At 47.5% G+C, this 70,838-nt stretch overlaps 1 protein-coding gene across 15 annotated transcripts; it reads left to right on the forward strand.

The window, feature by feature from the left end:
• Window positions 1-2,850: 2,850 nt before the first annotated feature.
• Window positions 2,851-49,696, forward strand: EMSY (EMSY transcriptional repressor, BRCA2 interacting). Of its 15 annotated transcripts, none has more exons than XR_014510166.1 (24): window positions 2,851-3,002; window positions 11,026-11,134; window positions 13,020-13,119; window positions 14,468-14,542; window positions 15,636-15,817; window positions 17,544-17,696; window positions 19,188-19,447; window positions 20,717-21,011; window positions 23,960-24,271; window positions 25,160-25,309; window positions 26,271-26,444; window positions 27,582-27,617; window positions 28,181-28,317; window positions 29,234-29,407; window positions 30,638-30,836; window positions 32,855-33,019; window positions 34,315-34,470; window positions 36,453-36,512; window positions 37,954-38,104; window positions 38,766-38,916; window positions 40,333-40,914; window positions 44,814-44,911; window positions 45,688-46,194; window positions 47,848-49,696. XR_014510166.1 is itself a non-coding variant. In XM_083436090.1 (24 exons), the coding sequence occupies exons 3-24, from the start codon at window positions 11,065-11,067 to the stop codon at window positions 48,037-48,039; spliced, it is 4,281 nt and encodes a 1,426-aa protein (XP_083292216.1). In that variant the 5' UTR covers window positions 2,877-3,002; window positions 9,497-9,625; window positions 11,026-11,064; the 3' UTR covers window positions 48,040-49,696. The 15 variants fall into 15 exon arrangements, 10 of the variants coding, with proteins under 10 accessions (XP_083292214.1, XP_083292217.1, XP_083292220.1 ...); XM_083436090.1 differs by lacking the exon at window positions 44,814-44,911 and adding an exon at window positions 9,497-9,625 and having other exon boundaries at window positions 2,877-3,002; XR_014510167.1 differs by lacking the exon at window positions 37,954-38,104 and having other exon boundaries at window positions 38,762-38,916.
• Window positions 49,697-70,838: the final 21,142 nt, after the last annotated feature.

A 70,838-nucleotide genomic window follows, 5' to 3' on the forward strand; every position in this document is an offset into this window, starting at 1 on the left:
TCGCCCCGTGGCAGGAATGAGAAGTTGCTGAGCTCCAGGATTCTGACAGGCGCTTCCTAATTTTATTGCTTTTTCCTCCAGGCTCCATTAGTGCCGAGGTCCCTGCAGCATTTGCAGGGAACCCTAACCTGGTAATTTCCGTGGAAAAAAATTGGCCTGAGTCAAGCCCGACACCGAGAAGCTGTCAGCGAGATGGGCTTTCCCCCTCTGCTTTAAATGAGCATTGTGCATTGCTGTTATGTACTGAGTTGAATAGGATCGAAACTGCAGCAGTCTGATTGGTCCTAGAACAATAGGATCCAAATCGCAGCAGTCTGATTGGTCCTAGAACAATAGGATTCAGAATGCATCAGTCTGATTGGTCCTAGAACAATGCAGCAGTCTGATTGGTTGGCAGGAACCACCCAATCCAGCTCCAGATAGAAGTGAATCCACAACCTGATTGGCTTACAGTAGAATTCCAGAATTAGCCAATCATGTGCAGCCCATTGTGTAAATAATGTATATAAAGCAGATACTTCGAGGGGACTTCCATTCATTCCTCCTCACCACTATGAGCTGAATAAAGAGCATGAAATCACTTTGCGACTCTGAGTATATTTCAATTGCTCTCTGATCTGTGGCTTCCATGGCTAATGTCTGGTCCGTTGTGCCTGATGTCAGCACTTTGGACTGGGAGAGGGAGAGAGGAACACATCTGGAACATAATCGGGGGGGGGGGGGGTGTCATAGCATTATCCGGAAGGAGCCCCCGGCTGCAGCCAGTGTGCACAGGGTGGACATAGCAAATCTGATGAAATAAAAAAATGAATATATACAGTATATGAATTTAGAATTTAGAATTATTTTGAACTATGGTGCTGGAGGAGACTCTTGAGAGTCCCATGGACTGCAAGAAGATCACACCTCTCCATTCTGAAGGAAATCAGCCCTGAGTGCTCACTGGAAGAACAGATCCTGAAGCTGAGGCTCCGATACTTTGGCCACCTCATGAGAAGAGAAGACTCCCTGGAAAAGATCCTGATGCTAGGAAAGATGGAGGGCACAAGGAGAAGGGGACGACAGGGGACGAGATGGTGGGACAGTGTTCTCGAAGCTACCAGCATGAGTTTGACTAAACTGCAGGAGGCAGTGGAAGACAGGAGTGCCTGGCGTGCTCTGGTCCATGGGGTCATGAAGAGTCAGACACGACTAAACGACTAAACAACAACAACACACTGCACTCCGACATGAGTCCAACATGACTAAACGACTTTTCCAGGTAGTCTTCTCTTCTCATGAGGTGGCCAAAGTATCGGAGCCTCAGCTTCAGGATCTGTCCTTCCAGTGAGCACTCAGGGCTGATTTCCTTAGGAATGGATAAGTTTGATCTTCTTGCTCTCAAGAGCGACTCTCTCTTTTTTTTTTTTTAATAAATAATTTTTATTAATTTACAACAAAACAGAACAAAACAAAACATACATTATTTTCACATTTCACATTTCAATTTCCAAGTCTTTGATTTTGGACTTCCTTCAGCTTTTCCGTAAATCTTTCGTAGTCACTATTAATTTCCGCATTTCCTTTTTTACCATTGTCATTAGTTATATTTTTCCCTCTCCTTCCTTTTAACAATGTCTCTCATATATTCACAGTGCTCTTTTAAAACCTTCTAGCGTTATCTGACCATCACTTATACTCTCCAGATACTTAACAAATTTCCCCCAGTTTTCTGTAAACTTTTGGTCTCTTAAGTATCTAATCTTTCCAGTCATCTTATCCAGTTCAGCATAGTCTAACAACTTAGACCTCCAATCTTGTATTGTCGGTATTTCCTGTTGTTTCCATTTTTGTGCCAGTAGCACCCTTGCAGCCGTCACTGCGTATTGGAGAAATTTACTATCCTTTCTCTTAATTTCCTTTCCCAAAATACCTAACAGAAAGACCTCTGGCTTCTTTGTAAAAGTATATTTCAAAATCTTCTTCAACTCATTATATATCATTTCCCAGAGCGACTCTCAAGAGTCTCCTCCAGCATCATATTTCAAAAGCATCCATTCTTCGGCGATCAGCCTTCTTTATGGTCCAGCTCTCACTTCCATACATCACTACTGGGAAAACCATAACTTTAACTATACGGACCTTTGTTGGTAAGGTGATGCCTCGGCTTTTTAAGATGCTGTCTAGGTTTGTCATTGCTTTCCTCCCAAGAAGCAGGCGTCTTTTAATTTCGTGGCTGCTGTCACCATCTGCAGTGATCATGGAGCCCAAGAAAGTAAAATCTCTCACTGCCTCCATTTCTTCCCCTTCTATTTGCCAGGAGGTGATGGCACAGCACAAAACACTGTTGCTGCATGTAGCTTTTATTTTATTTGTTTTTTATCTTATATTTTGGAAATGTACATCCACTGTTTTTAATCTTTAATTTTTTGGGGGGGGGGCAAGAGAGTGGGAGCCTGAACTATAGCTTGTTTAGCGTACATCCGGCACCGCGTTCGACTGTGGAACAGCCCGCCACTGGAGGTGGTGGTGATGGTGTTGGATCCTCCTTCCTTGGAGGTTTCCAAAGCAGAGGTTGGACGGCCATCCTGCCACGGATGATCTTAGCCGAGACCCCCGCATTGCTAGGAGGTGGAGGGGGCTGGACTAGATGCCCCTAGGGGTCCCCTTCCAGCTCCACGACTCTATGATTTCCCAACCCCCCTCCTTTTCAGCCGCCCTCATCCAAAGCGCTGCGCTCGGGAGCCGGAAGCGCTTCATTGATTCCAACCCGCCGGCGTTCGAAGCAAAGGCTCGAGAAAACTACACCCCCCAGAATGCCTCGGGCGCCGGCCTCCTTTCCCCACCCCTCCCTTCTGCGCGTGTCTCCCGCGCCTGCGCGCGGCGCCCTTTTCTGCCCGCCATCTTGGCTCCCTTCAGCTGGCGCCGACGCCAAACAAACCCGCCGCCTCAGACGCCGAAGGTGTCCGCCGAGCTCGGGCGGCGCGGGAGGACCCATGGTTTCCCCGGGGGAGGAGCGGCAGGTGGGTCTCCCGGGGAGGAGGAGGAGGAGGGAATTGAGGGGGGGGGGAAGAGAGCGAGGAAGAAGAGGAGGAAGAGCAATACCCTCCTCTTCCTCCTCCTTTGAAAGGGGGGAAGGGCAGGCCTGTCGCAGGGAGTTCCTCAGTTCCCTCCTTCCCTGCTTGCCTCTCCTCACGTTTCTGAGTTTTCTTGGCGTAAACCCTGGAGATAAGCTATTTTTTGCTTACAACATTTCGTCTTTTTTGTTTTTTGGCGGGGTGGTGGGAGAAAAATAAATAATAATAATAATTCGCTTTTCCCTTCCCTCCAATCTCAGTGGGAGAATAGGCAGCTCCCTGTTATCTCAGGGAGATTTGATTTCCCTTCTTGTGTGTGAAATAAAGGATCGCCTCCCTCCTTCCATCCCATCCCCAGTTTGAATGGGAGCTGATTTGCCTCAGTTCCAGGACTGGTTGTGGCGGCTTCTCTGCAAGCCTCTCTTCGTCCCCCTCCTTCCCTCGTCTCTTTTGTGTGTATGTGCGAGAGAAATAATGGCCACCTACCTACCTACCTACCTACCTACCTTCCTTCCTTCCTTCCTTCCTTCCTTCCACCTCTTTGCATCTACATCTACCGTTGTTTCAGGGTGGATGGGCCCGCTTCCTACATCGAAGGAGTTCATTACCCTCAATTATATAGGACCGCTCCTTTTCCGCCTGGCTCTCTTCAAACCCCCCCCCCCCCCAATATTTGGGAAGAAGAGAAAATAGAGATACCAACACCATCACCCCTCTTTCCTTTCCATCTCTTCTGTTTACTACCCCCTTCCCCATTGATTGGCTGCTTTATTATTTTATTTCCTTTCCCCTCCCCCTTGAATCTTTTTTGGGTTGTGGGTGTGCTAGTGGGGCACAGAAGAGAATATATGTGGGTTATCTGTAATTTCCTCATTCCTGCCTCCCACCCTCTGCTTTCGGAGGAGGGTCAAAAAAAAGACGGAGAACTGTAATTTTCTGTATCTGCCCCCCATCTTTCTCCGTCTTCCAGCTGTTCAATTTGACTGATATTCGCCACCTCTCAAGACTCTCCCCCCCCCCATTGCCTTCTTTTCCATATCATGTAATATTTGTGTATATTGTTGTTTGGCGTCGCCTCTCATCGGATTCCACCGCTGATTGGTTGGTGCCTGCTTCTCAATTTATGTGCATTTGGGCTCTTGCTACCTTTGCTCTCCCTTCCTCCCAGCTTCCTTTTCCTCTTCCTTGATTTTGGATTATTTCTCCTCCTTTCCCATGTGTCTCCCTTCCCCATAAAAAAAAGCAGGGTGGCGGGGAGTAATTTGGAGCTGTGACTGTTCTCCCTGCCTTTCTCCTCTTCCGCCTCCCCATCTGATGATCTTTACATGCATTCCTTTTCCCCAGCCCTTTCCCTTCCCATATATATCTATATTCACACACACCTTTGTGTGGGGTGCAATAAGGAAATAACTGCCCCCCCTTGTTTAGCACTCCTTGGTAGGTGCTACTTTGCATGCCTGCCTCCCTCTTCCCCAATTCATCTCTCTGGTTTTTATCTTGTTCTTAAGAGCAGGAAAGAAAGAGCGTTTCTGTGTCCCATCTCCCTCCTCCTTGCCCGCCGTTTGATTGATTTGCTTAGCTGCTTTTTTTGTTCCTGCCTCTGATTCTCTTCCCTTTCCTCCAAGGGGTTCTTGCCAAGTGGACCCATTTCTTTCTTTCCCACCGGATATTCCTCTGTGGCACCCCCTCCTCCCTGCCCCCTTTTCCGGCCTGTCTTCTGTGGGGTCTGCTTTTGTTGGCCCCTTTCCTTCTCCCCTTAATCCTCATTGTCCACCATTGCAAATAGTAGTGGGTAGTTAGTCTGTTGTCGAATGAAATATGCCCCTTTTTCCCGCTTTGACAGATTCATTCTCAATGTGGCAGCCCATTTTGAACCCTTTTCCTCACCAAGCCTGCAGCCTTGAGTTTGCCTACTTGTGAGGAAGTTGTGTTGCTCTTGGTTGATTTGACTCTTAAGTAAAATAGGATCTGGTTCTGCACGAATCAGCAGCGTGCACGCACAAATTCAGTGATTCATTTTCCATCTTGGGTGTCAGTTTTTATGGCCATCAAGTTTTAACGCCCCAGCGGCCAGTTCCTACATAGCATGATGGACCCACCAGGCCAGGGATGGAAAACTTGTGGTCCTCCAGATGTTATTGGCCTGCAGCTTCCATCTTTCCTGACCCTTGACCTTCCAGGCAGGGCCTGATGGAAGTTGTAGTTCAGCAACATCAATCAGATGGCACATTTCCTGTTCTGCATGTACAGTTTGTGTGTTCCTCTTCCTCTTCTCATCAAAGTTTTTTTTGCTTTGTTTTCTGGTTCTGTCCAGAACAGAACATGTATAAATTTGGGGTAGGGAAGAGTGGCAAACTCTTCTGAGATCCTTCAATTAAAAGTATTAATTAGGCTGCAATCCTGACCACACTTACCAGAGAGTAAGTCCCATTGAACTCAGATGGGCTTAATGTTTGATATGCACAGAATTGCACTGTTTGTTAACTACCGTATTTTTTTGCACCATAACACTTACCTTTTTCCTCCTAAAAAGTAAGGGGAAATGTCTGTGCGTGTTGTGGAGGGAATGCCTACGGGTGGCATGCCTACGGATTTTCCTCCTCTAAAAACTACGTGCATGTTATGGTCGAGTGTGTGTTATAGAGTGAAAAATACAGTAATTGGTATTCAGAGAGGGTAAACTTGAATCGGTAAGGCTTGGAATTAAGGACACACAATTACCGTCCTTTTCCATGTATAAGACCAGGGGTTTTTTTGCCTAAAAATTATGTGAAAAACTGTGGTCGTCTTATACACGGGGCAATCTCCCCCCTATTTTCTTAAATTGGAGTCCCTAAATTGGATTCTTATACATGGGGGTGTCTTATACATAGAAATTTTTGACACTCGCTTTGGCTCTGGTTTATTACTTTAAAAAAAATGGGAAGAAGAAATGGCAAATACGAAAGCTGACCTTTTCTTCTCTGCACAAGTAGCATCTTGTTCATTAAGTCATCTCTTCCTTCCACGTGTCATAAAGAAGGTTTTGAAAACAGGCAAATGTATTCAAGTTTAATTGCTCAACTAGTTAAGATGTAGCTGATCTGTTTTAAAATCAAAATCCTTAGATCGGTTGACAAACCAGTTTGGCGTCACCTGCTTTCCTGGTGGTAACTGTTTTTGCGCTGCCAAATCCAGAACGTTTATCCGTGACCTGAGGGCCTTGCTGCCAGTGTGTGGGTGTGGATATGCTGTTTAGATAGCTACAGGGGGGCTATTAAGGCCGAACTAACCATTGATTCATTGCTTTGTGGAGGAGGGCCCCAGCCAGGTTTGCAGTGGCTTAATGAGGACTGTGATTGTACTATGTTAGTATCAAAAGGTAGGGTGTATGGGGTTTCAGGGGAGGGGGAGTATCTCTGGTGGGGGACATGTTGTGCTTCTCAGGGGTACCTTGTCCCCTTTGGTCCCCACCCTACACTCAGCCTCCACCTGTGGCTCTTAGAGTAATAATAATAATAATAATAATAATAATAATTTATTGTTTATACCCCACCCATCTGGCTGGGTTTCCCCAGCCACTCTGGGCAGCTTCCAACTGAATATTAAAAACAATACAGCTTCAGACATTAAAAACTTCCCTAAACAGGGCCTCCTTCAGTTGTCTTTTAAAAGTAAAATAGTTATTTATTGCCTTGACATCTGCTGGGAGGGCGCTCCACAGGGCAGGCGTCACTACCAAGAAGGCCCTCTGCCTGGTTCCCTGTAACCTCACTTCTTACAGTGAGGGAACTGCCAGAAGGCCCTCGGCGCTGGACCTCAGTGTACGGGCTGGATGATGGGGGTAGAGACGCTCCTTCAGGTATACAGGACCGAGGCCGTTTAGAAGCTGTTAGCATGTGACATCGGCCACACCATGGTAAATAGATTTGACTGACCAGCTAAACCAGGTGAGGGTAGCTGATGGGTGTCAAACCCTCGGTATGTTGGGGACTTCCCCTGCATGTGGAGACAGGCTCTGGCGGATCGAGCGGGCGAGGCCAGTAGTGGGTCCAGTTGTCAAGAAGGCATTTTCTGCATGTGCTGTAGAGCAGGGGTAGTCAACTTTTTTATATTTACCGCCCACTAATGCATCTTTCTTGATGGTAAAATTCCCTTTCTGCCCACCAGTGCTCGATGGAAGTAGGATTCAGCTTGTGTCATAGAATCCCCTACCGCCCACCTAGAATCCTGAATCGCCCATTAGTGGGCAGTAGGGACCAGGTTGACAACCCCTTCTGTAGAGGGAAGTGAGGGGCAGATGGGGCTTGTCTTCTTTGCTTACCCCAGCAAATTATTTGTCAAAATTACAAATACCTAAATACAGACGGTCATTTACCCTCGCTAGATTCAACGTGCTGCCATCTGCCTTTCTCCAGGGCAGATTCGAGGGTAAACCATACGCAGAACGAATCTGCCCCTGCGGCTTAATGGAGGTAGAAACTGCCTCTCCATGCCTTGTTACGCTATCGCTTCTACAGGGATATACGCTTGTTATTTATTGCCCCTGCTATGCAAAAATCTCCAAATGAATCCGAACTTCAATGTCTAAAATCCCTGGTAGAGGACAAGGATCCTGAGATCACGTTAAGGGTAGCCAAACTCTGTGCGATTGCCATAAAACTTAGGGAACAAGCTGCGCTATCATAATGATTAAGGCCTTAAATGATAATTTTAGGTTATATGTTAGTGACTAAGTTTTAATTTATATATTTTTAAACTGTTGCTATATCTGTAGTGTCCCTGTTATACCTAATTGCAAATTCAAATGTACCCCTATCGTGTTTTATGACTTCCTTGATATTGTATGTGGGCTGGAACTGGTCTGTGACCGAAATAATAAAATTCAATTCCCTTTCCGCCCACCAGTGCTCAATGGAAGGAGGATTCAGCTTGTGTCGTAGAACCCCCTACCGCCCACCTAGAATCCTGAAACGCTCACTAGTGGGCAGTAGGGACCAGGTTGACAACCCCTGCTGTAGAGGGAAGTGAGGGGCAGTTGGGGGCTTGTCAGCCCATCTTGGAGAAGGAAGGAAAGCTCTGATTCTAAACCTCTTCTGTCTTGCGGGATATCTTCGGGAGAAGAAAGGGCTAAGGAGTCAAAACCCTACACGGATCGGGAGTGGATTCCCTAGGATGGTTGGATGGTACTTGTACGCCTCCTCCTGGCAACCCCGGCTGCCAAGCTGGTGCCTAACGAATGGCTTGCCTTTCCTTTGGACCACATCAATGAGTCCGAGAGGGGTGCCCTGCCATCTGGGTAGTCCAGGACCTCCATAACACAGTGCCCAGGCTTGCGCCCCAATGCCCGATTTTCAGCTGTGTTTCTTTTGTATTGTATTTCGCCTCTATTGATGCATTCCATTTTTATATCTCGTGTGCTGCCTCTAGTCTGCTGTCTTAATAAAATTAATGAACAAATCCTTCCCTGGATGAGACACTTGGCACCGGCTTTCCTCAGAGTTTTGTAAGGCAACAGTCCTGATGTCGTCGTGTGTCTTGCAGACAGAGTCGTGTTAGGAGGGAGTGTGTCCAGAGGGGGAGACTAGGATGCCGCAGTATCTGGAAGCCAAAGTCCTAGGGGGAGCGGTTGAAAGAGCTGGGCATGGTTTTCATCTGGAGAACAAAAGTTTAAGGGGAGATCTGGTCAAGAGGTCTTACCTGGAGGACCAGAGGCCGGAGCAAACTTGTTGCTCCAGACCAGACCAAATGGGTGGAAGATTGCAGGGAATCTGATTTTGGCTAAGCATTAGGGGGAACCTGCTAATGGTATGAACTATTCAGCTGTGGAACAGTCATCTTCAGGAGGCGATGGGCTCTTTTTCACTCGCGGTTTTGAACCAGACAGAAGGTTGGTGACAATCTGCCAGGGATGCCGCAGTTGCAGACTTCTGCCGTGAGCCAGGGCTTTGGGCTAGATGGCCTTAGATGACCTTTCCAGCTCTTACCATTCAGCATCAGTCCTGTTCCTGGCATTTCCTTCCTGCTAGTTTTGTGAGGGTTTTTTTTCCTTTTTCTTTTGCCGTCTTGGGGGTCCAAGTAAGATGAGCGGACATGAGATGGGTCTCCTTGCTTCCCCAACACTTTGGGAGTCTGGTGTAAAACAGGTCTTTTAGGTTGACCCAACCTAAAGCACCATTGGAGCACCATTTCAAAAACAGCAGTAGTCTCATCACCTCCATTTTCTCTCTCTGTGTTATATACGCCTTTAATTTCCTCTTAAGAAATATTATAACTCCCTAGTTCTCTCCCCCCTCCCACCCCACTGAGTTTTGAGATAAAAGGCAGGCAAGGCCTGTTAAATCTCCTGCATCTCATTTGCACCAGTGTTTTATTTGCTCAACATTGTTGGCTGTAAATAATTGATTGTTTGGGGATTTGATTTCTTAATTGGTTTAGAATTGAGTCCTTTGGTGTTTCAGAGCAGCCCAGTTTTTCACTTCTGATAAACGAATGCACCGGCTGTTCCTGCTCCAATCTGACCCCTCTGACCTCCCGCCTCCGATTGAGCAGAAATAAGCATGATGATGGTACATGAACAAGAAGCAATGGTATATATATATTTTCTACATGAAGTGCCTGTGTGGGAATTAAAGGAAAGAAAATTAGGGACGCGTGACCCTGCACAACAAAGCAGGACTGCAACTGCCATCACCACCACCTCCTGATCTGGGGCTGATGGAAGTTTGAGGCCCACTGATTTGCCATTCCGGCTTTACAATCTAACCTAATATATAATATAACCAACCCAATGAAAAGCTCTAAAGTAAAGAGACAAACAATCCCGCCCTCCTGCTCTAGGTAAATCCAATATTTTTTGTTTAGTTTGTTTTAATTTGCTGCATTAATTTTTAATGCTTCATATTCATTTATTTTAAACAGTACGCTTCTTGTTTTTACTGCTCTGCTAGCTGCCTTGGGAAAATAAACATAGGTTGAAGGCACAGCATTTAAACTGCACAAACAGAGAAATCTCAGTACTGTACAGTCATACCTCGGGTTACAGCTGCTTCAGGTTGCATTTTTTTCGGGTTGCGGACCGCTGAAACCTGGAAGTATCGGAATGGGTTACTTCCGGGTTTTGGCGGTCGCGTATGCGCAGAAGCGCTAAATCGTGCTTTGCGCATGCACAGAAGTGCCAAATCGCAACCTGCATGTGCACAGCCATGGATCGCGAACGCTGCGGGTTGCAAACGTGCATCCCGCATGGATCACGTTCGCAACCTGAGCATCCACTGTACAAAGGACGGATCACAATTTCGGTTTGTGGGTGTAGCAGCCATTTGTGCCCTGAGCTTTTGACTTGATTTCCTCCTCTCATGTGCCTCAGTCCCCTTCCTGGCTTGTGACCTGGTGTAGCATAGAGGCTCATAGACTGAGCCATGAATGATGAAGTCCCAGTTCAGATCTTGCCTCTATCATGAATTCACATGGTGGCCTTAGTCAAGCCAATTTCGCTCTGTCTCTTTCTCTCTGCATCTCTGCCTTCTGTCTTCCTATCTGCAGTTTGGAGGATAATGAAAGTGACTTACTTTACGTCTGTGCCCATTCCTGGACAGAGAGAGAATCTGGCCACAGTTGTCTATATATTGGTAACTGAGCTAGGCGGACCAATGATCTGTCCCAGTATAAGGCCAACTTCCTGTGTTCTCTAACTCAGGTTTTTATGGAACATACCCCTTTTGAGGTGGTTCCACAGTCCCAGAGAGTCTACACAGACCAGATTTCTGCAGCCCACTTCCTTCTGGTCCCAACATGCCCTTGGAGAAAGCGAGGCAGAGAGACTCTTTACCTTTGTGCACCAGGGACTTTGTTAACCGCTGTTAAATTCTTCAAACTTTGGTCCCCCCTCCAAGTGGCACAGGTGCCTGGTATTGCTTTGGTGGGTTAGTGTTTGGAATCTGCAACGTCAGCCTGCTTTTCTCTTCCTTTGATTTGTGTCCATTTACAGGGAGGCTGAGCTCCGTGGGAGCAAACCGACCAGGGAACAATGCCTGTGGTGTGGCCGACCCTGCTGGATCTCAGCAGGGATGAATGCAAAAGGATCCTTCGCAAACTCGGTATGCCTACGGGGTTCTTTGCGGGGGGGGGGGGGGGCAGGTCGTCTTTTTTACACTTCTTTACAGTCTCCTGACACTGGCTACACATGTGTGAATGAGATCTGGGTCCCCAAGATGGACTGTAGGAATGAAGGGACCTTCTAGGGTTATGCTAGAGGACCCCCAAAAATGTGTTTCATCTTAATCGATGTCAGTACAGTGGTACCTCCAGTTACAGACACTTCAGGTTACAGACTCCACTAACCCAGAAATAGTGCCTCAAGTTAAGAACTTTGCTTCAGGATGAGAACAGAAATTGTGTGACGGCGGCAGCGGGAGGCCCCATTAGCTAAAGTGGTGCTTCAGGTTAAGAACAGTTTCAGGTTGAGAACAGACCTCCTGAACAAATTAAGTTCTTAACCCGAGGTACCACTGTAGTTAAGTCTCTGTCTCATCAGGGACTTTTCCCTGTGCTAGCTGACACTATGTTAATCAGCAAAGGTTTGAGGGTTGTTGTACGTTTCCGAGCCCAATTCAAAGTGTTGGGGCTGACCTTTAAAGCCCTAAACGGCCTCTGTCCAGTATACCTGAAGGAGCGTCTCCACCCCCATCGTTCTGCCCGGACACTGAAGTCCAGCGCCGAGGGCCTTCTGGCGGTTCCCTCCCTGCGAGAAGCCAAGTTACAGGGAACCAGGCAGAGGGCCTTCTCGGTAGTGGCACCCGCCCTGTGGAGTGCCCTCCCACCAGATGTCAAAGAGAAAAATAACTACCAAACTTTTAGAAGACATCTGAAGGCAGCCCTGTTTAGGGAAGCTTTTAATTTTTTAATAGGTTATCGTATTTTAGTGTTTTGTTGGAAGCTGCCCAGAGTGGCTGGGGAAACCCAGCCAGATGGGCGGGCTATAAATAAGGTAGTAGTAGTAGTAGTAGTAGTAGTAGTAGTAGTAGTAGTGCTGTCTCCTTTTTGGTTATTATGTTGTGTTAGTGACAGTACGTAAGCATGTGGTGAAAATTTTCCCACTGCTGTATTTTCCCATCATTAAAGGTTTCCTGTCATAAGTTGGACCAGCCACTTATCAGGGATGCTGGAGATCACCGGTAGTGAACCTATGGCCCTGCAGATGTTGGGGGACTCCTTCATCCCCGACCAGCATGACCAGTGGTTAGAGGCAACGGGAATCATAGGCTTGAGGGCCATAGGCTCCCCCCTGATGTTGCAGAGGCAGATATTTCTGAGGAGATTTCACCCCTCCCATATCCAAGAATCTCCTGAGGAGTCTGCTGATTATGCAGAGAGGAGGAGGCGTGTTCTGCTCTCTACTTATTCTGCTCCAGCACCACATCAAAGAGTCAGTTGGTCAGTGAGTGAGTCGGTCAGTGTGTGGGTCAGTCAGGGAGAGAGAGACTGAGTGTTAGAGATTGTGTATTTAGATAAGGTTGCTGCTAAGAGCAGCTGCAGGCACTCAGTGCGGTTCAGCATTCTTTATGCTTAGACCTATTTAGCTCTGTATATAGTTGTATAATAGTTGTAGTTATAGAATAAAGAGAATATTCTACAGAGCTGCTCTCCGAGTTGTTTATATACTCTGCTGTACGACGACTGTCTTGTTGGAGTGAATCCGGTGCTCACAACTCTGGGCTGTGAGTCCACAGCACTTTGACCTGTTCCTGTGCTGAAGGTGGTCTCTGGAAGTGCTACCCAGCTCACCTAGCCCAGTCGGGGCTGAAGTGGATGAGTCCAGTTAATCACACTGGCTCAAGGGCGATGCTGACAATTTCCGCAGGTGGTTAGACTAGAGGGCTTTTGAGGTCCCTTACAACTCTATGATTCTGTGATCTTTTTATTGACCTCTCTTCCCCCCTCCCATGTACTGTTCCCTTTTAATCTTTCTCCTTTCTTTTATAGAATTGGAGGCATATGCCGGTGTCATCAGTGCCTTGCGCGCTCAGGGGGATCTCACAAAGGAAAAGAAAGACATCCTTGGAGAACTCTCCAAAGTGCTTAGGTAGATGGAACATTCTGATTTGTGCCCATTCAACCCCACAAGGAGTGGCTTGCAATACAACAAAGTACTACAAACCTTAAATGCTTGAAACCCATTAATTCATGCAAGTTTAAAAGCTGCAACAAACAGCACCAAAAAACAAACACATATATCTAACAGCCAACGGACTGGCAGAATAGCTTAGTTTGCACTGGATTGCTGTTATTTTCAATAGAAGGTAGCAGAGAATTCCGCAGAACAAGCGCCATCACCAAAAAGGCCCTGCTATTCTTTTCTTTCCTATTTATTGATACAGTGCCTGACTTGCCGTATGCCGTATGAAAGCTTCTCGTTATTAAATTTAGAACCTCCCCTTTAAGTAATATATAGCGTGGTCAATTAAAATAACATCATAAAATAACACACCACAGGAAAAAAACAAAAACAGCAGGCAGTGCAGCGCAAAGCCAATTCAGGGCAAAATGCTTTTTAGAAGATGTTAAATGCAGCTGTCTGCTCCCAGTGGGTACCGTCTTTGTTGCTGACCTTGAGAAAATTAAACATGACCATCAGTTACAATATAAAGGAAGACAGTGTCCGTTAAGGATGGTGAATCCTTGGCAAACCATGGTGTCTATTTCCCAAATGCAGTCAGCAGTATCCAGTGGTTCTGTCAGTGCAAGGATTTATGCTTCTGCAGCGATAATTTCTCGCCCTCCTTTCCCCATGTGCACCCTGTGCCCTTTCCAGATCTGCTCCAGAGGGTTGGCAGAAACCCCAGAACAGATTTGGGGGTGCAAGCAGAAATCTTTACATTGACGGAATGCGGTATTTTGCACTACGTTGGATACTATCCACTGCCTGGCTGTTGATGCGTCCCAAAGGCAATGGCTGGTTGTTGATGACGATGGAAAATTGCAGAAGTCCATTTGAGGAGAAAGGGACCACATGGCACTCAAAAAGACTAGATGGGGAATAAAAACTTGGTCTCGATAAAGGTCCACAAAATGCATAGACTCCAATGCATTTTCAGAACTCCAGTTGAGCAATCTCAGGGAAGCTCTTTTGCTGAAGAAGCATGACTTCCAAGTTGGCCACAGAGACCCTTGGGCTATTGAATGTTCGGTTTGTTCCGCTCGTTATTTTTGTGCAGGGACAAGCTTGTTTGTCTGACGAAACAGAAGGGCATTGGGGGGACGATACATATCGCATTGAGGTCTGGACAGTTGAACCAGTCTCTGCTGGCAAGGCTAATTAAGCTCCATTATAGCATTGCTTTTGACAGCTATCCATTTCACTTTGATTTTTAAGGCCTTCAAAGCCTTCTGGCTTGTACCTCTGTGTCTAACACTTTGGTGTCTTTCAACAGCATTTCAACAGAAAGGCATCGAGCTGAAGTTCGAAGGGCTGTCAATGATGAGCGATTGACGACGATTGCTCACAAGTAAGGAGGGGGACGTATTCTAATCCCTTTAAGGTTTTTTTTAAATTAAGAAATGCAAACTATTAAGTGATATACAAATGTCTGAGATGAACAAATAGAATACCACCTTTGGTTTTCAGAAGTTAAACCTGCAGCCGTGCATGAACAGGTAATATCACAAAAATAACACTGCATATTTGGGATTTGGAAAGAATGAGTTGCTACGCCATTGCTTTATTTGTTTGTTTTTATAAGCCACGTTTTCATATAAAATATCACAAGGTGTAACAGTATTACAATTTTTAAAAAAGGCAGGCACACCTGTGAGAGCTGGTGGACGAGGAATCTTCGGTTCAAAAGGCCCATCTGAATAATACAGTTTTTAGAAGGTGTCTGAAAATGAGCAAGGATGGTTCCTGCTGAACCTCTAGTGGCAAGGAGTTTCGCAGACCCAGGGCTTGCTACACTAAAGGCTCGGCCCCTGGTAAAAGCCAACTGAACCTCGGGAGCAGGTTTTAGGAGGGGTGAGAACATAAGCTAAATTCATATAGGTATGTCCTTCCAGAATGAGGTTTGAGTGATAGGCGGTGACTTTTTTAGAGGAGAAATGATTGACCGGAAAAGCGAGGGACCTTCCACATGCAAAACAGGAGCCCTGCATCTGAGCTATGGACCCTTCCCATCCCATGAAATGACCATATTCTGGATAAGCCCATTGGTCTCTTTCACCCAGTAAATTATACTTTGACCTCTCACCAAGGTTTCAGTCAGAGGCCTTGCTAATGGAGATCATAGCTGTCAACATTTCCCTTTCCTTGCGAGGAATCTTATTCAGAATAAGGGAATTTCCCTTAAAAAGGGGGAAACGTTGGCAGCTATGATGGAGATCCATTTTGAGCAGAAGGTTCTAGGATCTGGGACTGTCAACAAAGCGTGTGCTCTACCCAGTAGCTAGATGTTTCCCATTTCTGGGTGAATTTACAGTCCACCCCACCTAGCGGTGGATTCGGGGAGGTTCACGACACCTGTCTGGAGAGAGATTTTGAAAGACCTATTTAGGAATGGGAGAATGACTTGGAATGGACAGTTTACAGACCAGCGTGTTTCTCCTTAGTATGTCCGGGCCCAACAGCTCTTCTGAGTGGTCTATTGAAGGCCGCCGCCTCGTCCCTCTGATGCCCCGGCTGGTTCCCCAAACCGCTTTCACCGTCACGGCAAACGCTGTTGCCAACGCGGCGCTCCAGCACAACGCAGCTCTCCCTTCCCCAGCAGAGACAGGAAGCAAAGAAGGTGAGGGTAGGTGGCCTTCCTCTCTTTCGGATATTGGGAATGGGAGAAGGATGCTCCTAATGCTTTGAAAGGGACACCGTGCCTAGGCCTTCAACCGGGGATGCGGAACCTCTCGTCCTCAAGCTGTTGCTGGGATACAGATCCCAGCAACCCTGATGATGGACCTAAGAGAAGCCTTCTGGATCAAACTAATGGCCCATCTCATTCAGCTTCCTGTTCTCACAAATGCCTGTGGGAAATCCACAAGTTTCCAGCAACTGGGCATTCAGAAGCTTTGCTGCCTCCAGCTGTGGAGGCAGGGCAGAGCGCTCATGGCCAGTAGCCATCAATAGCCCTCTCCTCCAGAAATTTGTCTTGCCAGAGTGGTGCATGCTCTAGTTATCTCCCGCTTGGACTACTGCAATGCACTCTACGTGGGGCTACCTTTGAAGGTGACTCGGAAACTGCAATTAATCCAGAATGCGGCAGCTAGACTGGTGACTGGGAGCGGCTGCCGAGACCACATAACACTGGTCCTGAAAGATCTTCATTGGCTCCCAGTACGTTTCCGAGCACAATTCAAAGTGTTGGGGCTGACCTTGAAAGCCCTAAACAGCCTCAAAGGCCCAGTAGACCTGAAGGAGCGTCTCCACCCCCCTCATCCAGCCCGGACATTGAGGTCCAGCACCGAGGGCCTTCTGGCAGTTCCCTCATTGCGAGAAGTAAGGTGACAGGGAACCAGGCAGAGGGCCTTCTTGGTAGTGGCGCCTGCCCTGTGGAACACCCTCCCAGCAGATGTCAAGGCAATAAACAACTCTTTTACTTTTAAAAGACAACTGAAGGCGGCCCTGTTTAGGGGAGTTTTTAATTTTTGATGCTGTCTTGTTTTTAATATTCAGTTGGAAGCCACCCAAAGTGGTTGGGGAAACACAGCCAGATGGGCAGGGTATAAATAATAATAAATTATTATTATTATTATTATTATTATTATTATTATTATTATTATCATTATTATTTTGTCTAGTCCTCCTTTAAAGCCATCATAACCATCACTGCCTCCCATAGGGCTGATGGGAGCTGGACTCTCGATCCTTAAACCTTTGCCACCTATATCAGGGCCCCTCTTACCACTTGTATAGAAGGCCTCAACCCAACTGCACTGGCTGCCAATTAGTTTCCAGGCCCAATTCGAAGTGGTAGTTTTGACCTGTATTGCCTTAAACGGCTCAGGACTGCCTCTTCCCATATGATCCAACCTGGACCCTGCAATCATCATCTCAGGCCCTTTATCGTGTGCTTCCTCCACAAGACGTCTGGCGGTGGCAGTATCCTTCAGCAGTCATTGCTTCTCAGCCTAACATACTGTATTTTTTGCTCTATAAGACTCACTTTTTCCCTCCTAAGAAATAAGGGGAAATGTGTGTGCGTCTTATGGAGCGAATGCAGGCTGCGCAGCTATCCCAGAAGCCAGAACAGCAAGAGGGATTGCTGCTTTCGCTGCGCAGCAATCCCTCTTGCTGTTCTGGCTTCTGAGATTCAGAATAATTTCTTTCTTGTTTTCCTCCTCCAAAAACTAGGTGCGTCTTGTGGTCTGGTGTGTCTTATAGAGCGAAAAATACGGTACCTCACAGGGTTATTGTGGAGGCAGAGTATGTTTGCCACCTCTAGCCGCTTGGAGTGTAGGCTGGAGATGAATGAAGTAAACAGATGGAAACGCTTTGGTTTACGCATCATCCTATTCTTCTCTCTTCAGTGGTGGTTTGTTATTCCTACACAAGCACCACCTCAACCCCGACGTCCACCCCAGTCCCGAGCGGCAGCGTCGCGACCGTGAAATCCCCCAGGCCCGCCAGCCCGGCTTCCAACGTCGTCGTCTTGCCAAGTGGGAGCGCCGTTTACGTCAAGAGTAAGTGACACCAAGGAAAAGGAAGGCCGGCCTCCTCCAGAGGCAGCTGAGGTCTTGAGTGTGGCTTGGGGGGTTCTTTGATTTTGAATGTCATACGCCAGGCCTTCCCCACCACTGCTCACAATGTCCTGCAAACCTTGGTAGCCTCCCTTTGGGCTTGGCAAGAATGAATGGATGGATGTAAGAATGTGTTTGAAACAGCCCGCAGTTTGAGCTGTGCAAATGGGTAAATTCAGAGATGTTGATTGGTAAGCATTGGTCAGTCTCCTGGTCAGTAGTGCAGCCAAAGTCCAGGGCCCTGCAGCTCGGGGGGGGGGGGGTGTCTCCAAATGACAACCTAGAGAGTAGCAGTTTAAAAAATAATAATAATAATGAGTTTTCCATTTTAACAATCCAATCAAATCACATTAAATATTCCAAATTATACATATACATTTCAAATAATCCAAATATTCTGCCGAATTATAATTTTTTTGCTGGGGCTTCCCATGCTTCGAGTTCGGGGGGGCTCTGATCATCTCATATCTCTGCTGTTTTTAATAGTCATTTCTTATTGTTCCTTTAATTCTTCCTGTCGTTTTCCTTCTTTCACTGCCTCTGAGTTGTTTCCACAAGCGAGCTGAAGTGAAATGATACGTTTCTGTGTGGATTTAATTGTATGATACCCCTCTGTCCATGCAACATCTCCTCACACTGTTGGCATTTCTTTTCTTTTTTTATAATAATATTTTATTAAGATTTTCACAAAAAAAAAAGAAAAATACAAAAATAAAAAAACAATTAAAAACAATTCAATCTTTCATGACATATCTTGCATTTGCTTGTTTCTCGGACCTCCCCACACCTCCCCTCTTTGTATTCCAGTTCAGTTTATTTATTCAGCAAATCCTTTCCCTCTTTACCTTTATCCTTATCTTGATCTTAATATATTATAGCTTTATCTTTCCACCTGTTAACATTCCATTTTTGCATATTCTTTCATAACATTATTGCTAAAAACCCTTTAACCTCAATCCAACATCATTCTAACATTCATTAATTTTGCAATATTTCTGTAAATAGTCTTTAAATTTCTTCCAATCTTCTTCCACCAGCTCTTTTCCCTGGTCTCGGATTCTGCCGGTCATTTCCGCCACACACTGTTGGCATTTCTGCCGAATCCATCCAAAAGTCTTTTCGCTACTGGCAGCCGCCGTTTTCTCTCAGTTCCGATGAAACAATTCTGGGCGTCTGCTCATTAATTTTCCCAGACCGGTTGCACCAAACCTTAGCCTTTCCAGGGGAGATGTACCAAATCGAACTTGAAATACAAATATAGTGACATATTAAGAGCTCACCCGCCCCCCCTAGAGAGTAGCAGTTGATGAGGTCAGTGGTCAGCAGGTTGTCTCTTGGCATGTGGGCCAGCTTGGGCTGGGGAGGTTTGAGCAGTGCTCTGGGTGCATCAGTGCAGGGGAGGCTACCGGACTGAGGCATCCCTCTCGTTGGCAGGCGTGAGCTGCTCAGATGACGACGAGAAGCCCCGCAAACGTCGCCGCACCAACTCCTCCAGCTCCTCCCCAGTCCTCCTGAAGGAGGTCCCCAAGGCCGCCACGCCGGTCACCAAGACCATCACGGTGCCTGTCAGCGGCAGCCCCAAGATGAGCAGCATCATGCAGAGCATAGCCAACTCCTTGCCGCCCCACATGTCCCCTGTGAAGATCACCTTCACGAAGCCGTCGACACAGACGACCAACACCACGACCCAGAAGGTGGGTAGGGCTTTTCGGTATGTGCGGCTGAGAGCGAGAGGTTTCCTTAGTCTACAGCAGGCAGCCCCAAACTCGGCCCTCCAATAAACATGCACAAACTGTTTATTGTAATATATGGAGAGACGACTTGAGGATCTTTACAATTTTATAACATGCAGCTAGAAATATGTGTTGAGAAACCAGAGAAAGGAGGTGAGGGACGTCTGGGGGTGGGGTGGGAGGTTGGGGTTTTTTTTGTTGAGGGGGGTGGGGGGGAAATGGAGGGAAAAAATAATCATGTGGATGATGTATTTTTGATAAAACCATTGTGTTGAAACTTCCAATAAAACAACAACAACTCTGCCCTCCAGATGTTTTGGGACTACAACTCCCATCATCCCTAGCTAACAGGACCAGTGGTCAGGGATGATGGGAACTGTAGTCCCAAAACATCTGTAGGGCTGAATTTGGGGGTGCCTGGTCTACAGTCCCTGTGCAATCCCAGCCACTGTGAAATTGAGGAGCATATATTTCTGACAGGTGACTCTTCAGAGCTACCTGCTGTCACCATTTTGGCTTTCCCAGTCTGGGAAAGAATAGCGGGGGCCAGCCAATCAGAAGTGTGAGGCGCTCCAGTAAGTTTGCCGCTCGCATTGCAATACGCTCACAAATGTGGGGAGGCTGTTTCACCCCGAAACCGGGGTAGAGGCTCAGCCCGTCCCAGTCTACAGACTGGAAACTGCTATTGACACCACCCTGCAACACCAGTTCTGTTTAATTGTCTGTCGTTTTTTCTCCCTGAGTTCCTCTGTTATGTGCTGATGTCTTCTCCCTTCAGTAAAACCCCATCCACCACATTTCAAAAGATGCTGCCTATGGACCAGCACATGTTTGGTCCCAGAAATAGGGCAGAGTCACAGGCTGCCAACTCCCCTAACAGCCTGTCTCATAGGGTGGCTGTGCAGGGAAATGAGATAGCCTTGTCTGCGGATGCAACCTCAAGAGCTGCTCCCAAGAGAAATGGCAGGCTGTAAGTAAGTTTTAGTGAACCTCAAGCGTCATCCACGTTTTGGAGGTTGTCATTCAATCGCATATTGATAAGCGAATGCAATAATAACCAGTCAGTTTGGGCGACGTGATTTACAAAGCCAGTTGCGAGCAAAAAGCCAGTTGCGAGTGATGGCAGCGTTACCCTTACTCCGAATGGACAAATGCTCCTTTTTGGAGCAGCGAGGGGCTGTCGGCACAAGGGGCGACGATCGAAACCTTTTTGTGTGCTCTCTTTTCCAGGTGATCATAGTCACCACGTCTCCCAGCTCCACCTTTGTCCCCAACATCCTCTCCAAGTCTCACAACTACGCGGCCGTCACCAAGCTCGTCCCGACGTCGGTCATTGCCTCCACCACCCAGAAGCAGCCGGTGGTCATCACCGCTTCCCAGTCCTCTTTGGTTAGCAGCTCCACCAGCACCTCTACCAGCGCCTCCACCGGGGGCTGCTCCACCCTTTCCTCCGCTCCCAGCACGGTCGCTGTGACCACCGTGGTCTCCTCGACGCCCTCCGTGGTTATGTCCACAGTTGCACAGGGTGAGATGCTGGCTTTGCATGGGGAAGGTTCTGAGATTGTGACACCCACTGCCTTGGGTGAAAAGAGAGATGCAGCTGAAAACTGCATGCTACGTCTCATTAGGGTCTTCCAGGCTTCCTTTGTGTGCTGCACTTACCATCTTTCCCCGAAAGTACCGTATTTTTCGCTCCATAAGGCGCACCGGACCATAGGGCGCACCTAGGTTTTTTTTTGGGGGGGGGGATCAAGAAAAAAAATCTTATTTCCCCCTCCCAGCCCCATTGAGCAAAGAAGCCAGGGATGCGGGTGGCGCTGTGGGTTAAAGCCTCAGTGCCTAGGGCTTGCCGATCGAAAGGTCGGCGGTTCGAATCCCCGCAGTGGGGTGCGCTCCCGCTGTTCGGTCCCAGCGCCTGCCAACCTAGCAGTTCGAAAGCACCCCTGGGTGCAAGTAGATAAATAGGGACCGCTTACTAGCGGGAAAGTAAACGGCGTTTCCGTGTGCAGCTCTGGCTCGCCAGAGCAGCGATGTCACGCTGGCCACGTGACCCGGAAGTGTCTTCGGACAGCGCTGGCCCTTGGCCTCTTTGAGTGAGATGGGCGCACAACCCTAGAGTCTGTCAAGACTGGCCCGTACGGCCAGGGGTACCTTTACCTTTACCTTTTAACCTCTCCAGCCAGGAGAGGCTGCGCGTGGCTTTGGCAGAAGCTAAGACAGCAAGTGGGATAGATCCCGCTCACTGTCTTGGCTTCATTTTTAGCCGTGGTGCTGGGACGGGGGGAGCCCGAGCTTCCCCCAGCCCCCAGAACAGGTCCGGGAGCAGCGGCAAGGTTGTGAAGCCTTTGGAGCGCAGCGCGAGTTCCCGCTGCGCTCCAAAGGCTTCAGACGGCTATCCCTGAAGCCTGGAGAGCGAGAGAGGTGCTCACCGACCCCTCTCAGTCTCCAGGCTTCAGCGAAAGCAACGCATAGCCTCCGGAGTGCGCGCTCCCTCTGCGCTTTGGGGGCTTCGCGTTGCTATCACTGAAGCCAAGGAGCCTGCATTCGCTCCATAGGACACACGCATATTTCCCCTTAATTTTTGGAGGGGGAAAAGTGCATCCTATAGAGCGAAAAATACGGTAAGACATCCCCCGAAACCTACTTCCAGTTTTGCCTCTCACTGTAATATAAGGCATCCCCCGAAAATAAGACCTCCCCGATAATAAGGCCTTCCCCGAACATAAGGCCTCCCCGGAATATAAGGCCTCCGAAACTACCGTAAGGCGTCTGACTCCTCTAGACCATAGCGGTGGGCGCCGCCACGCAGCTCACTGATTGGCCACAGCGCAGCCAGAGCTGTGTGAGGTCTCTTTAAATCAGAGAGCCCGCGCCGCCACCAGGACAAGCTGCCGCCTGCTGCTCGCTCTGCCCTGGCGAAGTCTGGCGGACTCGCAATTAGACAATAAATGTGTACCGTATTCTTCATGGAAAAAATAAGATATCCCCTGAAAATAAGACCTAGCGCATCTTTGGGAGCAAAAATTAATATAAGACACTGTCTTATTTTTGGGGAAACAGGGTAATGATGAGTTGTACAGTGGTACCTCAGGTTAAGTACTTAATTGGTTCGTTCTTAACCTGAAACTGTTCTTAACCTGAAGACCACTTTAGCTAATGGGGCCTCCCGCTGCTGGTGCAGTACGATTTCTGTTCTCATCCTGAAGCAAAGTTCTTAACCCGAGGTACTATTTCTGGGTTAACCTGAAGCGTATGTAACCTGAGGCGTATGTAACCCGAGGTACCACTGTACTTACTAATGTTGTTAATGGGGCAGTTAGAGACAACCCCACTTTCAGTGCTGCAAAAATCCTGGGGCAGCGCACTGCTTCATTTCCACTCTGCGCATGTCCCATAACTTCTGGCTGTTGCAGAAATGGTCAAGTGCCATGCTAGGTGCTGTATTCTTTCCAGTTTTATTACTTCTTTTGTTTCTTCCATATTCTAACCTGCAATACGTTAAAAACAACAACATAAGATATACAGGACGTGGTGAAAACGCAACTGAAGGCGACGACAGAGTTACATATGTCTAGTCAACATGCGACCACCTCCATGTGCATCGCTACAACCTGGAAGTGGCCGGGAAAGGGGGGGAAACTGGCTTATGCATGCTCTACCGTTGCATGCTGTAACCTGGAATGCAATCCCCATGCAAATTGGGGGTTGCCTGTATAAATGGGTGCTGGATGCAACGGATGGGATGTCTTCAGCCACAAACCCACGGGGCACGCGAGTGAAACCCAGCCAGATGTGCGGGGTATAAATAAATTATTATTATTATTATTATTATTATTATTATTACTACAGTGGTACCTCTGGATGTGAACGGGAGCCCTATTCGCATCATGAGCAGAATGCAACCCGTGTCTCCGCGGGTCGCGATTTGCCGCGCATGTGCGTGACGTCGTTCTAAGCGTCTGCGCATGTGCAAGCGGCGAAACCCGGAAGTAACCCATTCCGTTACTTCCGGGTCGCCGCGGGACGCAACCTGAAAAGATTTAACCCGAAGCGACTAACCCAGGGTTTGACTGTACAGTGGTGCCTCGCAAGACGAAATTAATTCGTTCTGCGAGTTTTTTCGTCTTGTGAATTTTTCGTCTTGCGAAGCACGGTTTCCCATAGGAAATGCATTGACGGTTTCCCATAGGAACGCATTGACGGTTTTAAGAAAAAGGCGCAAGACGTTTTCGTCTTGCGAAGCAAGCCCATAGGGAAATTCGTCTTGCAAAGCAACTCAAAAAACAAAAAACTCTTTCGTCTTGCGAGTTTTTCGTCTTGCGAGGCATTCGTCTTGTGAGGTACCACTGTATTATTATAACTCGGGTCACCTGAACGCAGTGTGGGAATGGGCCTTGGCTGTGACTCAGAGGTTGGTAATGATCCAAAACAAAGGACAAAGCACCAAATGCTTGCCTTCCTCCTCTCTTCAAGGAGTCTGCACATCGGCCATTAAAGTCGCAGCGGCCCGGTTGCCTTCGCCCAAGACCCTGGTGGGGGCACCGACCCAGATCCTGACACCGTTTCCTAAACAGCAGCAGCAGCAGCAACAACAGCCGTCTCCCAAGCAGCAGCTTCAGCAAGCCCAGCCGCAGCAGCAGCAGCTAACCCAAGCTTCCCCCGTGGCCGCCCAGCAGCAGCAACAACAGCAACAGCCTTCCCAGCAGCAGCAGCCAGGCCTGCACCCCCAGCAGTCTCCCCTTCCGCCTGGCATCAAGCCCACCATCCAGATCAAGCAGGAATCAGGTACCGATCAATGGGTTGCTCCGGGCGTTAACTCACTGCCAGGTATTGAGGAAATGAACCTATGCTGCCAGTTCTCGTAGTAGACCAGTAGAAAGTAAGCAGCACATAAGCGGCGCACAAAACGCTACCAAACCATTCTACGTTCTGAATCTCATATTAATAATCCAGAAATTGAGAGAGCTATGTACAAAATCTACTACAGAAGCCACAAACAGAAAACTCATTCAAATTGTGTCCAAAAGGAAGATTAAGGCTTTAAAGTTCCTTTAGCCAGGCTTCTGTAGATATCAACAAAGGTAAGTTGGATCAAACGAAGTGTTGGCGATGTTGCGATCGAGAGTTAGATATCAGCGAGGACAAGTTTGATCAAACGAAGTGTCAGTGATGCTATGCGCAAGAGTTAGACAGGTTTGTCACCTGTTTCGCCCATGAAGAGTCTCAGGCTTCTTCAATGAATTCTCACGTTTTGATATATTTATAAACATTCAAGTTACATTTCTTCTTAGATTAAGCTACACTATTTAATTTCTTTCTTCAGGAAATTCTCCCTCAAGATTTTGGTGTATTTACATACATTCAACTTCATATGCTAAGTTCTTTCTTGACTTAAGCATTTATTCATTTGATCAAACAGAGGAGGAGAGACGAACACAGAAGGAGGGGGCAGGTAGAGGATGCAGGCAGAAGAAAACGACTAGAATTAATCTGGAATGGAGCTTCAGCTAAGCATATACCGTTGAATTTGCATGAGTTAAATGCTCCTGTGATGCGGCTCCCCTGTGTTGCGGGGAATGGTTTGTTCTGTCTTTCTGTAGCTATTTGGCCTTCCTCTTGAATGTTTGCTTATTACGTCCACCTCCCACTCGTGATGCCTCTTTTCTTTCCTAGGGGTCAAAATAATCACCCAGCAAGTGCAGCCCAGCAAAATCCTCCCCAAGCCAGTCACAGCAACTTTGCCCAGCAGTAGCAATTCCCCTATTATGGTGGTGAGCAGTAATGGGACCATCATGACAACCAAACTGGTCACAGCCCCTGCTGGTGAGTGATTCTTTCCTATGCTCCGTAGAGGGTGGAAAGCATTTTAAACTTGGGAAACAAGCTTAAATGGTGATGTATCTAGGGCACAGTGAAGATGATCATACAATACAGATTGTTTGACATATTTGAATCATTTTTAGCCTACTTACATGAGAACACAAGTAAGTTTGTGTACTAAAAACAACAACACGATTCCTCCATTCTCCTCTTTGTTATGACGTGGGGTCCACACTTTGCCAAATTAACATGTCAGAGACAAGGATTCCTACCTAGTCTTCTCCCTGACCTGCTGATTTTCAATTTCCAAAGACTTGTGTGTCTGTGTTGAGGAGCATTCAGTCCTGTGGAACAGCCAAGACACCTCTCCACTTGTACAGAATTTGCAAGGGGTGAGGATGATGATGATGATGATTAATTGAATTTATATACCGCCCTATACCCGCAGCTCTCAAGGCGGTTCACAGAATAAACGTGAGCATATAACTTGCGCAGTTTTAGCCTTCTCCCTGACATGCTGATTTTCTGTGTGCAGGGATTTGGCATTTGCGGAGAGGGACATTGAAGTGCTGCCATCCCATGTCTGCCTCGCCGAGACCTTAGGCTTGCCACCTGTCCAGGGTTTGTGTGTGCTTATGTGCATGCGCACAGTTTTGGCAGTGTTCACCTCCCATTGGTGTCTGTTCATTTAAAACATCTGTACCCTTGCTCTTCAGCCTAAAAGGCTCCCGGAGCAGCTTGGATACAATCAAAACAAAGCCGTCGCTCCCCACAGGCTTGCAGTCTAAAAAGCACAACACACAAGGGGAAAGCGGCGGCGGGAGGAGAAGAATCGAAACTCAGGCTCCACTTTCTGAACAGCGGTTCATACAATGGCTGAGCTCTGATTCTCAGCTCGCCGTATCGGTTCCTCTCGCTGATGCCTCTGCTGTCTTCCTTTCCCTCCCCCCCCCCTTTGAACCAGGAACTCAGGCGACCTACACTCGTCCGACGGTCAGCCCGTCCATTGGGACACGCATGACTGGCACGCCGGGCGCCGCCACTTACGTCAAAACCACCAGCGGCAGCATCATCACGGTCGTCCCCAAATCGCTTGCCACCCTGGGAGGCAAGATAATCAGCAGCAATATTGTTTCCGGTAGGTAGGCCTGTGTCTCGGAAAATGCAGGGACCAGACGGGTCAATGGAGCTTCGGCTGGGTTGTCTGTGTGTTGCTGCTGTATGTTTGAACAGCAGTAGGCTGCAAGAAAGAATTATCATTATCATTATTGATGAATTATATTTATATGCTGCCTTATGCCCGCAGGTCTCAGGGCAGTTCACAAGGTAAAATTACAATATAAAAACCACAAAATACATAATCAAAACAGAAACAGCTGAATAAACCACACACACTCCAACACATAAGATAGAGTTATATTGACATAGATATAGATAGATAGTCCCAGGATGGAAAGATAGAGGAATTCCAGGGAAAGTATCTGTTAGGAAATGGTACTTGTCACTGGTCAGAAACTAGACTTAAATCCTAGAATGGGGTTGTTATTACTGCTCAGATTTGATGAGGGAAGTCGCAATGTTACAAATAAGGACTTATTAAAAATTTTACCGTCAGCATGCTTGACAATAGCTAGAAGGTGGAAAGATTTAGGAGACAACTTGCTGTCTGAATAGTACCAGCAAACGTGAACATTGCATTGAGGGGGAAACTGACGCAATAGGTGAAGTACAAGGGACAGTTTAAGAATGACAAAGAAAAGCTGCAAGCCACGTTGATTAAATACATAGCACAAAAGGAATGTAACTGCCAGCAAGTGACCTTCTCAGAAACATGATTGTTTACAGTATCATCTTTGTTTACAAAGAGGGAGAATTCCGGTCATAAGTAAAGAAGAGCAAATGTATCACAGTACGACAGAGACTTAACCAATGCTCTTGACTATATGTTACTCGTACATTTATGATGATATACGCTGTCTTGTTTTTGTCGCAAAACGAAATAAATTTTAAAAAAATAAAAATGGAGGAAGCCTTTCCCTGCTTCCTGTGCAATGCAACAAGAAATCTTTGCAGTAACGGCAGTCGCTGGCCCACGCATGGAAACTCCATTTTTCTTTGTAGTCGAAAAGACAAATGAATGCTGATCTGTAACAGTGGCATATTTTTAGTCTGTTTGTATTTTAATTCAAACCCCCTTCCCCTGGAAGCTGGTAATGTTCCGAGCAAATACCACTGCGTGTAGACCAAGCTGTTGTATTTTCGCTTTTTTTGAAAGGTAACTCCTTGATGAAGACCTATTTCCAACAAAAAGGTACCCAAAACTAGAAACATTTGCATGATTCCCCAGCCCCAGCCCAGCCCCCTCCATGAGATATCACAGCACCCCTCACCCTGTGACTTTGCTGGTGTTTTACCCATGAGAAGCTGCAAAGCCACATGAGATGACACGGTCTCCTGTTTTAAACTGAGATCTGGTCTGGCAGGTAAAAAACAGCTTTGCCAGTCAGTTTTTCCAGTTGGATCGGACCTGATATGAGGTTGTGCCCCTGGCCTATCAAACTGTCCCCTTCCCAGGGTCCCTGTGCCCTCTGGTGCCTGGTCTGGAAGCCCCTGTGGCTACAGCTCCCCAGTGACTGCTGGCCAGCTTAGCTCCCTCCATTGCATTGAGTTGGGGAAGTGGTTATGGGTCCCTCTGCCTGGAATGGGGGGGGGGGCGTCGTTGGTGTTTTTTTGTACTTGGTGCCCCCTAAATGGTGCTTGGATGAGGCCGTTTTAAATTGTAATGCCCTGGGGGAACCGCAGCAGTAATGGGCCAAGCACCGCTGCTTCTAACCGAACCTCCTTTCTATTTCCCCTCCCACTCGGGCAACCAAGGAACTACGACCAAAATCACAACCATCCCCGTGACGTCCAAGCCCAACGTGATCGTGGTGCAGAAGACGACGGGGAAAGGAACCACCATCCAAGGGCTTCCGGGCAAAAACGTGGTCACGACGTTGCTAAATGCGGGGGTAAGAGAGAGGAAGTGTGATTATCGCTATTTCACCATCGTCATCAATACCCACTGCCTTGCGGGAGACGCCTTTGGGAGAAGAAAAGGCTAAAGAGTAGACCCTCCTTCCATAGAATCATAGAATAGAATCATAGAATCATAGAGTTGGAAGAGACCACAAGGGCCATCGAGTCCAACCCCCTGCCAAGCAGGAAACACCATCAGAGCACTCCTGACATATGGTTGTCAAGCCTCTGCTTAAAGACCTCCAAAGAAGGAGACTCCACCACACTCCTTGGCAGCAAATTCCACTGTCAAACAGCTCTTACTGTCAGGAAGTTTAGGTGGAATCTTCTTTCTTGTAGTTTGGATCCATTGCTCCGTGTCCGCTTCTCTGGAGCAGCAGAAAACAATCTTTCTCCCTCCTCTATGTGACCTCCTTTTATATATTTGAACATGGCTATCATATCACCCCTTAACCTCCTCTTCTCCAGGCTAAGCATGCCCAGCTCCCAACATTCCGGCAACTCCTGCAGCCAAGCTGGTGCCAAATGTATTACTCGGATGGTCCAGCTTAAGTTTTGTGTATAGCTTGCTCTCCACTAAGCATGCAGTAGGGACGCGGGTGGCGCTGTGGGTTAAACCACAGAGCCTAGGACTTGCCGATCAGAAGGTCGGCGGTTCGAATCCCCGCGACGGGGTGAGCTCCTGTTGCCCGGTCCCTGCTCCTGCCAACCTAGCAGTTCGAAAGCACGTCAAAGTGCAAGTAGATCAATAGGTACCGCTGCAGTGGGAGGGTATAGGGGGGAAATTGCTTGGTCCCATGCAGGTGGAGTATGAGAGGAGAGCAAGTGAGTTAAGTCACATAATGGGTGTGATTTTTTAAATTTTCTGGCCTAGTCTCACCAAGGCAAACCTGCAAGTTTTTTCCTCAGGGAGAGAAAACGATCCAAGCGGTGCCAGCTGGAGCGAAGCCAGCCATCATCACTGCCACCAGGCCCATTACCAAAATGATCGTCACGCAGCCAAAAGGGATCGGGTCTGCCGTCCAGCCAGCTACCAAAATCATCCCGACCAAAATTGTTTATGGGCAGCAGGGTAAAACACAGGTATGCTTAAGAACTTTGGGCCGGGGGGGGGGGGCAGGGCTAACGTGGTTTCACCACCAGCATAAAAATAGCTTTTTAACTCTGCCTTGCTTTGGCGAGCAAGGCCTTCTCTGCGCACTGGGTCTGGGTTGTGGCCACTAGATCTCGTGGGAGCGTCCCTGGGCTTCTGGAGCCGGCGTATGGAGAAAGTCGTGCTTCCCCAGTAATGTGGAGAGCTAAACAGCTGTTTTTTGCCCAGTTTTCCTGCTGCAAAAAGAACTTTCAAGCTCTCTACCTTGCTTGCAGGATATCAACCAGCATCTTTCAGCTGTGTATGTTTGAAATCATATTGTGTAGTCCATGGATTTTGCAACCTCCAGTTTTCCAGGACACAATTGCATTTTGAAGTTTGAGGCTTTGACTTAACTGTGGGGCCAGTTCAGCTGTGTAATTATTATTATTATTATTATTATTATTATTATTATTTTGATTTATACCCTGCCCTCCCCAGCCAAGACCGGGCTCAGGGCGGCTAACACCAGGTATAAAAACTGTTGAATAAAATACAAATTAAAAACAAGATTAAAGTACAACATTAAAATGCAGCCTCGTTTCAGTAGAAACTCAAATCAAAAACTTTTTGGGGATGAAAATGTCAAATCTTCACCAAGGCCAACTATCCAGACTAGTACTACGTGGGCCAGGAAAAAACCAGGGAAGTCCCCAAATAGGAGTACCATCACAGAAGGAGAAAGGAAAGAGCGGAAGGGGATCAAGTTGATTCCAAGCCAAAGGCCAGGCGGAACAACTCTGTCTTACAGGCCCTGCGGAAGGAAATCAGATCCCGCAGGGCCCTGGTCTCATGAGACAGAGCGTTCCAACAGGCCGGAGCCAGTGTTGAAAAGGCCCTGGCTCTGGTTGTGGCTAATCTGACTTCCTTAGGGCCAGGGACCTCTAGGGTGTTCCTATTTATGGACTGTATATTCTTCCAATTTGAGAGATAAAGGGTGATGGAGAGCACTTCCCCGGCTTCCACAAAAAAAGCCTTTCTAAAGAAAAGTCTGAAAAAACAAAAGCCGAATCTTTAGTGGAATTAAACATATGCCTCTGTTTCTGTGGGGAGAACGGGGTCTGGGTCTTGTCCCACCCGGTGCCGGAATGTGGGCCCCAAGAACTTTGCATGGGGATAACGTTGCCCTTGGTGTGAACAAATGTCCACCCCTGCTGTAAACTGCCCCCCCTTCTTTTCAGGTCCTTATCAAGCCAAAGCCAGTGACCTTCCAGGCAACGGTTGTGAGTGAGCAGACAAGGCAACTGGTCACCGAAACCCTTCAGCAGGCTTCCCGGGTGGTGGAGGCGGGGAACGCTTTGCTGCCAGAGGTGAAAGAGGAACCCCAGGCGTACACAGACAGCAGCTCTTCTTCAACAGAATCCTCACAGGGTTCCCAAGGTTAAACCTGCATAGATCTCCTAGCATAATGTGGCTTGGGTTGGTTTTTATATTTTCCCAGAGGTTGCGTCCCCAAGTTTTGGGGACTTCCGAGCTGAGACCAAATGATCCGAGTGGTTCCTTTGCAACTCAAAATGATTCTGTGGTTCGGACTTTGGGAGCAGATTGGCCTTGGCTGGCCTCATGAGCTTGGCTTCTGAGCTCTGCGTCCCCAACCGTTCTGCATGCTCATAAGATGTCCTTTGATCCTGTTGTTAGTGCGTATCTGTCAATGGAGTTAGAATCATAAAATTCTACAGCTTGGACAGTTCCCATTGGTGGCCAGCCCCTTAGTCCCGGTTACCACGTTTCCTTAATCATAGCATGCAAGCACAGTGCCCTTAAAGGGACATGCGGCTCCATGCACACCCACAACAGAGCCTGCGCACCTGCTGATGCAACAGTACAGTGGTGGCTCGCAAGACGAAATTAATTCGTTCTGCGAGTTTTTTCGTTCTACGAGTTTTTTCGTCTTGCGAAGCACCACTGTGTATTGACGGTTTCCCATAGGAATGCATTGACGGTTTAAAAAAAAAGGTGCAAGACGTTTTCGTCTTGCGAAGCAAGCCCATAGGGAAATCCGTCTTGCGAAGCAACTCAGAAAACGAAAAACTCTTTCATCTTGCGAGTTTTTCGTCTTGCGAGTTTTTCGTCTTGCGAGGTACCACTGTACTTGGTTTCCTCCTATTTCCATCTTTGTCTGTGATCATTTTCGTAAGAAAACATGGCCTCCTAAATCGATGGCCAACAGGGAGCAGCAAAGTGCAAATTGGAGGAGGTGGGAGGAACAGCAGCTTTGACATCCTTGAAGTTACATGAAATTAGTTTTGAAGAGTTGGCATCCAAAAAGCTCCCAAGCTGTAAGATGGGCCTGCGGCTTAGCTAGGAGAAAGATCAAAAGCAATTCATTAGATATGCTCGCCTTCTCTAAGTGCTGTCCAGACTGCGGAGAGAATAACTGGGTACACTCTTCCCACCTTGGATCAAATCTATGCTTCCAAGTGCCATAAGAAAGCTGCAGAGATAGCGCAGGATAGCACACACCCCAGAAATGATCTCTTTCAGCTTCTGCCTTCTGGAAGAAAGTTCAGGGTTATAAAGACCAGGACTAGCCGCCTGAGAAACAATTTCTATCCAAATGCGATTTTGGTTTTAAATGCAGTGTAAGGAGTCTATGGGAGTATATTGTATTTAAAAATGGGGTATCAGAGTTTTTAGGGGGCTAACCAGGTTGGGATAGCTGGGATAGCAGGCTTGTTGGTTTTTGAATGTCTGATGTAGATTTTTTCAATTTTGTTGTTCTGTATGGGACAATGACAACAGAGATAATTTTTTCATCCAATGAAGCTGAACATTGGAAGATTCAGGGCAGATAAAATAATAGAACACACAGTGATGGCCACCACCTTGGATGGCTTTAAAAGACGATTAGACAGATTCATGGAGGAGAGGGCTATCGATGGCTGGAATACCAGTAGGTGGAAACTGCAGGAGCATAGACTGCACTTAAAGGGATGCGGGTGGCGCTGTGGGTTAAACCACAGAGCCTAGGACTTGCCGATCAGAAGGTCGGAGGTTCGAATCCCCGCGATGGGGTGAGCTCCTGTTGCCCGGTCCCTGCTCCTGCCCACCTAGCAGTTCAAAAGCACATCAAAGTACAAGTAGATAAATAGGTACCACTCCGGCGGGAAGGTAAACGGCGTTTCCGTGCACTGCTCTGGTTCACCAGAAGCGGCTTTGTCATGCTGGCCACGTGACCCGGAAGCTGTGCGCCGGCTCCCTCGGCCGATAAAGCAAGATGAGCGCCGCAACCCCAGAGTCGGCCACGACTGGACCTAATGGTCAGGGGTCCCTTTACCTTTATTTAGATTGCACTTACGCTCGAATCCTGCTCACAGGTTTTCCACAGGCATCTGTTTCGCTGTTGGGAAAACCGGATGCAGGCTCTCCTTACGATCTTATGTTCCTTTGTGTCTCAGATTCCCAGCCTGTGGTTCACGTCATTGCCTCCCGAAGCCAGGATTGGTCAGAACACGAGATTGCTGTGGACTCTAGCCCCACCATAATCTACCAGGACGTCTCTAGTGAATCCCAGTCGGCCACTTCAACAATTAAAGCGCTGTTGGAGCTCCAGCAAACAACAGGTGGGCGCTCTTGATCCCGGAGCGTCTGTGGTTCCCTTGCGTCAACTAACTTGCGTTTTTATTTCAGTGGCAGAAAAGGTCTTGGTCCTGTCTATGTGTGCTGCTCACCCCCTTTCCCTAGAGAGCCGGTGTGGCGTGGTGGTTAGATTGTCTGACTAGATTCTGAGGGACCAGGGTTTCAAATCCCCACTCGGCCATGCAGCTCACTGAGTGACCTTGGGCCAGTCGCTACCTCTCAGCCTAACCTACCCCACAGGGTTGTTGTGGGGATTAAATGAGGAGAGCGACAACCATGTACAGGCAATCCCCATTTACGCGGGGGTTATGTACTGAGTGAAATTGCGTATATTTGGAACACCGTTGAAAAAGCCCCAAAGCAACACATTCGCTCCCTCCAAACCTCCTTGCTCAAGCTCCAACTCTCCACAGGCCTCAAGTGTCGGTGCAAAGGCTTCTGGGATTGCCTTTGCAAAGGCTTATGGGATTGCTAGATGCCGTTTAAGAGCTCTGCTCTTAAAAAGCAGAGACATCACCTTGCCGACAAAGGTTCGTATAGTTAAAGCTATGGTTTTCCCAGTAGTGATGTATGGAAGTGAGAGCTGGACCATAAAGAAGGCTGATCGCCGAAGAATTGATGCTTTTGAATTATGGTGCTGGAGGAGACTCTTGAGAGTCCCATGGACTGCAAGAAGATCCAACCGATCCATTTTGAAGGAAATCAGCCCTGAGTGCTCACTGGAAGGACAGATCCTGAAGCTGAGGCTCCAATACTTTGGCCACCTCATGAGAAGAGAAGACTCCCTGGAAAAGACCCTGATGCTGGGAAAGATGGAGGGCACAAGGAGAAGGGGACGACAGAGGACGAGATGGTTGGACAGTGTTCTCAAAGCTACCAGCATGAGTTTGACCAAACTGTAGGAGGCAGTGGAAGACAGGAGTGCTTGGCATGCTCTGGCCCAGGGGTCATGAAGAATCTGACACGGCTAAATGACTAAACAACAACAGATGCTGTTTTTGCACAATTTTTGCCCTTTTTGTGCTCTTTTAGGCCCGCTTTGCCCCTTTCGTGCCGCCTTTGCAGCAATGTATGTGTGTGCAGTTGCGCATGAAAATGGGGAGTTGCCTGTATATCTCCTTGAATTACAAAGTGGCAAAGATATGCAATAAATAAATAAATGAATAAAATTTTGGGCATGTGTCATTGGGGGCTTATGTGCTTTACTTAGTCTTGTGTCCAAAACAAAAAGCAACAACAGTGATCTCTGCTTTCCCCCCCCTCCTTTATGCCTGAGTAGTGAAGGAAAAATTGGAATCCAAGCCAAGGCAGCCAACGATTGATCTGAGCCAAATGGCAGTTCCCATCCAGATGACCCAAGAGAAGCGACATTCTCCAGAAAGCCCCTCTATCGCCGTGGTGGAGTCAGAACTGGTTGCAGAATACATCACCACTGGTGAGTCACGTAGGAGACATGCGAGGGGGAGAAGGTCCTGGTGGGACTTCAAAATATATATACATATTGCAAGCACTATGCGGAAAACTTCACAGACTTTTGGGACCTCCCACCAACCAGTTTATTGAGCATCCATCCTGATTTAGGTGGTGTGCTATCCCTTGCTTTCCTCTACATTCCCATCACTTTCCTTACTGCAAAAAAAAAAAACAATCTCTTGGGGAAGCGGGTTTGATGCAATAGAGCTCTGAATGAATGAACAGGGCAGAGAGAGTAGACCAGGCACCCCCAAACTCAGCCCTCCAGCTGTTTTGGGACTACAGTTCCCATCATCCCTGACCACTGGTCCTGTTAGCTAGGGATCATGGGAGTTGTAGTCCCAAAACATCTGGAGGGCCGAGTTTGGGGATGCCTGGAGTAGATTGTCACTGAAGAGTACACGATTAGCATGGAACTTGCTGCCACAGATTGTGGTTGTGGCACTTGGTTTGGAGGGGGGATTAGAGAAATCCTTGGAGGAAGAGAAGTCACATCAATTGCTAGTAGCCATGATAGCTAAATGGAACTTCCATGTTTAGAGGCAACCAGCCTGAGGACGCGGGTGGCACTGTGGGTTAAAACACGGAGCCTAGGACTTGCCGATCAGAAGGTTGGCGGTTCGAATCCCCGTGACGGGGTGAGCTCCCGTTGCTCGGTCCCTGCTCCTGCCAACCTTGCAGTTCGAAAGCACGCAGCGCAAGTAGATAAATAGGTACCGCTCCAGTGGGAAGGTAAACAGCGTTTCCATGCGCTGCTCTGGTTCGCCAGAAGCGGCTTAGTCATACGGCCACGTTACCCGGAAGCTGTACGCCGGCTCCCTCGGCCAGTAAAGCGAGATGAGCGCCGCAACCCCAGAGTTGGTCGCGACTGGACCTAATGGTCAGGGGTCCCTTTACCTTTTTACCTGGGGACAAACGGTGGAAAGAGGACTGTTGCTTTAATGCTTTGCTTGTGGGCTGGCTATCCACTTTGGGGCAGAGAATGAAGGTCTTCCTAGGCCTTGTGGTCTGATCAGCAGGGCTGCTGTTAAATTCTTACTTTTGAGCATTGACAGATCTTGGGCAGAAGAAAGTGCCAACTCTGGGGAGTGGCTAGAGAGAATAGTTTGGGCGTAACTGGTACTACGGCTCCATCTTGGAGCCTGCAGCTGAACGATGTTCAGGAATTAGTGGTTCTTCTGAATAAATGCAGAGTGCCTCTCTCACTACCCACACTTGGTCCCCTCCAAGAAAAACGGGGATAACAGGATTTGGAAGTACTGTGAAAGCCTCTCCATTTCCCATCCCTTCTTCATGCCTAGCAGATCCTGTTTTTGCCTGGCTTTATGGATTGTATTTGGGAATGAGGCAGTCTCCAAGGTGTGTATCTGGGAAGGTTGTAGGTGGCTGCTTTTCTCAGCTGCTGTATGTCTCCCCACTCTCCCTCTCTCACACACCCCTGCCCAAATAATGGAGCCTGTGGAATAGCTTGCCACAGATTCTTGTCAAACAGAACCATAGAATTGTAGAGTTGGGTAGGAGCCAAAGCTTGAGCCCAACCCCCTGCAATGCAGAGCAGTTGATGTCCGCCTCCTTAACGCTCGAAAATTTCCTTGGCGGCTGTATAGCCTACCCTTCCTCTCCACTTCATGGCTTGACTCCTGCAGAACGTGCGCTGAAGCTGGCATTGGATGTTAGATTAGATGTAGGTTAGTCTTCGTTCTGATCTAGCCGGTGCTCTGGTTGCATTTGAGGAACCTTTTGCAACACGTTGGTTGCAGCACTCGCTCTGCATGCAGAAGGTCCCAGGTTTAAGCCCCAGCGTCTACAGGTAGGGCTGGGGAAGACTCCTGTCCTGGACAGATCACAATAAATAGTTGGTTTTGCTTTAGAGCAAGCGCTGGCTGGAGATGAGCAGAGCAAATCGCCTCTTCTCATATCTCTAACATCTTTGTCTATCTGCAGACTCAGGAAGACAGCACTGTATTCCTTCACATTCGGAAGAATACCTCCAAAGCCACATAGGTTAGATGTTTTATTTCTAAAAGACATTAAAAAACATTACAGACTGTTCTGGAGGCCCTTGGGGTGACCTTACACAGCATGGAAGTGCTTGTGTGCATCAGCTTTGGGATCCGTTATTTTATCTGGATCAGTACATGACGTTTCCAGTTTATTTTATTTTTTACACTAGAAAGCTTTGCCCAAGTGCTTATAGATTAGCAGTTTGAAGTCTCCAGTTGATTGTATTGGCCGTTGGTTCTGAGAGCTGCTACCATGGACACTTCTTTTTAGCCTTTCTGTGGTAGCAGAGAGAACTAGAACATTGCCATGACTACTTGTTCCTCTGTACCATTGCAAAAAGCAAAGAAAATCCTGGCAAGGAGTGGGCAAGCATGTAACTGATGGCTCTAGGGCAGCGGTTCTCAACCTGTGGGTCCCCAGATGTTGTTGAACTACAACTCCCATCACCCCTAGCTAGCAAGGCCAGAGCTCAGGGATGATGGGAGTTGTAGTCCAACAACATCTGGGGACCCACAGGTTGAGAACCACTGCTCTAGGGTCTGGAAGGAGGCTTTCTGTGGGTGACTGTAGCAGTTGTCAGAATGGACAGCTTCCAATAGTCATATGGAGGCTTCTGACCACATAGAGGCTTGTTCACAAGGCATCTATGTAACCTGTGTGACTGGGGAAGAGGCATGGAGATGGTTTGGATCTTATCCTGGATTTTAATGAGCCTATTGATTTCCCACACTTCCTTTGAAGATTTAGGACTGCATTTTTCTTCTCTCTCACTGGAGTGTGCCAACAAATTACTCGTTGGTTGTTGTTTTTTTAAAAGCATAACATTGCTGGGCTTCTGCCTACTCACAATGATTAACCAGGATTCCTTGTGAGTTTCTTGGTGTACAGAATTTTCTGCGAGGCCAGAGTTATTTAAAGCAATTACTCAAGAGGGAGTTTCACTTGTGCCATTGCAGCGATGCAGAAGATGATAGAAAAGACCCAAAACCTGGCACCTTTAACCAGGACAAGTCCACAGGGTTCCTGGTAGGCGTCTGGTTGGCCACTGTGAGAACAGAATGCTCAGTTAGTTGGACCTTTGGCCTGATCCAGCTGCCAGGCCTTTCTTAACATTGTGTTGTCCACTTACGTGTATTTGCACAGGTTGTTAAGAATGTGGTTTTGTTCCTAACCCTTACTAGTGCATAGACTTTTGAAAGACACCTTGCACGTTCGCTTGAACTGCAAAGGACAGGGAAATGAGACATTCTGACGGGGACTTGGTTTTCCTGAGCTTTCAAAAGCCTCCACCTGTTTTGGAGGCAGCTGTGGAAAACCAGCTTGCAACCTTTCTGTCAAGCTCCACTGTGACTCAAAAGACGCGGCAGGAGGAGACTTGGAATCCCAGGGCAGGGAGAGCGGATTTGGCCCCATTCCACCCACCCTTTGCTTTTCTCCGTAGGAATGAACAAATGGCCAAGAACAATTGGCCATAAGAACATAAGAAGAGCCTGCTGGATCAGGCCAATGACCCAAGTAGTGCCGCACTCTGCTCTTGCAGTGGCCAACCAGATGCTCGTTATGGGAAACGCGCAAGCAGGATTCAAACGCAAGTGCCCCCTCTCCCCTCCTGTGGTTTACAGCAACTGGCATTCAGAAGCATCCCTGCCTCCCAGCCGTGGTGGCAGAGCAATAACCATCATGGCTAGTAGCTGTCGACAACCCTCTTTTCCATTTATAGTGGGTGAAGTTAAAGCTCCGCAGGTGGGGTCAACAATGCATCAAGGACAGTCTCTGCTCTTTCCCTCGGAAACTTGCTGACGGAGATCCTGTGTGTGTGTGGAGAAAGGTGCAGGCTGGGATCCTTGCAGTGTGCAACCCCACTCCCTGCTGTACCCTTTGACATTCTTGAGCAAGTTTTGGAACATGGTGGCCGCTTAGAAGTGGTGCTCTCTGTTCCTTCCTGCCCCACCCGTCCCTCCCAGATCTACACCGTCACTTTAGGTGACATTCCCCACCTGCCTGTAGCTGTACCCTTCACCAGCCCTAGGGCTGTGGGGAGTTGTAGTTCAAAGCACTTAGAGGCAAAGGCTGATCCACGCCCCTTTGACCCCAGCATGTAAGACTAGCACACTGAACACACTCACTTTAAATCTCACCAATTTTTCCCATGGCTTCATGAGAATTCCAGTGGAGCAGGCAGCTTTGCGACACACCCTGAGAGGCTACCATTGATCTTTTTCTTCCTTCCTTCCCTTTCTCACTTCCAGTTAGCCACCGTTCCCAGCCTCACCAGCAGTCCTCCCAGCCCCAGCGGACTCTGCTGCAGCACGTGGCCCAGTCCCAGACAGCAACGCAAACGTCGGTCGTGGTGAAATCCATCCCAGCCTCCTCCACGGGCGCCATCACCCACATCATGCAACAGGTCGGTAACTGTCTCTCCAATGTGGCCTTTTTTCACTCCAGGGAGGTTCCGGCGATTGGACCTCCGGTGTCTAGCTGTGTTTCCCCTCTTGAGGTGGTGATGCTAGAGATTTGGAAACTCCCTCCCCAGAGAACCTAATACAGTGGCACCTTGGTTCTTAAACGCCTTGGTACTCAAACAACTTGGAACCCAAACACTGCAAACCCGGATGTAAGTGTACCGGTTTGCAAACTTTTTTTGGGAAGCCGAACGTGCTCCCTTTTGAGTGTTATGCTTCTGATTTGAGTGCCACACTTCTGTTTTGAGTGTTAGCTGAGGTCTGTCTGGTTTTGCTATTTTGTGTTTTTCTGGCTCTTTTTGTTTTGTTTTTATGACTGTGTGGAACTCAGTTCAGCTACTGATTGATCGTGCGACTGCAGTACATTGTTTATTGCTTTCATTTTATGGGTCAATGGTCTTGCTAGATTGCAAAATTCATGTTAAGTTGCTGTTTTCGGGGTTGTTTTTAAAAGTCTGGAAAGGATTAATCCATTTTACATTACTTTCTATGGGAAAGCGCGCCTTGGTTTTGGAACAGACTTCCAGACCGGATTAAGTTTGAGAAGGAAGTTACCACTGTAATAATAATAATACCCCTTACATACACATTTAAAAGACCACAGATTTTTCAATCAGCCAAAACTTTAGGAGAAAATGAATGTTTTTGTCTGGCACCTAGGGGTACAGTATGTAAGGATGGCACCAGGCAGGCATCCCTGGGGAGAGCATTTCACAGGCAGGGAGCCAGCTCAGAAAAGCCCAATTCTCGTGTTGCCACCCTCCAGACCTCTCATGGTGGAGGCACGTGAAGAAGGACCTCAGTGTCAGGAGTTCAGCCTACACTTGAGTAGGACCCTGGTAGAGACAAATGCCCGGCTGGCATGTTACTTTCCTCCTGGTTGATCGTTCGGGAGCTTCAAAAGCTTTCTTCTGCCCAAACATCATGGCGACCGATGCAAACCGACATCAGCACACTTAGGGACCTGCAGAGTCTTTGCAGCTTTGTATAACAGACCTCAGCAACTCAGCATTTTGGCTAATCTACTTTATCTACACATAAACACACACGGAGCACTGCAACATGGCTCCCTCTCTCTAGCATCAGGCAGCAAAGAGAAAAAGAACAAAGGACAATAGTCCCACTTCACGGATCACAGTAACACAAACATCCTGTCTCCGCCAATTCCCACTCTGTGGAGTCAAAACATACACCGTCGTGTGAAAGACAACAATCCCATGACTGCAATCATGGAGCAGGAATTCTAACACTCAGATTATGATTGCAGGGTCCAGGCTGGTTCATAAGGGGAGTGGTATCCCGTAGGAATGCGTTAAAGGCTGACGTCTTTTTGCTCCCTCTCCTTTGTGTGCATCAAGGCCCTGAGCAGCCACACGGCCTTCACCAAGCACAGCGAGCAGCTGGGGACAGAGGAAGGGGAGGTAGAGGAGATGGACACCTTGGACCCCCAGACGGGCCTGTTCTACCGCTCGGCGCTGGTGCAGGCGCAGAAGCAGCAGAAGCTGAGCCAGCCGCCCCAGCTGGAGCAGACGCAGCTTCAGGTCAAGACCCTCCAGTGCTTCCAGGCCAAGCAGAAGCAGACCATCCACCTCCAGGCAGAACAGCTGCCCCACAAGCTGCCCCAGATGCCCCAGCTCTCCATCCGGCACCAGAAGCTCGCCCCGCTGCCGCAGGAGCTGGCTCAGCCCAAGCTGGATGCCCCGCAGGCGGCAGCGCCTCCTCCTCCTCCTCCCCACCACCCCATAGCCCGCGAGAGGCAGCTGCCCACTTTGGTGGCCCAGCCCCAGCAGACGGTGGTCCAAGTCCTGGCCGTCAAGACCACCCAGCAGCTGCCTAAACTGCAGCAGGCGCCCACCGCCCAAAAGATCTACGTCCAGCCCCAGCCGCCCCAGGGACAGATGCAGCTCTCCAGCCCTCCTGAGAAGCAGCCGGCGAGCCAGGTAAAGGACTCGGGCGCTGGGGGTGCTGTGAGGGTTTTTTTTTTGGGGGGGGGGAGAATTCCCCTTGCCTTGAGGGCCCCATGGAAGCTGCCATGTTGAACAGTGAAAAAAAGACACGGAACCAAGAAATTACACAAAACAAAAGAAATTGCCGCGAAAATCCCTGGAATGAAAAGTACCGTATTTTTCGCTCTATAAGTCGCACCAGCCCACAAGACGCACATACTTTTTGGAGGAGGAAAACAAGAAAAAAAATATTCTGAATCTCAGAAGCCAGAACAGCAAGAGGGATCGCTGCGCAGTGAAAGCAGAAATCCCTCTTGCTCTTCTGGCTTCTGGGATAGCTGTGCAGCCTGCATTCGCTCCATAAGACGCACACATATTTCCCCTTACTTTTTAGGAGGGAAAAAGTGAATCTTATAGAGCAAAAAATACAGTAATCGACTATTGAATAACAAAAAATCCAAAAATAAACTAGAATGAAACAAAGACTTTACGAGATGCCGGCTACAAAACTCGTTTCACTGAACTAGTCCGTTTCCTCAGAAGGAAATAAAGAAATTATAAGATTTTAAGTGGGATCAAAAAACCTCAAGAGCAGGTCTGAAAATGCTTCCTCGAGTTTACAGAAAAGGTATGAAAACCTCAGTGACAAGTTTTAAACAGCCCTATTTAAGAGAATCCAGCAGTAGTGATAAGAAATTGAGGTTTCAAAGTTTCAAACAAACTCAAAAAACAGGGCAGAAACTCAAAAAAAATTTAAACATGAACCTTATTTAAGAGAACCAAGCAGTAGTAATAAGAAATTGAGTTTGTTTCTTTATTTCCTTCTGAGGAAACTGATTAGTTCAGTGAAACGAGTTTTGTAGCCGGCTTCTCGTAAAGTCTTTGTTTAATTCTAGTTTATTTTTTTGATTTTTGTTATTCTATAGTCGATTTACTTCTCGTTTCAGGGATTTTCATGGTAATTTATTTTCTGCAATGCTGTGTTGAACAGAGCAGCCACCATCTCCTCCTGCCGATGGACGCCACTTGGTAGCACTCGTATGATTTGCCTGTAAGGAGGTTGAGGCCTTGGCGAGGGCAGAGCTAAGGGGTCAGAGAACCAGTGGCAAATATATAGGGCCTTTGAGGCTTTCCATGCTTGTGCTCCTGTTCCCAAGCACCCTTCCCTCTGCTCTTACAATTTTTATTACAATACAGTTGCATCTTTTGCAGGGGGTTGGGTCCAGGGGTTCCAACTAAACCCCAAAACCGCCTGAACTCAGACCCTTAGAGCCGTCTCATGTCTGGCAAGTTGGGGCGGGTGGGAGACAGAGAGTGTGCCCAGCACTGCCAGAGCCCACGCCTTTCAAGCAGGTCGTGCCCTCCAAGCAAAGCAGAGAGGCTAAACGCTCTTTTCGTTCCATGCAAACCCAGGGCAATAATAATAATAATAATAATAATAATAATAATAATAATAATAATAATAATGATTTATACCCCGCCCATCTGGCTGGGTCTCCCCGGTCACTCTGGGTGGCGTCCAACAAAACACTAAAATACAATAACCTATTAAACATTAAAAGCTTCCCTAAACAGGGCTGCCTTTAGATGTCTTCTAAAAGTTTGGTAGTTATTTTTCTCTTTGACATCTGGTGGGAGGGCGTTCCACAGGGCGGGCGCCACTACCGAGAAGACCCTCTGCCTGGTTCCCTGTAACTTGGCTTCTCGCAGCGAGGGAACCTCCAGAAGGTCCTCGGCGCTGGACCTCAGTGTCCGGTTCGAACAATGGGGGTGGAGACGCTCCTACAGGTATACTGGACCGAGGCCTTTTAGGAGCTTTTAAGCTCTCCACCTTGCTTCAGATATCCGCCATCTCTTCAAATAGCTAAAGGGTTGTCACATGGAAGAGGGAACCAGCTCTTTTTCTCCTGCCCTGGATGGTAGGACTCGAACCAGTGGCTTCATGTTACAAGAATGGAGATTCCGACTAAACATCAGAAAGAATCACTCTAACAGTTAGAGCTGTTAGTGGAACGGTCTCTATCGGGAGATTGTGGACTCTCCTTCCTTGGAAGTTTTTAAGCAAAGGTTAGATGGCCCGCTACCATGAATGCTTTAGCTGAGATTCCTGCATTGCAGGGGGTTGGACTAGATGACCCTAGTCCAACTCTTCGATTCTATGTTTGGGGGGCAAGGCCTATTCGGTGTGCCCACTCTGGAATGCTGGTGATAATAATAATAATAATAATAAATAATAATAATAATAATAATATTTATTTATATCCTGCCCTCCCCAGCCGAAGCCGGGCTCAGAGCAGCTAACAACAATAAAAGTAACACAGCAATGCTTATGTGAGATCTTGCCGGTTCTCAGATAGCTTTATGGGACATTGAGAGCCTCCCATAATCCGTGCTCCAGGAGGGTTTTGCCCTCCCTCCACCTCAGTAGCAAGGCAGAAAGCTTCACATCCCTTTCTGTGCCAGGGAAGCCCAAAAGAACTTTTAAATGCTCCACCTTGCTTGGATTTAAGTTGCATGGTTTCAACCAGCCCGGCTTCAGTGGTAGAAATTGTGCAGGTTAAATGCACATAACTTGCGATCGTTCTGTATGTACACTGACTTCTCTCCTCCAAGGAGCACAAGGTAGATGTCTTGGTTCTCCTTGTCCCCATTTTATCCTCGCTACAGTCCTGTGAGGTAGCATAGGAAGAACATAATAATAATAATAATAATAATAATAATAATAATAATAATAATAATAATTATTATTTATACCCTGCCCTACCCAGCCAAGGCTGGGCTCAGGGCGGCTAATAAGCAATAATAAAAACAAATTGAATGAATACAACTTAAAAACAAAATTTAAATACATTAAAATATGGAAACCTCATCGCAGGAGGAGAAAGGAAAAGAAAAAAGAAAGGGGGAGGGAATCAAATTGGCTCCAAGCCAAAGGCCAGGTGGAACAACTCTGTGTTACACGCCCTGTGGAAAGAAATCAGACCCCGCAGAGCCCTGGTCTCATGAGACAGAGCGTTCCACCAGGCCAGAGCCAGTGTTGAAAAGGCCCTGGCTCTGGTTGAAGCTAATCTAAACTTCCTTAGGGCCTGGGACCACTAGGGTGTTGCTATTTATGGACCTTGGGGCTCTCCATGGGGCATACCAGGAGAGGCGGTCCCGTTGGTATGAGGGTCCTAGGCCGTGAAGGGCTTTAAAGGTCAAAACCCGCACCTTAAATCTGACCCTGTACTCCACCGGGAGCCAGTGCAGCTGGAAAAGCACTGGGTGAATATGCTCCCATGGCAAGGACCCCGTGAGGAGCCTCGCTGCAGCATTCTGCACCCGCTGGAGTTTCTGGGACAGCTTCAAGGGCAGCCCCGCGTAGAGCGAATTACAGTAGTCCAGCCTGGAGGTGACCGTTGCATGGTTCACTGTGGCCGGGGCGGGAAAGGTAAGGGACCAACATAGAAAGCTGTCTTATATGCAGTCAGACCGTGAGCCTCCCTAGCTCAGCATTATCTACCCTGACTGACAGAGGCTCTCCGTGGTTTCAGAGGTCTCTCTCAGCCCTACCTGGGAATGCTGCTTGGGATTTGAATTGGGAGCTTTGGCATGCAAGGCAGCTGATCTGAGCTGTGACCCTTAGGCCGAGGGAGTGTCTGGCTGCAAGGTCACCCATTTAACTGAATAGTTGCGCGGTGATTAAGCTCACGTTTAAGCTATGCTGTGCCAGGAGTGTATTTTTTGAAAGTCAGAGCTGGGTGCAAGGAAGGAGCGACCCCTCTCTGTGCTAGGAAGAGATGCGCCACCAGGCTTGTGATTTCTGTTAGTTTCAGATGCTTTCTAACTGCCATTGCATGGACCGATTTCCTGATTTTATTTCATTTTCACTTTTGTTTTGTTCTTCTTTTTAGGTATAAAGTTATTGCTTTCTGTCCCCGTAATACCTTTTTTTGTTAATTTCTGTGGAACGTAAAGACGAAGGCCCGGCGGCACTCTAAGGACCTCCATTGTACGTCTTCCTTTGTCGTTTTACATCACCCTCAGCTTAGTAAAAACTGCTTTCTCTGAGAAGAGCAAACCTCCTTTTCCTTGGGGAAGGGCGCAAAACCACGGAGGGGAAACCAAGGAAAAATGAACCAGCAGACAAAAACATGTATCGATTGCCATAGACGCTTAGGGGCAAAAAGTCACTCCTCTCTTTTAGAAACTGGCTCTCTGAGCCTTTTGAGGTGGGGGCAGGGGTGGAATTGACCAGGGAAATGCTTTGGGGGGTGTAAATCCCAAAGGAATACGGGACTGCTGGTTGTAGATGCCTAAGCAAGGCACCTCGCAGTCTGAAATCCTCTCCTGCCTCATAACTTATTATCCCCCTTATGTTGCTATGGATTATTCTGTCTCACAGCACTTTGACTTTCAAAATCACGCCCCTGTTGCTGTTGTTTATTGCTGTCATTTACCGTATTTTTCGCTCTATAAGAAGCACCAGCCCACAGGACGCACCTAGTTTTTGGAGGAGGAAAACAAGGAAAAAAATATTCTGAATCTCAGAAGCCAGAACAGCAAGAGGGATCGCTGCGCAGTGAAAGCAGCAATCCCTCTTGCTGTTCTGGCTTCTGGGATAGCTGCGCAGCCTGCATTCGCTCCATAAGACGCACACACATTTCCCCTTACTTTTTAGAAGGGAAAAGGTGAGTCTTATAGAGCAAAAAATACGGTAGGTTTAAGTAGCGCCATGCGTCCAGCCAAGCTGCCTGTAACGTGCATAAACCCCCTTTTAATTTCCAGGTGCACCAGCCCATCATAACCCAAGGATCCTCTGTTACAAAGATAACCTTTGAAGGCCACCAGCCGCCCACCGTCTCCAAGGTGACCAGCATCAGCGCGGTGCCCAAGCTGGCGCCGCCCCTTCCAAACCTCTTTCCCGCCCAGGTGTCCGCAAAGACGGCAGTGGCGGACATTTTGAAAATGTCCATGATGGAAGCTCAGATCGACACCAGCGTGGACCGCGTGGCGGCGGACCCGCCAAACAGCAAGGCCTCCCCCGCCGCCAGCGGGCCGCCCGGCGAAGCGGAATCGGTGCCCGCCTCGGTGCTGAGAGTGGCCACGGTCGGGATGGCAGCGTCGGTCCTCCAGCAGCCCAAGCGCCTGGACTCTGCCTCGAGCCCCCCTGCCGTCAGGCTGCCCTTGCCAGAGAGGAAGCAGGGCACCCCGGCTGCCGGCAACCACTTCATTCGCATCCAGAACATCGCCCCAAAGAAAGTGGAGGAGATTCCTGCGGAGATCTTGATCCAGGTAAACTCTGGGGAAAGATAAATTTAAGAAACCGCAAAAAGAGGAGGAAGGAAGTCACGTTTTAAAATGTAAAATCAGTAGAATGATTGTAAAATCAGTAGAATGTATACAGTGGTACCTCGGGGTACGTACGCTTCAGGTTACATACGCTTCAGGTTACAGACTCCGCTAACCCAGAAATAGTACCTCGGGTTAAGAACTTTGCTTCAGGATGAGAATAGAAATCGTGCGGCGGCAGCGGGAGGCCCCCTTAGCTAAAGTGGTGCTTCAGGTTAAGAACAGTTTCAGGTTAAGAACGGACCTCCGGAACAAATTAAGTACTTAACCCGAGGTACCACTGTACAGTGGTTCCTCAGGTTACAAACGCTTCAGGTTACAAACTCTGATAACCTGGAAGAGTTATCTCAAGTTGAGAATTTTGCCCCAGGAAGAGAACGGAAATCGTGTGCCAGCGGCAGCAAGAGGCCCCATTAGCGAAAGCACGCCTCTAGTTAAGAACAGTTTCAGGTTAAGAACGGACCTCCAGAACGAATTAAGTTTATAACTAGAGGTACCACTGTGTATCTGAGAAGTATAAATTAAAAAGAAAAGAAAAGAAAGAAAGCTGTCTCAAAAAGTGCCTTTAAGCTCTCTTCGCCTTGCTCCCCTTTAGCTTTGCTATGTTTTTATTTTTTATTAAAGTTTTTTTTGTTTTACAGAAGTATGTGTAATGTCTCTCGTATTTTTTCCATGTAACATTTTTACAAATCAATTTCATTTGTTGAGACATTGGGAAGAAAAGGGTGGAGGGGGGAAAGATGGGGGGGGGCGATGTTTCTATTTTGCTTAATGTATGTAGGGTTTGGTGTCAGCGTTCTTGCAGGTTCTCTGCTGTTCACTTGTGTTCCTTTGGTGGTGAGAGAGGTTGGGGTTGGCCTAGGGTGTGGCTGTTCATTTGTGGTTGGCTGTGGTGGTCTTTGTTTTCATGTGTGAGTGGGGTGGGTGGGTGTTTTGGATCAGGTTAGCCATATTGATTTGTATGCTGTTGGTGGATGATTGTCTTGTTGGGCTGTGTATGTGATAAAGGGGAGCCATACTGGGGTGAAGGCGTCTTCTTCTATTTGTCCCCGTGTCAGTTCCAGTTTATTGGTTAATTTTTCTAGTAGGGCTGTTTCCCATACTATTTAGTACCATTGGTCCATGCTTACTCCTGACAGGTCTCTCCAGTGCCTGGTTATGGTGTTTCTGGCTGCTGAAAGTAGGCAGGTTATGAGTTCTTTGTGGTGTAAATGGGCATTGTTGTCTTGGAAGATGTTTAGTAAGGCCAATTCTGGGGTGATGTCTAATACTTGCTTAGTTATTTTACATACCGTATTTTTCGCTCTATAAGACGCATCAGCCCACGAGACACACCTAGTTTTTGGAGGAGGAAAACAAGAAAAAAAATATTCTGAATCTCAGAAGCCAGAACAGCAAGAGGGATCGCTGCGCAGTAAAAGCAGCAATCCCTCTTGCTGTTCTGGCTTCTGTGATAGCTGCACAGCCTGCATTCGCTCCATAAGACGCACACACATTTCCCCTTACTTTTTAGGAGGGAAAAAGTGAGTCTTATAGAGCAAAAAATACGGTATTTCTCATATGGCTGTTAATGCAGTTTCTCTCCTCCTTTTCCAGACGATCCCTCAGTTTTCCGTGGCCTGTCATTCCACCTCCAACGTGGTTGTGGAGCCCAGCGGCCTCCTCGAGCTCAACAACTTCACCAGCCAGCGCCTCGACGAGGAGGAGACCGCGATGGAACAGGACCTTGACAGCGGCAACGAGGACGGGACCGAGCCCAGCCCAATGCAGAGCTCCGAACACTCGTAGCGTGCCTGGGATGCCGGCGTGCACTTTAAAAGGATGACGGTCCCTGGAAGGTGAAGCAAAGACTCGGCTGCTGGTGTTGAAGACTCCCTTGTAGTATTCTCCAGAAGCACTTTTCCCTTCGGAAGCATTTTTGGGGGCTCGCCAAGCATCGGGGCGCTGGCAGAGAATAGCAGTGGTCGCTAAACGATTTCGGAGGTAAATGGTGTTGCCGCGCCGGTTTAGCCGTACGACAGTGGGAATGTATTTTTTTTTTTCCAAGCAAAGAAGACAAACACAGCGGTTTTTATTTCTTAAAGGTGTCACCGAAGTTTTGGTTTGCTACGACGTTCTGGACCGGCTGCTAAAAACGTTCTTAGTTGAAAACAGCAGCAGCGCTCTCCGTTTGTAGTTGAATGAAACTCCCATCACAAGATGTTTGTGATTTTACTTTATTTTTTTAAAACGTAGCATGCCTAGGTCCTTTGGTGCTGGGAAAGCACTTAAGAAACTTTGTCTGGTGTGTGTTGTGGCTTCCCTGCACTGATGTGCCATTTTATTTTCAAGTAAGCTTAAGAAGGTGGTCCGCTTCTAAACACAAAGCAGTATTGTCCAGGAACACTCAGGATCACAGGGAAAACACGCTGCGAGGAGATCCTCTTGCTGGATCAGACACCAAGAAATCACATTTCTTCCGGGCATAGATGAAATCGTCCCACGTTCAAAGTTATTTTTATTTATTCAAAATAGGAAAACCTGAAGAGAGAATTCTAGCTTGACACTCCTTGGTCCTGTTAAACAGGCCCAGCAACCTCAATACTTTCTTTCTTTCTTTCTTTCTTTCTTTCTTTCTTTCTTTCTTTCTTTCTTTTTTGTAAAGCGAAACGGTTTGATCTTTAAGCTGCAAGGTGGGAGAAATACGTCTCAAAAACAGAACAAATGGCATTGATAATCCGAGAGAGGAACTGTGTTGTGGGTTGTGACTTTCAGACATTTCTTTGGTTCTTATGTGCTTTTTTTTTCTTTTTTAAAAAGAGGAAATTTAATTATGACTGTTAAGAGACTTTACAAAGGAAAAAAACACACCTTAAAATTACTGACCTTCTGTTGTTTCCGAGATGATCTTTTTCCAAGCCTTACCATTTTTGTTTGCACAACAAATAATAACAATTTTTTTAAAGGTGTGTGTGTTGCGTCGACTGAATCAACCGTAGTAAAAAGTAAGAAACAGTCTGTACAACTTAGTAATGAAGACGTTGCTTTTTTAAAAAAAGAAAAAGAAAAGAAAGAACTGTATATAGGAACTGGTTTTTTAACGTGATTTTTTTTTTGTATAGATTTCATTATAAATAAGCATTTTTGATGTATCCTGTATATACATATCAGTTGAACTGCCCTGGTTTTTTTGTTTTTTTTTTTTGGTGCTGAAATACTACTTCAAGTAGATATCCTCTGAAGGCTCTAATACAACTTGTGTCAAATATTTTCTAAATGGTGATTTTAGTGTTTTGTAATTAAATGGCCGCTTGAGAGAACACTCCGGGAAGTGAAGTATGATAACCGAAAACGCTCTGTTGTCCATTTAAGCATCTTGTATCTGTGTGTGTTGCTTGGCTCTCCCCTCCAGGTGGCACTGTTGACCATTCCTTATTAACATCTCTATAAAAAGTCAACCACGCTCTCCCCTGTTGCGATAATCCTCCTTATTGCTCTAGGACCAGTGAAGAACACAGAAGGAGAAGGCCATTGATGTCTACTAGGCATGAGGGCTACATTCTGCATCCACATCCGCTGGAAGCCACAGGAGGGCAAAGGGCTTGTGTTCGAATCGTGCTTGCGACTTTCTCCCTAGTCATCTGGTTGGCCGCTGTAAGAACAAGATGCTGGAACAGATGGGCTATTGGCCGGATCCTGCAGGGGTCTTCTCATGTTCTTATGCAGGGTCCAGTAAACTTTTTCAGCAGGGGGCCAGTCGACTGTCCCTCAGACCTTGTGGGGAGCCGAACTGTATTTTGGGAGGTAAATGAACAAATTCCTATGCCCCACAAAACAACCCAGAAGTGCATTTTAAATAAAAGCACACATTCTACTCAGGTAAAAACAGGCAGGCCCCACAAATAACCCAGAGATGCATTTTAAATAAAAGCACACATTCTACTCATGAAAAAACACACTGATTGCCAGACCATCTGCGGGCTGGACTGAGAAGGCTATTGGGCCGGATCCGGCCCCCGGGCCTTAGTTTCCCTACCCATGTTCTTATGAAAGAGATTGGCCAGCACTCCTTATGAGTCTGGGTGTGCTTCTTTCAATAAGAAACCGCAGCTTCTCCTTCAGATGCTGTTGAGGCTTCCCCTAGAACCCACGAAGGCTCTGAACACCCACACATGCACATACGCTCGCTGCCCCCTTGGTCATGAGAGCAGCTACCTTTGTTCTCCCCCTGAAAGTACGTAGAGATGAAAGAGGAAGTTTGGAGAGAGTGGCCCTCCTTCCCACTTCCTCTTTCAGCTCTATTCACTTTTCGAGGCTCATATCGGTTCTCCCGGATTCAACTTCTGCGGAGATCCCTCGGAAAATCGAAGCCCATGCATCTACCCAGCATGGTCTCTTAGGAAAGGGTTGCTGATCGGGCAGGGTTGGGGACGGACGGACTCTGAAACCCCAAATTGTCCCGTAAGCCTAAAAAGGATGGCAACCCAATGTAAAGAACTAGAGGACAGATTGGGTTGAAGAGGGAGGGACGAGATAAGAGCAAAGTGAAAGCTTTGCGAAATGTACGGGCAGGGAAAGGTTATTGGTGAAAGGAAACAGAGATGTAATGGACCCTTTCAAATAGGAGGCTAGTTCAGTCTAGGGATGCAGGTGGCGCTGTGGTCTAAACCACAGAGCCTAGGGCTTGCCGATCAGAAGGTCGGCGGTTCAAATCCCCGCAACGGGGTGAGCTCCCGTTGCTCAGTCCCTGCTTCTGCCAACCTAGCAGTTTGAAAGCACGCCAGTGCAAGTAGATAAATAGGTACCGCTCCGGCGGGAAGGTAAACGGCGTTTCCGTGCGCTGCTCTGGTTTGCCAGAAGCGGCTTAGTCATGCTGGCCACATGACCCGGAAGCTGTACACCGGCTCCCTTGGCCAATAAAGTGAGATGAATGCTGCAACCCCAGAGTCGTCCTTTACCCTTTAAAGTGTACATCAGTTGATTCCACAATGCAAGACCTGGTGTCCTCAAGCAGAAGCCAGGGCCCCACTGTCTTGTTGAAACCCACTGCTGATGCTTGCATCTCCTGATCCCTTCTTCGAAGTCGGTCTCCAACCCCCTTTCTCCCAGTGCCCCACTCCTCAGTATCTGGCCATTACTTCTCAGTGGCCAGCCAATCCCCTGACAGCAGATTTTATGTATTCTGCTAATACATCATCATCATCATTATTATTTTGGCGCTGTGTTTGTTGTGGCCACCTTATCCTAAAATAACACAATCATACAGGTACTTTTCGCTGAGACTGAAATTCTTTCATTGTCCTACAGGGTGCGCCAAGGACACTCCAGTTTTCCTACCTCCGTTTAAATCGGTGTCTTCTCTCAACACCACCCACGCTGTTCACCGCAGGGCCCCTCGCGATGAGTGGGTTGGGTGGACTTTTGTCTTCTGTCTCTCCCCCGGTTGCAGCCTTTCTCAGGAAACCGGAATCAGCATAGCCAAAAGCAAAACAAAAACTCCTCCACTCTTGCAACGGCTAAACCCGAGTTGTGTAGGCAGGCTTGGAAAGAGGCGTCTTCTTAAGGAAGAACAGCCGCCTTATCTGCTGGCTGCAAAACAGCATCTATTTTATTTTTAAAAGGCTGACTCTGAAATCACTTAGCACTTCGCCTTGCATGCAGAGTTATGAGAAGTTCATTTGCGCCCTGTGTGGACACAGTTCCATAAGCTGTACAGTGGTACCTCGGGTTACGTACGCCTCAAGTTACATACGCTTCAGGTTACAGACTCCGCTAACCCAGAAATAGTGCTTCAGGTTAAGAACTTTGCTTCAGGATGAGAACAGAAATCGTGCTCTGGCGGTGCGGCGGCAGCAGGATGCCCCATTAGCTAAAGTGGTGCTTCAGGTTAAGAACAGTTTCAGGTTAAGTACAGAGCTCCAGAACAAATTAAGTACTTAACCCGAGGTACCACTGTAATTGTTTTCTGCTGCTGAGTGTTCGATAGGTTTGCAGGAGTCTCCAACCTTTCTCGGGCCTGGGAGCTGTGGCACGTTTGAAAATTAAAACTGTTGTGGGCACCACAGAATAACCGTTTTGCAGAAGAGGAACCGGTGATTATCACAATCTTCCCCACCCCACAAAGAGGCAGTAGAGTCTGGCCCATAGTGTGGCACAGCCAAATTAAGTCTCTCTTAGCTAGTGCCTACTTGCCCTGCCTTCTTACTTTCAACCAATCTAGGGGGTAGCGCTGTCTACACTTCCATACCCTCCAACACGACGTGGCCCAAATCTGGGAAGCCATCTTCTGGGTCTGAAATGCCATGCGAGTCATGTGACCTGTTCGAGATCATGGACGCGGAAATAATCACGCTTTTTTCAGAACAAGATGACGCTCCGAAATCTTGCTAGAGCAAGGCGCCCAAGAATGGTTGCCGTTCCCTTGCAGGGAAAAATGGGATGTCCCAACTTTTCCGGGCAGTTAACGGGGATGCGTTTGTTTGTCTCAAGACTGGAAAGCACGGGTCTGAGTGGTTTTTTGCTTTTACCATGCCTTCTAGGCTCAGGTCTGAGCAGTTCGCTCAGGAAAACCTGCTCTCTAGTGATAGGAAGCAGAGACATCACCTTGCCAACAAAGTTCCGTATAGTTAAAGCTAGCGTTTTCCCAGTAGTGATGTACGGAAGTGAGAGCTGGACCATAAAGAAGGCTGATTGCCGAAGAATTGATGCTTTTGAATTATGGTGCTGGAGGAGACTCTTGAGAGTCCCATGGACTGCAAGAAGATCAAACCTCTCCATTCTGAAGGAAATCAGCCCTGAATGCTCACTGGAAGGACAGGTCCTGAAACAGACTCCAATACTTTGGCCACCTCATGAGAAGAGAAGACTCCCTGGAAAAGACCCTGATGTTGGGAAAGATGGAGGGCACAAGGAAAAGGGGACGACAGAGCACGAGATGGTTGGACAGTGTTCTCGAAGCTACCAGCATGAGTTTGACCAAGCTGCGGGAGGCAGTGGAAGACAGGAGTGCCTGGCTTGCTCTGGTCCAGGGGGTCACGAAGAGTCGGACACAACTAAACAACAACAGCAGTGATAAATCTGAGCACATGTCAACCTGGAGGAAAAAACCCATTGATGTTTGCTCCGATTCAGCAATAAAGATCAGTTTTCTCTGGAGGGAAACAGCGGGGCAAGGGCAAATCTGGGTGAGCTCTCAGCGTTGTCCTTGCAGAACTCTGCAGGGGGGCAAAGCTCGAATTAGTTTTCTCTGCCTGCCATTGGCTCTGGCTGCATGCACCTAGCGTGGCTGAACCGCTCTGGGAATTGTAGCTCTTTGAGGAGAATAGGAGCCCTCCTAACAACTCTCAGCATCCTTATAGCTTCCATAATTCGGGGGGGGGGCGGGGAGAGCCATGGCTGTTTAAAGTGGCTTTAAAGGTGTGGTGTGGCCATAGAAACATAGGAAGTAGAGGCAGACCATTGATCCTTCTACCATAGCATTGTCTATACCGATTGGCAATGACTGTCTAGGATTTTAGGCATTCCCAAGGGGTGCTAGAGGATTCAACCTGAGACCTTCTGCATGCAAATCGTTTACCACTGATCTATAGCCCTTCTCCACATTGTGGCTGTGGTTTGGAGCAAATGTATTTTGTCATTTGCGTTTTGCAATTCCGCGCACATGCACTTAGACGCTCGTGTTTAAATAGCCGTCCTATTCTGTATCATTTCATTGTTCCTTAGTTTCCTGAAACCTTTGTCTTGTGTTACTTATATTTGCAGAGCCCCATCTCTGTTGATTTGTTTTGCCCTAGAACAACCCCACCAGATTCCTGCAAAGAAATCGGATCAGTGGTGCTTTCCCCCTCCGGCGGGTAAAAAGCGAGGAAAGAAAAGCTTTGCGTTAGATTTCTGGCTGTCCGGCCGCCATTACAGAGCCAGCAGGCAAAGTGGCAAACCCTTAACTGCGGGGAATTTCTGCCACATGGAACCGTCGGTCCCTTTGGGGGGAAATCCAACATTATTTTCCCCCGCCACAGAGAGCTTTCAGTCGCGTGGTTCCTAATTAGAGAAACTGCATCCCCTCCGCAGCATCTAATCATAGCTGTCAACGTTTCCCTTTTTCAAAGGGAAATTCCCTTCTTCTGAATAGGATTCCTCGCAAGAAAAGGGAAAAGTTGACAGCTATGCATCTAATTATAGCAGCCGCTGCAATTTCCTCCCTGGGCCTTATGATGTTGTCACACTTAGGGGTCCATATCTGGCTGACAGCATGGGCTGCTTCCACTTTCTCCAAGCCTTCCTTGAACACCTCGCCTCCGCTGAAGTAGCCCCATAAGCTTGCCTGGCTTTCATTTCTGCTCTTCCTCTCACCCTCTTGACTGTGCAGCGGGGCTGTCACAGGTTTGACATCCCCAGGGTGGGGGATTCTGTTCGCTTAATGTTTAGAAGCGAGCCTGCCTCAGTCACATTTCCCCAAATGATAAAGGTAAAGGGACCCCTGACCGTTAGGTCCAGTTGTGGCCGACTCTGGGGTTGCGGCGCTCGTCTCGCTTTATTGGCCGAGGGAGCTGGCGTACAGCTTCCGGGTCATGTGGCCAGCTTGACTAAGCCGCTTCTGGCGAACCAGAGCAGCACACGGAAACGCCGTTTACCTTCCCACCGGAGCGGTACCTATTTATCTACTTGCACTTTGACATGCTTTTGAACTGCTAGGTTGGCAGGAGCAATGGGAGCTCACCCCGTCGTGGGGATTCGAACCACTGACCTTCTGATCAGCAAGTCCTGGGCTCTGTGGTTTAACCCACAGCGCCACCCACGTCCCACTATGTGCTGGGACAGTGCCCCAAATTTAGTCACTTTACTGCTGCAAGAAAATGGATTGTTTGCAAACAGATTATTTCTGGAACCAATTGACACGAAAATGAGCTCAAACAAAATATGGATATTAACCATCAGGGAAATGTCAAGGAAATGGAATAAACTGTCATGGGAATGCAGCCACAGTGGATCCTGCAAGTCTGGAATCTGCCTGCCCCTGGTTTACAGTACACCGAATGACAGCAGCTGTCCGGGGCCTTTCCCAGTGCTAAGCAGAGAAGGCAAGACTGGAACTCAAGACCCTCTGCATGCAAAGCAGATGTCTGCCTCTGGGCTAAAGCGGGGGTGCAGACACATAAAAGTATAGAATAATCTTGTTGATAACCACACTCCTTCCTTTAGTTTGTTGTCATGAGGTTAATTGGGTTGTCTTCGCTTTTGAAATCCCATCCAAGCCTTCGAGCTGCAAAGCCCATAAAAACTACCAAGCCGAAGAGATTGTTTAGACTCCATATAAATGCAAACCATTTGTTCCAGGCATGTGATCCTCCTGTTTGTTAACCAGGGTGAAACATTCCCCCTGCTCTGCTCCTAATCTCTGTGCGCTGCAAGACCCCCAGTCTTTGCAAAAAAAGATGCGATTTTTAGCTAAGCTTGGGCATATATCTGATAAGGTTTCTCCAAGAGCCCCCCATTAAGTAGATCAAAAAGCTTCTGTTTTCCCAGAGATGAGGGCCCTTTAAGAAAGGAAGCATGACTTAAACATCACTTTTCCCAAACGGAACAGCCGATGCAAAAATTCTCCCAGATGTGCAATTTTCACAAATAAGAAACGAAGTGCTGTTTTGACGACAGACTCTCCCCAAAGTGTTACAATCCACTTCAATATATATTCAAAAGGCATGGGGGGGGGGAGTTTCCAGGTGTAAATGGATCAAAGCTGCAAACATGAGGATGGGTTGTATGTTGTTGGCACTTGAGACACAATGGAGTGTGTTTCCAGGGGTGAACCCAAACTGCAGCACTGAAGGTGCAAGTCTGGATGTCATGGGTCTATCATGAGAATTGGGGTGGGTGAACCTCTCAACTTCGGTTTCTCAGTTTCTACATTTTTGCAACCGCAAAGTTCAGGTCTCCACATTTCCATGTCATTTTGTGTTGTTTTTTTTAATTATTTTAAAGGGCTCGCAGAAGTCCATCAGATTTTAAGTGTGAATTTCTCCTAACATATACGTTTTTGCAAACCATTTTTCCTAACGTATTTTCACGTTACTTTCACCAACGTATGAAAGTATGCCTTTTAAAAAGCACACCTCACCCTAAAATATGCTGGTCTGTACACATCACCGGGTTGCAGAACCGTACTGCAAAATTTGAAGGATGTCTGTATTCTGTGTTCTACCCAAGTCTGCTTCAATTTTTGAAAGCCTCCTTGAGTCTGGATTCTGGGGAGAAGGGCAGGGTATAAACTAGGGTCGCTATACATTTCCAGGATTTCAAAGGCGGAATTGATGTCTGGGGGGGAATTTCCGAAAGGTGGCGCTCTGTCCTGGATCTTAGCTAGGTCAATCTGTTTTTTCCCCCTGGCGTTTTTGTAAAAAAAACAGCTCAATAGCTCTCATGTTTTCCTTTTAAAAAAACTCAACCATTTTGGGGGTTCCTTTACCTTTTTACCAGCACATAGTACTTTCTTGCCATTTTCACAGGCTATAGCTCAGTGGCAGAAACCCTGCTTTGCATGCAGAAGGTTGCAGGTTCAATTCCTGTATCTCCAGTTAGGCCTGGCAAAGCCCCCTGCCTGAAACCATGGAAAGCTGCTGCCCACCAGTGTAGACAGTACTGAGCTTAATGGACCAGTTGTCTGACCCATTAGACACCTTCCTAGGTTCTGGTAAATACGTTGTTTTCAATATCAAACATTGTTCTTTTTACAGCAAACCATGGTTTCTTGTGACACCTGGAAACAGCCTTGTTTTTCTAGAACTTCCTGCCATGGGTTGAAGCTAAGGATCAGGTGAATCTGTTGATTTCGGTTACTCTCTGTTTTGCATTTTCCCAATTTTGTGTTCATTTTGCAGATTGAGAATGTCTCTGTTACATACATTTTTGTGTGCAAGTTGCAGTTTAGTTGCGCTGCAGAAAGCTTGCTGCGGAGACCCCGCATTACAAGGAACTCAAAAATAACTTTAAGAAGGTTTTAATAAGAAAAACAAAAACTCATTTTACGTTAAATATATCAACAAACATGACCCATCCCCCAGGGTACTGAGAGAGCTAGGTGCTGCTCTTTATATACTATACCCAATTGCTGACACAGCTTAATTAACACAACTTAGTAGCACCTGCAGACGCGGGTGGCGCTGTGGGTAAAAGCCTCAGCACCTAGGGCTTGCCGATCGAAAGGTCGGCGGTTCGAATCCCCGCGGTGGGGTGCGCTCCCGTTGCTCGGTCCCAGCGCCTGCCAACCTAGCAGTTCGAAAGCACCCCCGGGTGCAAGTAGATAAATAGGGACCACTTACTAGCAGGAAGGTAAACGGCGTTCCGTGTGCGGCTGTGGCTCGCCAGAGCAGCGATGTCACGCTGGCCACGTGACCCGGAAGTGTCTGCGGACAGCGCTGGCACCCGGCCTCTTGAGTGAGATGGGCGCACAACCCTAGAGTCTGTCAAGACTGGCCCGTACGGGCAGGGGTACCTTTACCTTTACCTTAGTAGCACCTGCTATACTGTTTCACAGCTGTAAAACTGGGTCTCGTTATTTGCTCTGGCCCTTAAAGACATACACATCTTGTGGAACAATAATGAACCTTCACATTTAAAGAGAGCATTCAACACAAGTTTCCCTAACACAATTAATTTTTGCTCATTATTTTTGCTGGTATAGGTGTGCCTTTCCCTAGCCTGTGTGTATCAGAACACATTACTAGGCCGGGGAACTGAGCTGTGCAAAATTCAGAGGAGTGCAGTTTTCAAGGGGTGGCTGTGTTTCAATTTGTGTCTCGTTCTGGGAAGTGCAAATGTGAAGCAGGTTCTCTGTTCAGTGCAGACTGAACTGCATTTCTCCCCCATCCCCCGCTTAAAGGATTATGTCCAAAATAGGTTGCAGAAATAGCTTCAGCAGTCTATCCACAGCCAATAAATAAACTTTGCTTCTTGTCTTCAAAGCAGACGACAAGCACTGCGATGGGAAGCCGAAATCCTGTTTTGATGTCCAATTTCCCAGGCTGACTGTGTTTATTTTGAGAGACGTTTGCTGTTCTCAGATCTTGCAATTCCAAAAGGGATGTGTGTGTTTACTTTTCTCCCTTAACGCACATGCAAGCCTATTGGGCTTCCATGCCTGGGATGTTAATTTCATTTTTTGGTTCTAATGATTCATTTCATGGGCTTCATGCATGAAGGAAGACTCCAAAAAAAGACAACTCCTGGTTCTTGGATTGCCCTCTCCATTTTAACTAACTGTTGCTGTGTTCACATTCCTATTTACTGTGCAGTCACCGGGTTTCCAGTGCTGGTTTTAAATCTTTGTTCACATGACGTTCCCACAGTTACATATAGAATAATAGAAACATAGAGTTGGAAGGGACCTCAAGGGTCATCTAGTCCAACCCCCTGCAATGCTGGAATCTCAGGTAAAGTATCCATGACTGATGGCCATCCAACCTCTGCTTAAAAACCTCCAAGGAAGGAGAGTCCACAACCTCCAGAGAGAGACCGTTCCACTGTCTAACAGCTCTAACTGTTAGAGCAGTTCTTTCTGAATGTTTAGTCGGAATCTCCTTTCTTGCAACTTGAAGCCATTTGTTTCAGTCCTACCCTCCAGACCAGGAGAAAACAAGCTTGCTCCATGTGACAGCCTTTAACATATTTGAAGAAGAAGAGTTTGGATTTGATATCCCACTTTATCACTACCCGAAGGAGTCTCAATGCAGCTAACATTCTCCTTTCCCTTCCTCCCCCACAACAAACACTCTGTGAGGTGAGTGGGGCTGAGAGACTTCAGAGAAGTGTGACTGGCCCAAGGTCACCCAGCAGCTGCACGTGGAGGAGCGGAGACACGAACCCGGTTCCCCAGATTACAAGACTACCGCTCTTAACCACTGCACCACACTGGCTCTCTGAAGGTGGCTCTCCTATCTCCTCTCGGTCTCCTCTTTTCTAGGCTAAACATATACAGCTCCTTCAAGCACTCCTCATAAGGCTTGGTTTCCAGACCCTTGATCATCTTGGTTGCCCTCCTCTGCACCTGTTCCAGCTTGCCAACATCCGTCTTAAATTGTGGCGCCCAGAACTGGACACAATATTCCAGGTGTGGTCTGACCAAGGCAGAATAGAGTAGGACTATGACTTCCCTTGACTTGGACACTAGACTTAATGCAGCCTAGAATAGCATTAGCTTTTTTTGCTACTGCATCATACTGTTGTGATGTGAAGCTTGTCCACCAAGACCCCTAGATCCTTTTCACATGCACTGCTAGCAAGCCAGGTGTCCCCCATCCTATATTTCATAGAATCATAGAATTATAGAGTTGGAAGAGACCGCAAGGGCCATCGAGTCCAACCCCCTGCCAAGCAGGAAACACCATCAGAGCACTCCTGACATATGGTTGTCAAGCCTCTGCTTAAAGACCTCCAAAGAAGGAGACTCCACCACACTCCTTGGCAGCAAATTCCACTGTCGAACAGCTCTTACTGTCAGGAAGTTCTTCCTAATGTTTAGGTGGAATCTTCTTTCTTGTAGTTTGGATCCATTGCTCCGTGTCCGCTTCTCTGGAGCAGCAGAAAACAACCTTTCTCCCTCCTCTATGTGACATCCTTTTATATATTTGAACATGGCTATCATATCACCCCTTAACCTCCTCTTCTCCAGGCTAAACATGCCCAGCTCCCTTAGCCGTTCCTCATAAGGCATCGTTTCCAGGCCTTTGACCATTTTGGTTGCCCTCCTCTGGACACGTTCCAGTTTGTCAGTGTCCTTCTTGAACTGTGGTGCCCAGAACTGGACACAGTACTCCAGGTGAGGTCTGACCAGAGCAGAATACAGTGGCACTATTACTTCCCTTGATCTAGATGCTATACGCCTATTGATGCAGCCCAGAATTGGATTGGCTTTTTTAGCTGCCGCATCACACTGTTAGCTAAGTGCAGAACCTGACATTTGTCCCTACTGAACTTCATTTTGTTAGCTTGCGCCCAGTTCTCCAATTCAGATCATTCTGAATTCGGATTCAGTCTTCTGCGACATTAGCTACCTCTCCCTGTTTGATGTCACCTGCAAATTTGATGAGGATCTCCTCAATCCCTTCATCCAAGTCATTATAAGACACTGAACAACAACAGGCCTAGGTCAGAACCCTGTGGCACCCCATTTGTCATTTTCCCCCAGGATGACGAGGAACCATTAATGAGTACTCTTTGGGCTCAGTCACTCAACGAGTTACAAATCCACCTAAATTATCGGTGTGTAAATATTTTTAATAGATTGGTTGGTTTCAGAGGAACCCGTGACGTTTGCATTGTCACGTGAAGTTGGTGCTTGGTATTCGCTTTTGGCTGTTGCAAAACGTGGACACAACCCCCCCCCCCCAAAGACCATCCAAGTAATTTCTTGATCCTGATAGATGACAGAAAAGTAGATTTTCCTGCTCTTGCTGAAAAGCAAATTGCGGGTCAGCTAAAGAGAGGCAGATGGCTGGATTTGATGCACGGAGGCTGCGCTTAGCTGTTGCACCTGGTGCACGTTGCAAATGTTGCAGCCGGACTGTGCAAATAGGTGTGTGGGTGTATATATATATATATATATATTCTTTAATGGGGTCACCCCACTGCATTGCTGTAACGTTTAAAGGCCCATCTCCACCAATGTTTGGTTGAAGAGCATGGAGCGACTCCCCAAAGGTCGCAACGTTCAGGACGTTTTCGTGGCATGATACAAGTTTATTATGGAGAAAGTGGAGAGATAAAAGTCTGTCTCCCCCATAGTACTCATCTCTTCCATGCATTTGAATCATATCCTTCCAAAACCATCTAGGTTGGTGGCCAGCGCTGCCTCCTGTGGCAGTGAGTTCCGTAGATTAACACCACTCTGTGTGAAGGATTGCTTTCCTTTATCTGACCTGAACATAGCTGTCAACTTACAGATTTGAAAACAAGGGACCAGCAGCCTCGAAAAAAAGGGATCAGCAGCCAAAATAAGGGATTTTTCGAACACAGGTATGTTCAACTTCTGAGCCCCTCCGAGTCAAAGGCAGAAAGCCCAGCCAGCAGCCAAACGAAGCCTCAAGCGGTGGTTCTCACAGCGCAGCAACCCAGCAAAGGGGATGCAGCAAGGAAAACCACTGTCACCTCTTCGCTCGGAAGCGCTGAGCAAAGGCGAGTCCCCAGGCAATGTGGCCGATTTGATCGGCACAAGGCATGCAAGCTCCACCCCCCAGTCGTTCTTAGACTCCTTATTGGGTGAGCAACGCAGCCAAGCAACACAGTTGGAGCCTCCCTCCTCCCTGGTCGGCAGGGAGGGAGGGAGAGGAGCTGCTTCCTTTGAAACCCAACCCGGGGAATTTATCAATAAGGGACAGCAGTGGGACACGGCGCTGGGATAAGGGAGTTTCCCATCAAATAAGGGACGGTTGACAGCTATGGACCTGAATCTTGCAATGTTCCGCTTTGTGAGAGGTCAACGAGTTCTAGCGTCGAGAGAGGAGGAGGAATTTTATGAGCTTGTATCATGTTGCCTCTTAGTCGCTTTTTGGCTGGAGTGACTGCGCTTTCTCTACAGCCTTTCCCTGTCCCTGCTTTCTCACCGAGTCGTCTGCTGACTCACGCGTCCTGCTCCAGAGTACCATCTTTTTCCATTACTAGAACCAGATGTGCCCCCACAGGATGTGAGCTGTGCCTCTCTCTCTATCGCTCGCTGGCGAGTTTTGCCAGTGGAGAAGTGCCTCTTGCTCAGCCCTAAAGGGGTCTGCCTTTTCTGGAAAGCGAAAGGATTTGTGCAGAATGATGGTTTCCTTTAACAACGTGTCCCTTTCCGAGGAGATGGGGTTGCTGTCTGAAATTCTTTTTTCCCCTTTTCCAAATCCTTTGTTTTATTCACATAATATACATTCTTTACAGGACGCGGATGGCGCTGTGGGTTAAACCACAGAGCCTAGGACTTGCTGATCAGAAGGTCGGCGGTTCGAATCCCCGCAACGGGGTGAGCTCCCGTTGCTCGGTCCCTGCTCCTGCCAACCTAGCAGTTCCAAAGGACTGCAAAGTGCAAGTAGATAAATAGGTACCACTCCGGCGGGAAGGTAAACGGCGTTTCCGTGCGCTGCTCTGGTTTGCCAGAAGCAGCTTAGTCATGCTGGCCACATGACCCGGAAGCTGTACGCCGGCTCCCTTGGCCAATAAAGCGAGATGAGTGCCGCGACCCCAGAGTCGGCCACGACTGGACCTAACGGTCAGGGGTCCCTTTACCTTTATACATTCTTTACAACAGAGAACTCCAAAATAAAATTGTATATAACAAAACCATAAGTCTCATGTTTTCATTTACACTGATCTCCTCTCTGATACCTTTACTTGATATTTCTTGCTGTTTTTTCTGCTTTCCTTATAGAATCTTTATGAAAATTTAAAGCTCTTAAATCCTATACCAATCTTTAACAATTTGAATTAATCCCTTCACCTCCCTCCCCCACAACCCAATACTTCCCTCCACCCATGTGTGATCTTCTTTACCTGCTATTATTTTTTGTTATTTTTGTGTTATTCACTTTATTTGTTAATATATTATTATCCTATCACCTTGCGCCTTTTAAACTTTTGCATATTAATTTTTAAGCTCCAGCACTGACTTTTTTCATGTATTCCTTAACGCATTCCCACTCTGTATTAATTTTTCGATTAGAGTAGCCTCTAATTGATGCTGTTAATTTTGCCATCTCCGCGAATTCAATAAATTTGGTTCTCCGTTCTAATAATTCTGGTATTTTATCAGTTTTCCAATTTTTTGCCTCCACGATTCTGGCTTCCTTTTTCCCCTTAGGGTTTAGAATCATAGAATCATAGGGTTGGAAGAGACCACAAGGGCCATCGAGTCCAACCCCCTGCCAAGCAGGAAACACCACCAGAGCACTCCTGACATATGGTTGTCAAGCCTCTGCTTAAAGACTTCCAAAGAAGGAGACTCCACCACACTCCTTGGCAGCAAATTCCACTGTCGAACAGCTCTTACTGTCAGGAAGTTCTTCCTAATGTTTAGGTGGAATCTTCTTTCTTGTAGTTTGGATCCATTGCTCCGTGTCCGCTTCTCTGGAGCAGCAGAAAACAACCTTTCTCCCTCCTCTATGTGACATCCTTTTATATATTTGAACATGGCTATCATATCACCCCTTAACCTCCTCTTCTCCAGGCTAAAGATGCATGCAGTTTAGTATCGAGTATTGCTGGGTTTAGTATCGAGTGACATCCCTAAGGATGCTGTCTGAGATCTTATCTCTCGTTTCCTACAAACTCGCTTGCCCCCCTTGGGAAAACATTGCAAGAGTCTCTCTTTAGCAGGGTTTCGTAATATACCCATTTATCCTTTTTCCTGGGCCTACAAGAGAGGGGAAGCATGCAACAGATCCTGGTTACTGACCTCCGCTGCGAGCTCAAACAGCAGACTAGACCAGGCATAGCAGCCCTCCAGATGTTTTGAGACTACAACTCCCATCATCCCTGACCACTGGTTCTGTTAGCTAGGGATGATGGGAGTTGTAGTCCTAAAACATCTGGAGGGCCCAGTTTGCCTATGCCTGGACTAAACTGTTCTCAGCCATTGCATTGAGATTGAGGCCCAGTTCATGCCGTTAGACTCGCAGGACTTAGATGATGGCGTGACCCCTTTAAGAGCCTGCAGGATGCGGCCAATGGCCAATCTAGTCCGGCATCCTGTTTTCGCAGTAGCTTGATGCTTGTAGGAACCCTGGAAGCAGGACCTGAGCACAACAATACAGTGGTACCTCAGGTGACATACGCTTCAGGTTACATACACTTCAGGATAAACACTCCACTAACCTAGAAATAGTACCTGGGGTTAAGAACTTTGCTTCAGGATAAGAACAGAAATCGGGCTCTGGTGGCGCGGCGGCAGCAGGAGGCCCCATTAGCTAAAGTGGTGCTTCAGGTTAAGAACAGCTTCAGGTTAAGAACGGACCTCCGGAACAAATTAAGTACTTAACCCGAGGTACCACTGTATTCTCCCCTCCTGAAATTTTAACTTTAGCTGAGCTCCCTGCATTTCAGGGGGTTGGTGATGACTCGATGGGTCCTTTCCAACTCTATGATTCTGTGATCTCCCAAATGGCAACCGCTCCCCTCCAGGGAAGAAGGGAGTGAAGATCTACACTAGGAACGAGGGGGAAGGAAGATCAACATTGGGATCTGTTGCGCCAGGAAATCCTGCTAACTCTCCTTGATCATTTAAGTGGGCTGGCCCAGTCTACAATGTCTCTTTTGAGGTGCAGGGATCAGAACCCTACACTTTATTCCAAGTGTGGTCGCACCATAGATTGACCATACTTTTCCATCTATAGGACGCCCCCATGTATAAAAGGTAAAGGGACCCCTGACTATTAGGGCCAGTCGTGACTGACTCTGGGGTTGCGGCGCTCATCTTGCTTTATTGGCTGAGGGAGCGGGCGTACAGCTTCCGGGTCATGTGGCCAGCATGACTAAGCCGCTTCTGGTGAACCAGAGCAGCGCACGAAACGCCGTTTACCTTCCCGCCGGAGCGGTACCTATTTATCTACTTGCGCTGCGTGCTTTTGAACTGCTAGGTTGGCAGGAGCAGGGACTGAGCAACGGGAGCTCACCCCGTCACGGGGATTCGAACCGCCGACCTTCTGATTGGCAAGTCCTAGGCTCTGTGGTTTAACCCACAGTGCCACCCGCATCCCTTCCCCCATGTATAAGACGACCCCTATTTTGGGGGGGCCTCAAAATTTAGAAAATAGGGGGGGGGGATTGAGCTTTGGGGGAGGGTTATTTGGGCGGAAGGCTGAAAATCGCTCATCCGCCAGAACGCAACACACAACCGCTCACGTTGCTTACAATTGTTGCTTACTATCTTGGGCTCGGGCTTCGTTCCTGCGGGGGAACGATTTTCAGCATCCCACTCCCAACAATCGAGTGGCAAATTGCCGCTTACAATCTCAGGCTCACGCCAAAAAACTATCCACCCGTCCCCCCTCAGCACCTCCCGTGTATAAGACGGGATTTTGAACCTCGTTTTTGGGTCAAAAAACTCATCTTATACATGGAAAAATACGGTATATTTATATTATAGGTATTGGCTGTTTTATTTTCAGACCTTTTTCGAATTGTCCCTGCCACACACTGAGTAGACATTTTCAGTAGCATCTGCTTTGCTTCCTGAAGGGCCTTGGTTCAATCCTGGACCAGGAAAAGCTGGGAATGTCTGCTTTCTGAAACACTGGAGAACTTATGCCGCTGCCAATCAGTGTAGGAAGCACTGGTCTAAGTGGAATAATGGTCAGACTCCATGGATGGCAGGCATCCGAGGTATCTTTCCTGGTTTTCCTGTTAAGGATTCTCGGGATTGCGGCTTTTAAAATCCTGCGATTACATGCCAATGTATTTCAGAGAGGTGCGTCTCAGATTTGATGCAACTGACAATAAATCTCTTGTTCATTTTTCCAAGCAACACCTCGGAGCTGAGTGTCTGCTGGAATTCCTTGAATTCTGACCGGCTTAAAGGCGAGTAGGAAAATGCCCAGGGGTTAGACCACCGGTCACTTCTCAAGCACCCTGTAAATCATCCCTCAGACTCGCTTTTGCATTCCTGTAAGGGTCTCTCCTTCCAAGAAAAAAACATAAGCAGCAACTGGAAAAAAATCGTGGCTCCCCGCTAATCGCTTTTGGGAAAGATAAGGCCGGTTTTTATCTTTTGGAGCACGCTAACAGATAAAACTGAGTATTACAGGATTTGCTGTGCTCTTCTACCTGCTAGTTAACCTCTTGTGCCACAACAAGGTCCTAGAATTGCAGAGTTGGAAGGGACCCCGAGGGTCATCTAGTCCAACCCTCTGCAATGCTGGAATCTTGAACCCACAACCCTGGGATTAAGTGCATGGATAGGCAAACTAAGGCCCGGGGTTCAGATCTGGCCCAATCGCCTTCTCAATCTGGCCTAAGGACGGTCAGCGTGTTTTTACATGAGTAGAATGCGTACTTTTATTTAAAATGCATCTCTGGGTTATTTGTAGGGCATAGGAATTCGTTCTTTTTCCAAAATATAGTCCGGCCTCCCACAAGGTCTGAGGGACAGTGGACTGGCCCCCTGCTGAAAAAGTTTGCTGACCCCGGATTAAGAATCTCTACCGACTGAGCTATGAAGGGATAGAGACACGATAATCCACTTATTCATGGCAGCTCTTATGGCAATTAGCGGCAATTGGAAAGCACCAATATTGGAAGATTGGGTAGCTGCAATATGGGAAGTGGTCAAAAGGATGAAACTGAGAGACGCAATGAGGAGAGAGAATTCCTTCTTCAAGAATCACTGGGATGGTTTGTTTGCTTTACAAAAGGCTTGGGACAACAGAAAGGTCTCTGAGTTCAGACCACTGTCTCTTGTGCGACAGAGACACGGAGCAACGAGAGACTAACCAACAGCCCTCATAAATTTCCCTGCAAACTGATGTCCTGGTTTGCACAGCATCTCATTAAGGACCAATTTGTCATCGTTTTTGGATCACTGAACCCCCCGAAGACATGAGTACTTGCCCTCAACTAGCCACAGACCCATGTACACAGAGCACCAAAACCACAATGTCAGCCTGCTGGTATAATGAGAGAGGCCTCCGATCTCTACTTCACGTAATTCCCAAAACTGGGATGACTCGCAATTCATAAGTTCATGGAGGGATGGCTCATTATTTTTTTTCTTGTGAAAGTGATCCCTTCTCCACAAATGCTGGGACAGACCTGTGTGGTCTATATTACTTCATATCCTGTCTGAGGGGGTGGCAGTTCTTTCTCATCTCATCAGAAGATAGGGTTAGGTGGTCCAGGGAAATAATAATAATAATAATAATAATAATAATAATTTACTTATACCCCGCCCATCAGGCTGGGTTTCCCCAGCCACTCTGGGCAGCTTCCAACGAGAGATTAAAAATACAGTGATCCCTCTGGTTACAAACTTAATAAGTTCCGGAGGTCCGTTCTTAACCACAAACCGTTCTTAACCTGAGGTACCATTTTAGCTAATGGGGCCTCCTGCTGCTGCTGGTGCGCGATTTCTGATCTCATCCTGAGGTAAAGTTCTTAACCCGAGGTACTACTTCTGGGTTAGTGGAGTGTGTAACCTGAAGTGTTTGTAACCTGAGGTACCACTGTATATTAAAACATCAGTCATTAAAAACTTCCCTAAACAGGGCTGCCTTCAGATGTCTTCTAAAAGTCAGATAGTTGTTTATTTCCTTGATATCTGGTGGGAAGGTGTTCCACAGGGCGGGTGCCACCACCAAGAAGGCCCTCTGCCTGGTTCCCTGTAACTTGGCTTCTTGCAGTGAGGGAACTGCCAGAAGGCCCTCAGCACTGGACCTCAGTGTCTGGGCAGTGGGGACGCTCCTTCAGATGAAACCTGGCTAATGGGCAGGGGCCCATCTAGGGGTGGGTGGGGAATGAGGTCCCTCCCAATATTTTCAAGGAGGTGGCCAACCCCCCCCCCCCAATTCCACGGCAGTCCTCAAAAGGATGTCCCAGGATGAAGCATCCTTGCCCAGGCATGTCCCTGTGACGATCACCAGGGTGCCTTCTGGGAATGTTTTAAATCATTATAGTTTCTTCTGATACATGACCAGCTGATGGAAATTCAGAAGCCTCTCTTTTGTAGTTTTTTTCTAATGTTTCTCTGTTTCTGCTTTCTTTGGTCCCCCCCCCCCCTTTTCTCTCTTTATCTCTATTGTCCCTTTTCCTTTTCTTTCTTTATCTTGTTTTGTATCTTAGACAGCTGTAATATCATTGTATTATAGGGAGAGCTCTATAAAATTCAAGAAACAAAGAAACAAAGAAAGAAATTTGCCTTGTCCAGGATTCTAGCCAGCCAGCCAGATATGCCCTTCCTCCTGTTGTAAACAAAAATTGCCCTTCTTCTGTTATGGGGTATCCAAGAGCCCATATAGAGTCCTTAAGTGGGTTCCCTATTGGTAGGAGAAAATAACAGAGGCCAACCAGAGAATATTGAGAAGCAAAGCAGCTAGTAAGCCTGATCTTTATTGATATGTTGCAACAGGGTGCTCCCCTCACCCGCAGGAGAGAGGAGGGACCCAGAAAAATGGCGTGCAAGGCCTTATAAAGACTTTTGAAATTGCCACCCTGTAGATCAATACCACCCCCAGAAACATCATACATACATCACAGAAGGGGTGTAACCTGAGGCCACCCCTCAGATACATCATACCTACATCACAGAAAAGTCGGTCTTAAAACAGAAATTTTGAATGTTGTTTTTCTCCTGCCGTTGTTTATCTCCTGTCTGGCAGGTTACTTGATTGGATTTCCTGGGGAGCCTGGCTAGTCTTTTGTAATGATAAATACTTAGTTCCAGGGCCAGGTCACAGGCTCACACCCTATTCATATCTTAAATGTGCCCTTAAGACGGGACTTGTGAGGAAAGAGACAATGAGGTCTCCCACTTTGACCTTGCAGTGAAAACATTTGCTCAGTTTAGGAATAAAAATGGTTCCAGGTTGGCCTTCCTGCGCTGATCTATGTACGTGCTTGGTTGGTACACTTATGAACATTACCATATATCGAAGACCATAAAATTCCTATCACACTCCGAATACTCCATTCCATTCTCCCTCCCACTGTGGTTTCTGGTTCCCCCAGCTGTGGTTTTTGTGTGCTGTTTCGTCTCTCCCACTTAACCTCCCCCACCTACTCGATCATGTGCAGTTTTGCAAACTTTGGGGTTCCCCCAAGCCCTGCTGGCACCTGCCCTTTGGGGTGTGGCCATTGCTGTTTTGGATACATTAGAGACATCGCTCCCCTTTGTTGCAGGAATTTATGTATAGGTTGGGGGGGTTGCCCTTCTAGTAGTTATCATGCACATGTAACCCACTACCAAAACCAGCACAATCGCTTTTGCGACTTTTGTGATTTGTCCCCACAAAACACTTCATCACAGTTTCTTCCTATCTATTCAAAGGGCCTTTGCTGCACGATACCAAATGTAAGAATTCCCTGATAAATGTATCTCTGTACTGGCTCACTGGGAAAACTTCAGAAATTCATATAGACAGGTGAGCTCAGCTACTCAGCAGCCCCTCTGCCTGAGTGATAATCCCTGGCATCCTGATACCTGAGTGCCAGACAGGTAGCCGTTCCAGAAGTAACAAATGCAGATGAAGACAAAAAGGTGTGATTAACTTGGCTGGGAAACAGGGAAATGTAAATATCTTTTTTGTTACACTTGATGGGTGTTTGGTGGAGGGCAAGGGGAACCATGGGGCAGGGTCCAGGATGCTCAGATTACTGCCACCAGACCTCCCCTTTCATGATGTAACCATGATGTATTAGTGATGTAGTTTGGGGGGGTGTAGCTTGGGGGATTAGCAGTTAATAAAAGTTTGGGGGCTCTTTTGTTCGGGGCTTCCATCTTGTTCCACCTTGTGGCAGATGGGAGTCCTGTCGCGACAGTCTTCAATAAAGACCAAGCCTAGTGGCTGCTGTTTTGCTCTGGTATTCCTGGCTGGTGTCCTTGTTTTTGGTCCAAGGGATCCCTCAGATTTCTCCGTTAACACCTCTAAACATTGTCACCTGAGTGAATGGTCTCACAGACCCATCCTGTACGAAGGAGTGGGTTTGGCTTGAAGAGTCCTTCTTGCTCCTCGCTCCCACCTCTTCCACAGTTTCCTGGTGCTGTGAAACTGCTTTGGGACCCTCAATGATTAACTTGCCCAGCTGATTGCTTCACTTAGTTTTTCAATAGCCCTGTTATTAAAAGGAGCATGGAAAGTAGATAAAGGGATAAGTTTCTAGAATTCCGAAACCAGATAAAAATCTCGCTCTCGGAAGGGTGAGTTTCTATGAGAAGTGCAGCCAGTGAGACAATACTTTTCATGAGATTTATTAGTCCCATAAATAAGATACGCTTGAGATCCGTGCCCTCTGTTAAGCCGGTTCAACTGTGATTAGACCACAATGACTAACTTTCTGCGCCAAACGAAAGGTCTGTCTAATGCAACTTAGAATCATAGAATCATAGAGTTGGAAGAGACCACAAGGGCCATCGAGTCCAACCCCCTGCCAAGCAGGAAACACCATCAGAGCACTCCTGACATATGGTTGTCAAGCCTCTGCTTAAAGACCTCCAAAGAAGGAGACTCCACCACACTCCTTGGCAGCAAATTCCACTGTCGAACAGCTCTTACTGTCAGGAAGTTCTTCCTAATGTTTAGGTGGAATCTTCTTTCTTGTAGTTTGGATCCATTGCTCCGTGTCCGCTTCTCTGGAGCAGCAGAAAACAACCTTTCTCCCTCCTCTATGTGACATCCTTTTATATATTTGAACATGGCTATCATATCACCCCTTAACCTCCTCTTCTCCAGGCTAAACATGCCCAGCTCCCTTAGCCGTTCCTCATAAGGCATCGTTTCCAGGCCTTTGACCATTTTGGTTGCCCTCCTCTGGACACGTTCCAGTTTGTCAATGTCCTTCTTGAACTGTGGTGCCCAGAACTGGACACAGTACTCCAGGTGAGGTCTGACCAGAGCAGAATACAGTGGCACTATTACTTCCCTTGATCTAGATGCTAT

The sequence above is a fragment of the Podarcis tiliguerta genome (assembly GCF_965153285.1).
Source record: "Podarcis tiliguerta genome assembly, chromosome: 4".
Taxonomy (NCBI): Eukaryota; Metazoa; Chordata; class Lepidosauria; order Squamata; family Lacertidae; genus Podarcis; species Podarcis tiliguerta.

Bases quoted from the DNA above. Each gene is read 5' to 3' on its own strand.
- EMSY (XM_083436088.1), top strand. From the start codon at position 11,065: ATGCCTGTGGTGTGGCCGACCCTGCTGGATCTCAGCAGGGATGAATGC. The intron at 15,818-17,543 runs GTAGGTGGCCTT...TTCTCTCTTCAG, and splicing joins AGGAAGCAAAGAAGGTGAGG to TGGTGGTTTGTTATTCCTAC. The intron at 29,408-30,637 runs GTATGCTTAAGA...CCTTCTTTTCAG, and splicing joins GGCAGCAGGGTAAAACACAG to GTCCTTATCAAGCCAAAGCC.